Raw genomic sequence first — 72,089 nt, 5'->3', positions numbered from 1 at the left:
TGGTGGGTCCTGAACTGTGTGTTGGTGACTTGATGTGGTTGTACTCTAGGAACATTAAGTTGAAGGTTGCATCTTGGAAACTGGGTCCCAGGTTTATCGGTCCTTATAAGATCATAGCCATCATCAATTCCATAGCATTCCTCCTTGCTTTGCCATCTACCTTTAGGATCCATAATGAATTTCATCATTCTCTCCTCAAAAAAATACATTGCATCTTAGGTACAATCACTGTTACCATCATCTCCTGTCATTGTGGATGGAAACTTAGAATTTCAGATAGCAGAAATCATGGATTCTCATTTAGTTCGTCGGTCGCTTCAGTATCTGGTACATTGGAGAGGATACGGTCCTGAGGAGAGGATGTGGGTACCAGCATCTGACATCCATGAGGACAAACTTATCCGGTCTTTTCACACCCCGGTAAACCCGGTCTTGAGGTTCTGGAGGTCCCTCGTAGAAGAAGGGTTACCGTCACGGGTTTTACCGTGACACAGAAGAGCCAGAAGACCGCGGCGTCTGTTTGCTCCTGCACCGAAAAGAAGCACTTCTCCTTTTCAAACGATGTTAATATCTTTAAGTATTACAGGGGTCAATAGGCCATGTTGGGATCCCTGGGAGCTCTCAGCTGTGTCCGGTTAGCCACTCCTATCTCCTATATAATTTGGGTTCTGTCTAAAACACATCGTCAGAGCTGCATGGCTATGAGGATTGTTGTATGTTGGTTATATGAGAAGGAATTTAGTGGATTTATCTGTGACTGTTGCTTGGGTTTCAAAGTATGATAATTCCCTTTCCTCCTCTATCTTTGTTTTTCCCAATCCTCCACTCTCTGGTGCATTTCTCTGTTATAAGTGAGTGAATATTTGTATGCCTGGTAATTTCTTTTGCCCTTGTTCGTGTTGCCTTGTTTGCCTTGTTAGTGTACTGCGGTGCAAGGCAGCTCCCCTCTTCCCTTGGTGAAGGAAGGGAACAGATGGAGGGCAGATTCAGGAGATAAGGTGAGGTTGGTAGCCCCGTCATCTTCACCTTCTGAAGTATTGGAATAGGGTGAGTTATGACGCCTTCTAGAGTTAGGGACAGGGAAGGAGCCCCTGGTTCTGGGTCACCCGACAGCTGAGTCGTCATAGCCAGATTCCTAACTAGTTACCTTCAGGCCTGCACACTACACACACTTTTTATAAACATTGGTCTGTATAGAATTTTGTTGTATTATTAGTCAACTTTCAGGAGGTATAAATCCTTAGAGTAGGTCAGCAAGGTTGGCTCATTTTTTTACACATTTAGACTATCATTGAACTGCATTGATATCTTGAATTGTGTGAGGTTCCCAAGAGAGGACTTAGCAAAAATGAACTCATTAGGTGCTAAATACTTTAATTGGTAATATCTCCTTAATGGAGAGGTGAAATAGAAAAAAAATAAAAGTTTTATTACACTCTGCATTAAATTTTACATCTTGTGTCCAGCTCAACATGTAAAATTTGTGGAAACGTCCCTTTCATAATATGGTGATTGTAAGTGGTAGTGATTGTATGATCTGTTCTAAAGGCATATTTAATTTCAAAGTCTGAAATTTGCTAATTTTTCTACACTTTTGTCACATTTTTTACATTTTTACAAGTAAAGAAAAATAATATCGGCCGTAAGTTACCACTATCATAAAGTACGGCACAATGTATCGCAAAACACAAATCTCAGAATGACTAAGGTAGAAGCGTCCAGAGATATTACTGCATAAAGTGACACTGGTCAGAATTAAAACATTTGGCCTGATCAGGAAGGGGAGAATTGGCTTTTCTAGGAAGGGGTTAAATTATTCTTACATAATATATTACATGAATTGCTATGCATGTAAAAAAAGTGAGGTTCTTTGCACATATTTGATTAAATTATGTGAGCTCATTTTCCAACATCAAGGCCTCAGTTTGGATTGATTCCCTAATTTAAAGACCGCTCTCTGTGCCCAGGCCTACAAATGAAATAGGGTAGAATAGGATCCAACTATACTTTGCACTATTTAAAAACCGTTTTGAAAATATGGGTGCAAGATACAGTATGGTAAACGACTGTGGAGATGGTCACACAGCCCAATGCACACTGCACAAAATATACATAAAAATCAGCTAAAAAATTACCGGTAGCTAGCACTTCCTATAGTATTTTATGACTAAGGCCACATTCACACATTCAGTTTTAGGTCAGTGTTTTACATCAGTATTTGTAAGCTAAAACCAGGAGTGGGACAGCCAGAGGAAAAGTATAATAGAAGCACGTTACCACCTCTGTATCATCGCCCACTCCTGGTTTTGACTTACAAATACTGAGGTAAAATACTGACCAAATGCTGAACATATGAACGTGGCCTAAGAAAAAGTATTGCAATGCATTGTTTCTGCAAATCAGTAATTGCAAGCTCCCTTGGACTACCAATGATACAGCATTGCACAGACTGGTGTTGTTCATGCTGGTTTTGAGGAGGAGGTATGCTGGAGTGAAATGCTCCTGATTCACTAAGAAGTGCATGCCTCTTCATTAATTTGGAGCATCTGACTAGAGTCGTGCGTCTCTGTGCACCACACCATCTCCCAGGGCTGGAGTGAGATTTCTGTTGTAGGGGACGCCACAGCTTATTCTCATCATGAATTCGAAGAACTGTGTGTGTCACGTCCCGTCAAGCCCCTTTCCAGCCCCATTGTGACCTATTTTGGTGAAACTGGTGGGAAACTGGAGTGAAAATGCCAAATGTCGCAAAACACTTTGGACAACTCCAAATTGAACCTAAATTTTGCAACTTTCGAAACCTTTTATGCCACAATTCTGGAGTAAAAGCTGTGATTAATCTTTTCCCATTGAAATATGTCCTCATATGGCTTATCTATGACAGCCGAAATATAAAAAGTTATTACACTTTAAAGACGAGGATGGAAAAACATAAAGAAAAAAGAAAAAATTGACTGTGGTGGGAATGAGTTAACAGAAGTGAAATAATATATCATATGTTTATCATGCAGTATTATCATTACTCATCGTCTTGAGACACTGAACTGTACATTTTCCGTGGAAATAAAGGAAGAGAAAGAGCTGAACATTTCACTTTAATGTTTGGAGTTGGCTGTAATGAGCAATGATTCACATTTAGCACCAGGGTTTTAATTTTAATTTACTGCAGGATGCATTCCATTAGCTGTAATCACTGGCATTGTTAATGGCTCTACCTGTAATAAGACAAGTTCACGTTGTCATCCCTACAGGCAAAAGCGCAATAAAGTTAATGCACGGTTAATGTGTCTTCTACTTTGTCTTCCCTGTGAATGTTCTTATGGCTTATTCCATGAAGCAATACTTAATGAGGGTTCTTATAACCACCATAGCTAACTCATATCGTATGGGAAAAGCTAAACTGACGGGCTTTATTGCAACCAAGATTACATCTTTTTAACAAGTTTATTTTTATGCACCATGATAATTTATAGTAGAAGTTTAATTTGTTGAGCAAATCCTATTTTTTTAATATGCTGTTGCACAACACAGTGATTATATATACAAGTGCTTATCGCTAAATTAGAACATCATCAAAAAGTTAATTTATTTTAGTTCTTCAATGGAAAAAGTGAAACTCACATACCATATATACTTGAGTATAAGCCGAGATTTTCAGCAAATTTTTTTGTGCTGAAAACACTCCCCTTGGCTGCACTAGCAGGGAATATTCATTTCTCTTTAGCGCACACACTGTCAGCCGCAGCCGGGAGATCACGGGTGCACGCTACTTAAGAGTTGTGAATATTCACCTCTCTCCACTCCCATAGGCATGGAGGGAAGTGAGTATTCATTACCTTAATGAGTGGGGACACGTAATCACCCGGCAGCTGGAGATGCTGGCACCGGAACAAGATGCTGCAAAGGGCGCGGAGGGAAGGTAAGTAGGATGCTTTTTTATGCTTTTTTCATGGCGGCCATGCATACAATGATAGAGATAAGGAATCATGCATACAAGGTAGGGATGAGGAGCCGTGCAGACAAGGATGGGGATAAGGAGCCATGCAGACAAGAATGGGGATAAGGAGCCATGCAGACAAGGATGGGGATGAGGAACCATGAACACCAGGATAGGGATGAAGGGACAATGCATACCTGGCTCATACTCAAGTCAATAAATTTTTCATGGCAAAATTAGGAGCCTCGTTATGTACTTGGGACCGCTTATACACAAGTATATACGGTATTAAATAGAGTCATTACAAACAGAGTGATCTATTTTAAGCATTTATGTTAATGTTGATGATTGACTTACAGCCAATGAAAACCCAAAAGTCATTATTTCAGTAAATTAGAATCCTTATAACGCCCGCTTGAAAAATTATCTTAACCCCTTTCCAACATCGGGCGTAATAGTATGCCAATGTCGGACTCCCCCTCTGCTGGAGCCTGCACCTTTCTGTGAAAATGTCAACTGATATATACAGCTGACATTTGCCCTCTACAGCCACAGGTGGAATCGCGATCCACCTGTGGCTGTTAACTGGTTAAATACCGCTGTCTGACAGCGGCATTTCACTCACGTTTCCAGGAAGTGCGCCTGAAATCCCACCCATCGGTGATCGCGGGCCACCAATGGTCTGACATAACAACCAGAGGTCTCCGGCAGGCCTCTATGGTTGTTATAGCCAGATTGCTATGAGCACCGCCTGGTGGTTAGCACTCATAGCAAGTGAGCATTTCTGCTACATACAGGTGATCTTTCGCCCCATTCAAAATAAAACAATAAAAAAAATCAAATATACACATATTTGGTATTGCCTTGTTCAGAATCACCCTATCTATCAATATAAAAAAATGAAAACGATCGCTAAACGGCGTAGCGAGAAAAAAAGTCAAAACGCCAGTTTTTTGGTTGCCGTGACATTGAATTAAGATGCAATAACTGGCGAATAAAAGATCGTATCTGCACCATAATGGTATTATTAAAAATGCCAGCTCGGCGCACAAAAAATAAGCCCTCTCCCAACCCAAGGGTATCAGAAAATGGCACAATCTTTAAAAAAAAAATTCACCACTTAAATAAAAAAGAACAAATACATGTTTGGTGTCAATGAACTGGTAATGACCAGGAGAATCATAATATCAGATTAGTTTTAGCATTTTATGATCATGGTAAAAAAAAAAAAAACAACTGTGGGATTGCACTTTTTTTTTGCAATTTCACCGCACTTGGAATTTTTTCCCCATTTTCCAGTACACAATATTTAAAGCCAATGTTGTCGTTCAAAAGTACAACTCGTTCCGCAAAAAGCAAGCTCTCACATGGCCATTTTTACTACAAAATGAAAAATGTATGCCTCTGGGAAGAAGGGGAGCAGAAAACTAAAGTGCAAAAGCAAAACTACCTCTGTTCGTTAAGGGGTTAAAATCCTAAATGTTGGCCTACTGAAATGTATGTACTCAAAACTTTGTTGGGGCTCCTTTTGCATTAGTTACTGCATCAATGCGGCATGGCATGGAGGCGATGAGTCTGTGGCACTGCTGAGGTGTTATGGAAGCCCAAGTTGCTTTGATTGCAGTCTTCAGATAATCTGCATTGTTGGGTCTGGTGTCTCTCATCTTCCTCTTGACTATACCCCATAGATTATCTATGGGGTTAAGGTCAGGTGAGTTTGCTGGCCAATCAAGCACAGTGATACTGTTGTTTATAAATAAGGTTTTGGTACTTTAGGCAGTGTGGACAGGTGCCAAGTCCTGCTGAAGAATGCAACTTCCCTCTCCAAAAAGCTTGTCGGCAGAGGGAAGCATGAAGTGCTTTAAAATTTCCTGGTAGATGGCTGCGCTCTCTTTGGTCTTGATAAAACACAGTGGACCTACACCAGCAGATGACATGGCTTGCCAAACCATCACTGATTGTGGAAACTTCACACTAGACCTCAAGCAGCTTGGATTATGTACTTCTCCACTCTTCCACCAGACTCTGAGACCTTGATTTCCAAATTAAATGCAAAATTTACTTTCATCTGAAACACCTTGAACCACTGAGCAACAGTCCAGTTATTTTTCTCCTTGGACCAGGAATGCAACACTTATATCCCATGTTCTGGATATGTCTGTGTGTGGTGGCTCTTGAATCAATGACTACAGAGGCAGTCCATTCCTTGTTAATCCCCTCTGAATTTTTGAATGGCCTTTTCTTAACAATTCTTTCAAGGTTGCGGTTATCCCGGTTGCTTGTGCACCTTTTTCTACTACACTTTTTCCTTCCCCTCAACTTTCCATTAATATGCTTGGATACATGACTCTGTGAACAGCCAGCTTCTTTAGCAATGACCTTTTGTGCTTACCCTCCTTGTGGAGTGTGTTGATGACTGCCTTCTGGACATCTGTCAAGTCAGTAGTGTTCCCCATAATTGTGGAGCCTACTAAAACAGTAAAAGAGACCTTTTTAAATGCTTTGGAAGCCTTTGCATGTGTTTTTTTGTTAATTATTCTAATTTACTGAGATAATGACTTTTGGGTTTTCATTGGCTGTAATCCATAATCATCAACATTAACAGAAATAAACACTTGAAATAGATCACTCTGTTTGTAATGACTCTATATAATATGTGAGTTTCACTTTTTGTATTGAACAACTGAAGTAAATTTACTTTTTGATGATATTCTAATTTAGTGAAAAGCACTTGAATATGTCCCTTACCAGATATAGGGGGTGCATAGATAGCAATATCAACCCATTATGCTCAGGATTAGCTTCTGTTTGTCAGTTTTATAACTGCAATAAAGAATTAAGAAAAAAGCTTCTTAATTAAACTGTGTTTGCCCTACTTCACTCTTGCAAGAGCTCATGGTATCAGATGCCTTCATTATGAAAAATCTAACATAATAAAAATCCTTAAAAGTATATTTCATCTTAAAAAAAAATCTTAATTTATTCAAAATAACTTTGAAGTTGTTTCCAAAAATTTGGATTGAATATTTGGTAAATGTGCTACATCTTATGCTGCATTCACACATCAATGTGTCAGGGTCCAAGTGCATGGATGCTTGGAATATCCATGAGTCTCCTGACCAAAATTTGACAGCTTCATAAGCATCTATATAAGAGGCATCGTGATTACTTGCTAATCCCGCCCCCTGCACAGTAGCTCCGCCCCCACCACATCACCACACATAATCCCGCCCCCACCACATTACCACACATAATCCCACCCCCCACCACATCACCACACACAATTCCGCCCCCCACCACATCACCACACACAATTCCACCCCCCACCACATCACCACACATAATCCTGCCCCAACCACATTACCACACACAATCTCGCCCCCCCACCACATCACCACACATCATCCCACCCCCCACCACATCACCACACACAATACCGCCCACCCACCACATCACCACACATAATCCTGCCCCAACCACATTACCACACACAATCCCGCCCCCCCACCACATTACCACACAAAATCCCGCCCCCCAGCACATTACCACACACAATCCCGCTCCCCTACCACATCACCACACATAATCCCACCCCCCAGCACATCACCACACAAAATCCCACCCCTCACCACATTACCACAGATAATCCCGCCCCCCCACCACATTACCACACATAATCCCTCCAACCCACCACATTACCACACATAATCCCGCCCCCCACCCCATCACCACACATAATCCCACCCCCCAGCACATCACCACACAAAATCCCACCCCCCACATTACAACAGATAATCCCGCCTCCACCACATTACCACACATAATCCCGCCCCCCCACCACATCACCACACATAATCCTGCCCCCCACCCCATTACCACACACAATCCCACCCCTCCACCACATCACCACACATAATCCCGCCCCCATCACATTACCATACATAATCCCGCCCCCACCACATTACCACACATAATCCCGCCCCACCACATTACCACAACTAATCCCGCCTCCCAACACATCACCACACATAATCCCGCCCCCACCACATCACCACACATAATCACGGCCACATTACCACAGATAATCCTGATCCCCATCACATTATGACACACAATCCCGCCCACACATTACCACATGAGGCTCCGTCCTCACACATTACCACACAATGCTCCAGTTTGTTTTTTATTTTACACTGTGAATAAAATGTATTATTAGTATTATTCAGATTTTTAATGATTATTATTGTTATTAACTTAATTTTAAGTTAATTTACCACTGGGTAAGCGCTATTGAATGTTGTCTTTATTTACTTTAGTTTAATCACCAGCAGCGTTAATTAGATAGCAATGAGCGTGCCGAGCTTTAGCTGGCTGGAAACAGCTAGTATATATGTAATTTCAGATCAAGTAAACTTTTAGCTACTCCATGAATCACGATCTGAAAAATGGATGTTTGAATACGGTATTAGCAAGTTATCACTTATTAACAAATAAATGTTAAATTGCTGATTGCTAGGGATCGGGAGCTGAAACCCCCACTGATCTTAAGAAAGAGACTCTTAAATGTTTACACTACCCACAGGGAGAAGACTCTAAAGAACCTTGACTGAAAAATTAACTTCAAATATTTATTATTATTATTATTATTATTATTATTATTATTGTTGTTAATATTATAGAGAAAAATAAAAAATCAATAGGCTATCACCCTCACATCGAACAAATGGGATTAATTGTGGCTCAGTGAAAAATTATAGCTTGGGGAAAATAGAAAATTAATTATAACTGTCACGCTCACGCCCAGACTGGTTGGCGCGGGCGTCCGGGGGTATGGCGCCACTGTGCCACAGACCAGACTACCCTGGAAGGGGCATAACTAAGTAGCTTCCTTGGTATTCGCTGGAGCCTCTGATGGTATGGTCAGGCTTGTGCGGCAGGAATCTACCAGGTACCACTCCAGGGTGGTGTCTGGCTGTGGCTGCTGATCCCAACGGAGGAACGGAACATAGATAGGCAGGTGGGCACGGCTGGCATTCTGGCAGACAGGCGGGCATGGCTGGCACATGGGCAGGCAGAAGGGTGCAACAGAGACACTGGCAGGAACGGCTGGGACACTGGCAGGCAGGCGGACACAGCTGGTACTCTGGCAGGTGGGCACAGCTGACGCTCTGGCAGGACAGGCGGACAGGACAGGACTGGTACACTGGCAGGACCTGTAGGGACCGGTATATAGGCAGATATATGAAAACAGGTAGGAACCTGTTCAGACAGGAGAGTTTATGAGAACAGGTAGAGAAAGACCGCAAGGAGCGGAGCAAAGCAGAAGCACAGGAGGTGGAGCCAAGAGCAAGAGGCAGAGTCAAGTACAGAAAATCTGGAGGCAGAGATTTAAGAGCAGGAGGTGGAGCCAAGTAAAGAAATGCAGGAGGCGGAGCCAACAGCATGAGGTGGAGCCAAGTACAGAAACGCAGGAGGCGGAGCGAAGAGCAGGAGCCGGAGCCAAGTACAGACACACAGGAGGCTGTTATGACCCCAATGGCAGAGGGTCTCAGAAGTAATTACCAAGTCTGCAAACACAAAAAACCAGCTCATAGGACAGTGGTAACTGGGCTGACTGTATAACTAATCCTAGCACCACAAATAGCAGCAGCCGGGGAACGTGCCTACGTTGGTTCTAGACGTCTCGCGCCAGCCGGAGAACTAACTAACCCTAGAAGGGAAAAGATAGACCTTTCTTGCCTCCAGAGAAAAGACCCTAAAAGTTGGATACAAGCCCCCAACAAATAATAACGGTGAGGTAAGAAGAAAAGACAAACGTAAGAATGAACTAGATATTTAGCAAAGAGAGGCCCACTGACTAATAGCAGAATATAGTAAGATGACTTATACGGTCAGCAAAAACCCTATCAAAATTTCCATGCTGGATATACAAGAACCCCCGAACCATCTAACGGCCCGGGGGGAGGATACCAGCCCCCTAGAGCTTCCAGCAAAATCAGGAATCACATTTAGTACAAGCTGGACAAATAAATAAGTGAAATGCAAATATCCAAAAAACAAGGAAGCAGGACTTAGCTTAATTTTGCAAGAACCACGACCAGCAGACAGGAGCAAACAGAAAGGAACTGATTACAACGATGCCAGGCACCAGACTGAGAATTCAGGAAGTTTATATAGCAACACCCCTGGACTAATGACCCAGGTGGGTGCCAAACTAGGGAAAGACAATCCCAGAGTCATATCACTAGTGACCACAAGAGGGAGCCAAAAAAGTCTAATTCACAACAGGAGGCAGAGCCAAGAGCAGGAGGCAGAGCTAAGAGCAAAGACGCAGGAGGTGGAGCAGGAAAGAACTGCAAGGAGCGGAGCAAGGTAGAACCGCAATGAGCGGAGCTGCAGAGTGAGAGCTGAGCGGAGCTGCAGCGCAAAGCTACAGAGTGCAGAGCTGAGGCAGAGCAAAGTCAGAGTACAGAGCACAGCTACAGAGTGCAGAGCTGAGAGCAAAGCCACAGAGTGCAGAGCTGAGAGCAGAGCAAAGTCACAGTGCAGAGCAAAGCTACAGAGTGCAGAGCCGAGAGCAAAACGACAGAGTGCAGAGCAAGGTAACAGAATGAAGAGCAAGGAGCAAAACAAGGTCCCAGAGAGCAGAGCAAAGCAAGACACAGAGTACACACAGCAGAGAAAGCAAACCAAGAAAGGGATATAAACGAACACAGGAACAGGACTAGACTAAGACAGAGTCAGGAACGGGACAAGGCACAGAGAAATGACACAAGCCAGGGTACGATGCCCCACTGGGTGGCTACACAAAGACACAGGCCAGGGTACTATGCCCAACTGGGTGGCAAACACAGGACACAGACCAGGGTACAACTCCCCCCTGGGTGGCGGACACGAGAGTCACAGAGAAAGGGCCTGGCACTTCAGCAGTTAAGAACTGACTGAGGGAGTAAGCTGCACAGGCCCCCACCAATGGGTGGGGAAGTCTTAAATACAGGAAGCCTCATGGCTATTGGCCGGGGACACCTTAGTAAGGTGCACACAGTCTCAATAAGAAACAGGAGTTGCCGGCGCCGCCCCCCTATGCACACAGACAGTAGACATGCACAGAGCAAGCAGGAAACATGAGGCATACAGCATAGAGTCGGCAGCAGAGAGAAGTCACAATATGGCCCAGAGAAGTGAGTGAGTTTGTGTGTAAAGCAGGTGGGGGATGGGAGGCCATGCAGTGATGCCGGCAGGGTTGTTACAATAACTAGGATGTGAAAGAGAAAGAGAGAGAGTTGACATATCCATCTCCATTGAAGTAGGGGCCTCCTGCAGTGACCAGAGGTTACCAATAGTGTTGAGCATTCCGATACCGCAAGTATCGGGTATCGGCCGATACTTGCGGTATCGGAATTCCGATACCGAGTTCTGATACTTTTGTGGTATTGGATCCATATTAATGTGTAAAATAAAGAATTAAAATAAAAAATATTGATATACTCACCTCTCCGGAGGCCCCAGCACCTCACCGCTGTTAACCGGCAGCCTTCTTTGCTTAAAATGAGCGCGTTTAGGGCCTTCCATGACGTCACGGCTTCTGATTGGTCGCGTGCCGCTCATGTGACCGCCACGCGACCAATCACAAGCCGTGACGTCATTCTCAGGCCCTAAACTCCTCATTCTAGGAATTTAGGACCTGAGAATGACGTCGCGGCTTGTGATTGGTCGCGTGGCGGTCACATGAGCGGCACGCGACCAATCAGAAGCCATGACGTCACGGAAGGCCCTAAACACGCTCATTTTAAGCAAAGAAGGCTGCCGGTTAACAGCGGTGAGGTGCAGGGGCCTCCGGAGAGGTGAGTATATCAATATTTTTTATTTTAATTCTTTATTTTACACATTAATATGGATCCCAGGGCCTGAAGGAGAGTTTCCTCTCCTTCAGACCCTGGGAACCATCAGGATACCTTCCGATACTTGGTGTCCCATTGACTTGTATTGGTATCGGGTATCGGTATCGGCGATATCCGATACTTTTCGGGTATCAGCCGATACTATCCGATGCCGATACTTTCAAGTATCGGACGGTATCGCTCAACACTAGTTACCAATGACCACGTTATTCAGCAGTGAAATTTCCTGGTGAAAATACATCAACTTTGAGATTTGTTTATGTAGTGGTAGGAAAGTATTCTTCAAAACAGAAGAGCTTCCTCTGATCAAATCACTGATCAAAGAATCTTCTTAGACATCGTGGAGCCATTGGTCACTGATGAATATTGGGGTTTGCATTTATCCGATATTTAAAGGAGATATATTTTCAAGTCCAATGGATGGCTCTATCCAGGCCATGTTTATCTGTATAGATAAATAAAATCGAGACAAAAAACATGAAGACAATATCTATCGCCTGGGACCTCCATGGCAAAGATATCCTATAAGTTTTGGATCTCTTGAAATTCTGAAGGACCTAGCGCATTTCACAAACAGCCCACATGTGAGCTAAACCAGGGGGATATGTGGACATAGTTTTGAGCAAATAAAATAGAGAGTTTGCGTCTCTCTCTTTGCTCATTCAGAAAAACAAAGTTTGCTGTGAGAGTGCTCCATTTTCCTAATGTTAGTGCTCCCCTTCATAAAGGTAAGAGCCATTCCTGCAATGTCAGGTTTAGTAATTATCTTTCATTATTCCTTTTTATTGCATGTTATTGTATATACCGTATTGTTCCCATTTTGTATCATCTTTGTATAATTTTTAATAAACACTGCCTGCCTTTCTAGATTATATATATATAGACTTTAATAGCTCTTTTCCCTTTGCTCTGTAAACCGCACCCTTGAAGTCATATGCTACCTTTGAGGGATGTACAGTTGGCCTGTTAAAACAATAGGTGACGGCAGCTAGTAGTATTGCCTTTTTTGTTATTTTGGAGTTGGAAATGACCATAAAGAGGTATGTATATTCCATGCTTTGGAATTGGAGGTGTACTGTATACTGTATACCATACGCTCACTGTGAGTTCCCAAATAACTGGCACAGTAGTGGAAGCTAGGGTTGAGCGAAACGGATCGTTCATTTTCATAAGTCGCCGACTTTTGGCAAAGTCGGCGTCTCATGAAACCGAGCCGATCCCTGTGTGGGGTCTACCATGCGGTACGCGACTTTCGCGCCAAAGTCGCGTTTCAATGACACTAAAAGCGCCATTTCTCAGCCAATGAAGGTGGACGCAGAGTGTGGGCAGCGTGATGACATAGATCTCAGTCCCCACCATCTTAGAGAAGGGCATTGCAGTGATTGGCTTGCTTTCTGCGGCGTCACAGGGGCTATAAAGGGGCGTTCCCGCCGACCGCCATCTTACTGCTGCTGATCTGAGCGTAGGGAGAGGTTGCTGCAGCTTCTTCGGAAGCAGGGATAGTGATAGGCAGGGTACATAAAGCCACAAACCGCTTGTGCTGTAGCGATTTCCACTGTCCAATACCACCTTTTGTTTGCAGGACAGTGGAAGCTACATTTTTTTTTCCTCAGCGCTGTAGCTCATTGGGCTGCCCTAGAAGGCTCCCTGATAGCTGCGTTGCTTTGTGTGTACGCCGCTGTGTAAACCAACTGCTTTTTTCAAAGCACAAATCCTGTTTTTCCTTCCTTTCTGCACAGCTATCTTGTGTGTTTGTCCACACTTTTGTGTGCAGCAGTCCTTTTACAGCTGCCTGCCATACTTTTCTGAGATAACTGCAGGGAGATAAATATTGGCAAGTCTGCCTCCGTGCCATTGCTGTGTGTGGCATCTCTCTCATTGTGTGCCACTGAAAACACTGTGTAATACTTGTCCTTTTTTTTTTTTTTTCTTCTAAATTCTCCCTTTTCCAAAAAAAAAAATTAGTGGGAGATAAATATTGTCAAGTCTGACTCCGTGCCATTGCTGTGTGTGGCATCTCTCTCTCATTGTGTGCCACTGAAAACACTGTGTAATACTTGTCCTTTTTTTTTTTCTAAATTCTCCCTTTTCCCAAAAAAAAATTAGTGGGAGATAAATATTGTCAAGTCTGACTCCGTGCCATTGCTGTGTGTGGCATCTCTCTCTCATTGTGTGGCACTGAAAACACTGTGTAATACTTGTCCTTTTTTTTTTTCTAAATTCTCCCTTTTCCAAAAAAAAAATTAGTGGGAGATAAATATTGGCAAGTCTGCCTCCGTGCCATTGCTGTGTGTGGCATCTCTCTCTCATTGTGTGCCACTGAAAACACTGTGTAATATTGGCCATTTTTTTTGGGGGGGGGTACATTCTCCCTTTTCAAAAAAAAAAAAACTATTGGGAGATAAATATTGGCAAGTCTGCCTCCGTGCCATTGCTGTGTGTGGCATCTCTCTCTCATTGTGTGCCACTGAAAACACTGTGTAATAGTTGGCCATTTTTTTTTTTTTTCTAAATTCTCCCTTTTCCAAAAAAAAAATTAGTGGGAGATAAATATTGTCAAGTCTGACTCCGTGCCATTGCTGTGTGTGGCATCTCTCTCTCATTGTGTGGCACTGAAAACACTGTGTAATACTTGACCTTTTTTTTTTCTAAATTCTCCCTTTTCTGAAAAAAAAATTAGTGGGAGATAAATATTGTCAAGTCTGACTCTGTGCCATTGCTGTGTGTGGCATCTCTCTCTCATTGTGTGCCACTGAAAACACTGTGTAATACTGGGCCTTTTTTTTTTTTTTTTAGGGTAAATTCTCCCAGAAAAAAAAAAAATAGTGGGAGATTAAGATTGGCATTTCTGCTTGAGTCCTGGGCCTGTGTGTGCCATCTGTCTCAAATTATTGGGCCACAGAAAACCTAGTGTGTAACATTGGGCCTGATTTTCCTTTCAGTGTCAGGCACCTATAAAGGTGTATATAAATCCTACAGAAGTTAGAGTTCACCTTATAAGTTGTTTTACAGTAACAAATAGTGTTACTTTGGTTACGTTTTGCAAGCAATGAGGAAGTCTAGTGGAAGAGGTCGTGGCCGTGGGTGGTCATTGTCAGCTGGTAATGATGGTAGTGGTGGTGGAGCATCAGGTGGTCATGGTAAAAGCAGTACAGCACCTAAGTCTCAAGTTGTTGAGCCAGGTTCCTTGTCTGGCTACACAAGGCCTCGAACGCTCTCTTTTCTGGGAGTAGGAAAACCACTTTTGAAGCCGGAGCAGCAGGAACAAGTATTGGCTTTCATTGCTGACTCTGCCTCTAGCTCTTTCGCCTCCTCCTCGGAAAGTGCCAAATGTCAGAGCAGTGCATCGTCAGTGGATGCTCCCGGTCAGGGACAAGTCGCTTCCTTGTCTTCTTCACCCAGAACAAGAGAGAAGGATGCGTCAGGAGACACAACGGGTTACTCCATGGAGCTCTTTACACATACCGTTCCTGGGTTAGACAGTGAAACAGTTAACAGGCCATGTCCATTAGAAGTTGAATCAGACATGGAGTGAACAGATGCACAGCCACAGCCAGATTACTATGCTGTTCCTTTGACTCAGACCAGAACATTGCCCTCGCAGTGTACTGAGGCAGAATCAAACCCAGCGGAGACTATGGTGCCCCGTCACGGACGCTATACCACCGGCTTACACGGTGACACAGACGAAATCGCACACGACATAGAAGAGGAGGTCATAGATGACCCAGTTGTGGACCCCGATTGGCAGACATTGGGGGAACAGGGTGCAGGCGGCAGTAGTTCTGAAGCGGAGGAGGAGGAGCCGCAGCAGGCATCAACATCACAACAGGTTCCATCTACCGGGCCCGTATCTGGCCAAAAACGCGTGGCAAAACCAAAACCAGTTGGAGGACAGCGTGGCCATCTGGTTAAAGAAGCTCAGTCTGCAATGCCTGAAAAGGTATCCGATAGTAGAAAGAGTGCAGTCTGGCATGTTTTTAAACAACATCCAAATGATCAGCGCAAAGTCATCTGTCAAAAATGTTCAACAACCTTAAGCTGAGGTCAGAATCTTAAAAGTCTAAATACAAGTTGCATGCATAGACATTTATCCACCATGCATTTGCAAGCCTGGACTAACTACCAAACGTCCCTAAAGGTTGCAGCACCCTCGGCCAATGAAGCTAGTCAGCAACGCTACATCCCTTCCCTCCCTGTAAGCCGACCATTTCCCACACCACCTGCAGTATCTGTGCAGCTTTCGTCGCCAGGCCAAAGCAGTCAGGGAATCACCAGGTTAGTAGTAGGAAACACTGCATGTAGGGCACCGGCAAGAATACCATCTCCAACCCTCTCTCAGTCACCCATGTCCACCGGCACCACCGCTAGTTCCACGATCTCCAGCTCTCCAGTCCAGCTCACCCTACATGAGACTCTTGTTAGGAAAAGGAAGTACTCATCCTCGCATCCGCGTACACAGGGTTTGAACGCCCACATTGCTAGACTAATCTCATTAGAGATGATGCCCTACCGGTTAGTTGAAAGCGAAGCTTTCAAAGCGCTGATGGACTACGCTGTACCACGCTACGAGCTACCCAGTCGGCACTTCTTTTCTAGAAAAGCCATCCCAGCCCTCCAACAGCATGTTAAAGACCGCATCGTCCATGCACTCAGGCAGTCTGTGACTACAAAGGTGCACCTGACAACAGATGCATGGACCAGTAGGCATGGCCAGGGACGTTACGTGTCCATCATGGCACACTGGGTGAATGTGGTTTTTGCAGGGTCCACAGGGGACAGCAATATTGGGACAGTTTTGCCTAGTCCACGGTCAAGGAAAGAGTTGGCTGTAGGCATTCGCCCCCCTCCTCCTCTTCCTCCTCCTCATGCAGAAGCGAGAGCTCGTCCACACACCCCAGTCGCACATCCACTCCATCCGCAGCTGCCACTGTTGCACACCAGGTGTGCCATTATGGGACAGCTAGTGGCAAGCGTCAGCAGGCTGTATTGGCAATGAAGTGTTTGGGCGACAACAGACACACCGCGGAAGTTCTGTCCGAGTTCTTGCAGAATAAAACTCAGTCATGGCTGGGCACTGTACATCTTGAGGCAGGCAAGGTTGTGAGTGATAACAGAAGGAATTTCATGGCTGCCATAGCCCTTTCCCAACTGAAACACATTCCTTGCCTGGCTCACACCTTAAACCTGGTGGTGCAGTGCTTCCTGAAAAGTTATCCGGGGTTACCCGACCTGCTCCTCAAAGTGCGCAGACTTTGCTCGCATATCCGCCGTTCGCCCGTACACTCCAGCCGTATGCAGAACTATCAGCGGTCTTTGAACCTTCCCCAGCATCGCCTAATCATCAACATTTCAACAATGTGGAACTCCACACTGCACATGCTTCAGAGACTGTGCGAACAGAGGCGTGCTGTTATGTTTTTGTGGGAGGATACACATACACGGGCAGGCAGTTGGATGGCAGACATGGAGTTGTCAGGTGTGCAGTGGTCGAAGCTACAAGACCTGTGTCAAGTCCTTCAGTGTTTTGAGGAATGCACACGGCTGGTTAGTGCAGACAACGCCATAATAAGCATGAGCATCCCCCTAATGCGTCTGCTGATGCAAAGTTTGACGCACATAAAGGAGCAGGCGTCTGCAGCAAAGGAAGAGGAAAGCCTTGATGACAGTCAGCCATTGTCTGGTCAGGGCCGTGTAGAGGACGCGGTAGCGGGCGAAGAGGAGGAGGAGGACGAGGAGGATGATGGGGATGAGTACTTTTTTAATGAAGAAGCTTCTCCTGGGCCAACAGAAATTAGTGGCGTTGCAAGGCCGGGTTCTGTTTTTTTAAGGGAGACAAGTGACGTAGATTTGCCTGTAACTGCCCCTCAAACCAGCACAACCGCAGATTTGCCAACAGGAACTTTGGCCCACATGGCGGATTATGCCTTACATATCCTCAAAAAGGACCCACGCATTACTAAAATGATGAGCGATGACGATTACTGGTTGGCCTGCATCCTTGACCCTCACTATAAAGGCAAATTGCAAAATATTATGCCACATGAGAACCTCGAACAAATCTTAGCAACCACACAAGCTACTCTTGTAGACCGTTTGATTCAGGCATTCTCAGCACACAGCGCCGGTGATGGTTCTCACACAAGCTGCAGGGGGCTACATGGCAGAGGTGTTAGGGGTGCACAGATCAGAAGTGGCGTTGGACAGAGGGGTTTTCTGACCAGGTTGTGAAGTGATTTCGCAATGACCGCAGACAGGACAGGTACTGCAGCATCTATTCAAAGTGACAGGAGACAACATTTGTCCAGTATGGTTACTAACTATTTTTCTTCCCTTATCGATGTTCTCCCTCAACCGTCATTCCCATTTGATTACTGGGCATCAAAATTAGACACCTGGCCTGAATTGGCAGAATATGCGTTGCAGGAGCTTGCTTGCCCAGCAGCTAGTGTGCTATCAGAAAGAGTATTCAGTGCTGCTGGTTCAATATTAACCGAAAAAAGGACTCGTCTGGCTACCCAAAATGTGGATGATCTCACCTTCATTAAAATGAACCACTTCTGGATTTCAAATTATTTGGCCCCACCTTTCCCGGCTGACACCTAGCTTTCCTATAAAAAGGTCTTGCTTGTGGACTGGTCTTACTGAGTGTTCCAATCTGTTAATTTGCAGCAGCTGTTTGTCCAGCATACGACATGTTTACACCTCCCCCAATGGGAAAAATCCCCCCACGGGGCCGCTGTCTTGCCACTTGGCGCAAGCACCCGTTACAGTGCTGATTGTCTGAAGAGGCGGGTGTGCCCGCTTTTGGTCGACGGCATTGCCACTGGGTCCCTCATAGTACAATGTAGTGTCTCTGGCGGTGGTGGTGCGCACCCAACGTCAGACACGCCGTTGTAACATGAGGGGCCCTGGGGCGGTACCGCCGGCCACAATAGAGTTCCCCCCCCCCAGCTCAAACTGTGCTGTACCACGTGCAAAATTATCTCGCACAGCTCCACCAATGTTTAGTCTATGCACTGACATCATTCAATGCCTGGCACTGACAAACAATACCAATTTGTTTGCATCTATGATGCTAGTTAAAGTAGTCTGGGTCAGTGTCCTATATTGACACCAGTAAATACTAATTTACTGCCAAATTACTTTGTCATAAACTCTGCAGATGAGCCCACCCCTGTACCTAAGCATGCCACCCTTTTTTTACTTATAGTTGTTTTGCGAGACATTAACATCTATTTATTTTTTTGGAGTACTAACTGTGTCAGACACTCCTTGCAATACTCCTCCACTGACCACAATGCTGCCTGCCCGTGTATCCATGTAACCGATATAAAACTGCCATGAGCCTATTGTTTGTTATTTTAGGCCTTTGATAGCCTGTCTGCCGTCCCTACTTGCATTACTCCTCCACTGACCACAATGCTGCCTGCCTGTGTATCCATGTAACCGATATAAAACTGCCATGACTGCCTACTGTTTGTTATGTTAGGCCTTTGTGAGCCTGTCTGCGGCCCCTACTTGCAATACTCCTCCACTGACCACAATGCTGCCTGCCCGTGTATCCAAGTAACCGATATAAAACTGCCATGAGCCTATTGTTTGTTATTTTAGGCCTTTGATAGCCTGTCTGCGGCCCCTACTTGCAATACTCCTCCACTGACCACAATGCTGCCTGGAGTGCCTGCCTGTGTATCCATGTAACCGATGTAAAACTGCCATGACTGCCTACTGTTTGTTATGTTAGGCCTTTGTAAGCCTGTCTGCGGCCCCTACTTGCAATACTCCTCCACTGACCACAATGCTGCCTGCCTGTGTATCCATGTAACCGATTTCAAACTGCCATGACTGCCTACTGTTTGTTATTTTAGGCCTTTGTGAGTCTGTCTGCGGCCCCTACTTGCAATACTCCTCCACTGACCACAATGCTGCCTGGAGTGCCTGCCTGTGTATCCATGTAACCGATGTAAATCTGCCATGACTGCCTACTGTTTGTTATTTTAGGCCTTTGTGAGCCTGTCTGCGGCCCCTACTTGCAATACTCCTCCACTGACCACAATGCTGCCTGCCTGTGTATCCATGTAACCGATATAAAACTCCCATGAGCCTATTGTTTGTTATTTTAGGCCTTTGATAGCCTGTCTGCCGTCCCTACTTGCATTAATCCTCCACTGACCACAATGCTGCCTGCCTGTGTATCCATGTAACCGATATAAGACTGCCATGACTGCCTACTGTTTGTTATGTTAGGCCTTTGTGAGCCTGTCTGCGGCCCCTACTTGCAATACTCCTCCACTGACCACAATGCTGCCTGCCCGTGTATCCATGTAACCGATATAAAACTGCCATGAGCCTATTGTTTGTTATTTTAGGCCTTTGATAGCCTGTCTGCGGCCCCTACTTGCAATATTCCTCCACTGACCACAATGCTGCCTGGAGTGCCTGCCTGTGTATCCATGTAACCGATGTAAAACTGCCATGACTGCCTACTGTTTGTTATTTTAGGCCTTTGTGAGCCTGTCTGCGGCCCCTACTTGCAATACTCCTCCACTGACCACAATGCTGCCTGCCCGTGTATCCATGTAACCGATATAAAACTGCCATGAGCCTATTGTTTGTTATTTTAGGCCTTTGATAGCCTGTCTGCGGCCCCTACTTGCAATACTCCTCCACTGACCACAATGCTGCCTGGAGTGCCTGCCTGTGTATCCATGTAACCAATGTAAATCTGCCATGACTGCCTACTGTTTGTTATTTTAGGCCTTTGTGAGCCTGTCTGCGGCCCCTACTTGCAATACTCCTCCACTGACCACACCAATGCTGCCCGTGTACCCCTGGAACCTATTTAAAAGTTCATAGAGCCTAGTTATATATTTTATTTACTATTAATAAGGCCATGATGGACTACGCTGTACCACGCTACAAGCTAACCAGTCGACACTTCTTTTGCGAGAAAAGCCATCCACCAGCATGTAGAAGACCGCATTGTCCATGCACTCTGGCAATCTGTGAGTACAAAGGTGCACCTGACAACAGACGCATGGACCTGTAGGCATGGCCACGGAAGATTATGTGTCCATTACGGCGCAATGGGTTAATGTGTTGGATGCATGGTCCACAGGGGACAGCCTACTAAGTCTGTCTGCAGTCCCTAATTCAAATTGTCCTCCACTGTCTAAATCGAAGCTTCCACCTTCTGGCTTTCGGCCTATAGTATCAGAAATTAAACTGCATTTGGCCTTCAACTTTGGTTACGGCCTACTAACGGTGTCTGCCCCTGCCTGGTGTTTTTCCTCAACTGAATAAAGCTGAGCTTCAACCTTCTGGCTCTCATTAAGTGCTGTTATTTTAAAAATTGGTGGTTAGGGCCTACTAACGGTGTCTGCCCCTCCCTGGTGTTTGCCCTCAACTGAATAAAGCTGAGCTTCAACCTTCTGGCTCTCATTAAGTGCTGTGTTTTTAAAAATTGGTGGTTAGGGCCTACTAACGGTGTCTGCCCCTCCCTGGTGTTTTTCGTCAACTGAATAAAGCTGAGCTTCATCCTTCTGGCTCTCATTAAGTGCTGTGTTTTCAAAAATTGGTGGTTAGGGCCTACTAACGGTGTCTGCCCCTCCCTGGTGTTTTTCCTCAACTGAATAAAGCTGAGCTTCAACCTTCTGGCTCTCATTAAGTGCTGTGTTTTTAAAAATTGGTGGTTAGGGCCTACTAACGGTGTCTGCCCCTCCCTGGTGTTTTTCCTCAACTGAATAAAGCTGAGCTTCAACCTTCTGGCTTTGGGCCTATAGTATCAGATATTAAACTGCATTTGGCCTTCAACTTTGGTTACGGCCTACTAACAGTGTCTGCCCCTGCCTGGTGTTTGTCCTCAACTGAATAAAGCTGAGCTTCATCCTTCTGGCTCTCATTAAGTGCTGTGTTTTTAAAAATTGGTGGTTAGGGCCTACTAACGGTGTCTGCCCCTCCCTAGTGTTTTTCCTCAACTGAATAAAGCTGAGCTTCAACCTTCTGGCTCTCATTAAGTGCTGTGTTTTTAAAAATTGGTGGTTAGGGCCTACTAACGGTGTCTGCCCCTCCCTGGTGTTTGCCCTCAACTGAATAAAGCTGAGCTTCAACCTTCTGGCTTTGGGCCTATAGTATCAGATATTAAACTGCATTTGGCCTACTAGTGTGGTTGGGCCCTTAAAACAGTGTCTGCTGCTCCTGGGTTTGCTACTCCACTGAACAAAGCAATGCCGCCTGTTTAGTCCTGTCCTGTTACCAATTTTGAACTGCATTTAGCCTACTTTATTCTTTGGCCCTATATCTGTTTCCTCCTCATCCTGCCCATTGCCCAGCCACTGCTAGATGAGTCTGCTGGTACATTGACCTAGACCACTACATTCCCCTTGCACTCTACACAGCCAGAATCTGACCCTGCTGAAAGTAAGGTTCCCCTTCCCGCATGTTATACCACCTTACACAGGGACAAAGAGGAAGGTGCAGATGAAAGTGCAGGTTCCTTCATCAGGTGGGGGGGCATACTCGTTGGCGACGTCACTGGCACAGGGCCCCTCAGAGTACGCAAAAGTGTTGCTGCTGGTGGGAGGCGCCCCCGCTGTGCAAACACACCGCTGTACTTTGAGGGGCCCTGTGCCAGTGCCAATGCGAACAAGTGTGCCCCCCTGCTTGCTCAGGATCACAGCACTTGCAACGTTGAAATACTTTCCTCTCCCTGCTCCACCGCCGTGACGTAGTCCACGATTCCTGGGCCCACTAAAACCTTGAACCAGCCCTACCTTCCACAAATTTGCCAAATGACCCCCATGTTCCATTGCGCAACTATTATTATAAAGTTAATTAAGATTGACAAGCTTCAGAAACAAGAATGGATGTTTTTGGCATTAAAATGGGCACTGTAGGTGTTTTCCTGGCCTCCACTCACTGCCGACTATGCTTCCCCATTGACTTGCATTGGGTTTCGTGTTTCGGTCGATCCCCTACTTTTAGCGATAATCGGCCGACTGCACTCGACTCGACTCTGGACAAAGTCGGGTTTCACAAAACCCGACTCGATCTTAAAAAAATGAAAGTCGCTCAACCCTAGTGGAAGCATCACTTGTCATCCAATTGTGTAATTGTCCTGATCATTGGAGACAGCGGAGTTGTGTCCTTGACAACTGGTGGCAGCGGTGGGATCTGTTTGACCTCCCTAGCTGTTAGTCTTGACAATTCTTATAATTTTTCAGTAGCACTCTAAACAGTCTTAGTGTAGCCTTATCCAAATAAAATATGAATGGGTCTGATATGATTCAAGTTTGCCATAATTTACTGTGAAATTCAATTTGCAGGGAAGTTTACTCTCCACAAAACGAGTGATTCCTATTAGGCTCTGGGGTACATGTAACTTGTAAAATTCAAATAAAGTTAATATTCACCTCACCGCTCACCTGTCTTGGCACCCCAAGTGCCTCAAATGCCAGCTGTCTGCTATCTGGTCCTCGGGGCCTCTTCTTTCCGTAATCACACTGTGGGGCATTCTTACTAGAGTTGGGAAAATGTATTCAAGTTGAGTTGATTTCTACTAAAATATTACAAAAATCCATATTCTCCAGAAAACTCTAAAAAAAATATTACTCACCTTTTTGGTCCACATTAGCTAATCGCTCTCCAATGTACGTTCCTTAGTGTCATGATGTCACTGCAAGCATTATGACATGGCGTATACATGAACCTCTCCTTGGCCTCTTCAAAGTTGGAAGTCCCAGCTCAGGATGAGGGGCCCGGTGACCTGAAGATGCGGAAAGGACCAGATGGGTGAGGATAAGGAGTGCAGGGGAAAGGGACGTTAGCGGTAAGGAAAGTGTAAGGATTTTTTAAAAAATATCCCCATATTATGTTTACTATGCTCTAGAGTGTGGAGGTACAACAGAGATTAGTAAGGGGCATAAAATTTGTGGAGAACAGCTTCTCCACTAATCGAATTTCCCAGGAAAAATAATGCAAGGAGGTGAATTTAAATATGTGTGTTGTGATTGGCATACTGTATAGCATCTTGTCTATTAATCAGAAGAGCTGGGGAGGCCAACATTCAGAGGAGGTGCACAGGGCTCTTGTCCGGCAGCCATGACCTACTGATGCAACCACTGGCTCAGGGCCCAGTGAATATGTTTGTTCATCTCTAGTATCCATGATGTTGCATGATTTTAATTTTTTCATGTTCTGTTTTAGTCAAAAGATCATTTGTTCGGAAATTACTACTGTGATTGCTGCATTGATTTGAAATGTTGATTTGATCTTTTTCCTCTTGTTTGATTTTCATGTCTTTTTCCTCCCAGATGCATAAATACATTCTTGAGCATATCCTTGCATCCAAACTGACTTTCTCTGCATGCCTTTTTGCTTATAAAGTCAATTTAGAATTGCAAAGGATTGTGTATTATTAAAATATAAAGAGGAAATGCTTATTAATTTTTTAGACCTGAAAATATTTTTTTTTTAACGTGGAAAGTCATTTTACAACACAGCACTTTTCCAACGATGCATGCTGTTAAGTTATGCATGACTCTTATTTGTCAGTTCCGAGATTTGCCTGTCTCCACATCCTCACTGTCTGTATAATCTGACTTGACTCACTGTGGAGAAAAAAATCACCTTCCATTAAAGTGTTTTCTGTAGTAAGCGCTCTCTGGCAAGCAGTGTAGTGTAAACATGAGTGGCTGTGAACATTTATTAAATAGCAGTGATGAATATTTCAACACCCTTGGGAAAGCAATTCACAGCTCAATCATTCAGGCTGTTTTAAGTGCAGCGCAGGACAATTGCACTACATCTTCCATTAATATTTAATGAGCCATTCTATTCTGCTTACTTTTTCCATTAACATATAATTTAAAATGCTTTTGTCAAAAAAAGAAGAACGCAAAGAACAACATTAAAAATAATTTTAACACAACTATATTGTAAATTGCACCTTTATTTAGAATTCACTGCAGGGTAATTTAATAGCTGTAACATAGAACATCCTGTTCTGTAACTTCATCCGTAGAAATTTGACTAAAAAAAAAATAAACCCAAGTTTAGGCCAAAATTTGATCCATTCTTGAAAGGCACAACTTTTTATTTTTCGGCAATATAGCCAATTATTGCATTGCTTGTATAGCACTAATCAATTTCTCATTAATTTACAGACATTTTCATCACTGTCCCCATTGGGTCTCACAATCTAAATTCCCTAGCAGTATGTTTTTTAGCGTTTGAGAAGCTATAATACCCAGAGGAAACCCACTCAAACATGGGGAGAACATACAAACTTCTTCCAGATGTTGTCCTTGGTTGAACTTGAATCCAGTACCCCAAGTGATGCAAAGGATGGTTATCACTGATCCACCCTGTTATCCAGCCATAGCCTTGCTTATTTTTTGTGGGACAAATTGTATTTAATAATTTTTTGATAAATATAATGTATTTAACTTTATCACCCCACCTGCGTTCTTAACCTTAATTGCCAAAGAAAATGTAGCAATTTGCTACTGTTTTTTTATATTTGCTTGTTTTTTCTTCATAAGAAAGAGGATTTTTGGTGGAATATTTTCTAGGTATTCTTTTCTGTTTTTCTCTCCTGAAAAAAATATTATAGATTGCCAAGAAAAATTTGGAAATAAGAAAAATTTTATGTTCTGTTCCAAGAGTAATTTTTTAATATAAAAATAGTTTTTTCTTCTCTATGCCAATAGATTTATTTCGGAATTTGTTATGACTACATGGATTTCCAATATTCTGGTGTATGTACTTTCTTTTGGCACAACAATGTAGGAGAATAAACCTCTGTAAGGCCTCATTAAGATGAGTGTATTAAACATCTGTGGGCTGAACTAATGCAAAATGGGAAGCACACAAACAGTAAAAAAAAACAAATGAAGGTCAAAATGGTAGATCACATAAATGTTTTTTTACTCATAGAGCAATGGTCTGTATTAAAGACAAGCTGAACAAGCTAAATTCAAATCGTCTTATCTCTGTTGATTTTCCTGGAAAATTTAATTTGTAGGGAAGTTGTTCTCCTTGAATTGACTCTAGAGTCTCTCCAGACCACAAAATATATTAAAAGTAAGATGTATAAAGTAAATAAAACTTATACTCACCTTACCACTCACATCTCCTACTCCTCCGCTCCTCAACATCCCCCTTCCAGTCAATGGCACATCTTTTTACTACTGCCGATAAGCTGCTGAATCTGTGGACCTCTTCACACTGGGCAGTGAATTTTGGCTCTGATGAGACAATGGACGTCTCCATATAAGATCATGATGTCAGATTTCATGATGCACTGATACATCCCAAGTCTCCTCAGAGCCAAAAGTCCCAACCTGGTGTGAAGAGGCCCAGGTATTCACCACTTGGTGGTGGTGATAATATTCACCTGTGTGTGACAGTGGGTGGTAGAGGGGCCAGAGTGGTGAGAAGTAATTTTTCCCTATTAGCCCTTATAAAAATTCAAAAAATAGAGTTTAAAACAACATTTTAGCTCTAAAAATGTAATTATTATTTCTTCACTACCCAATGGTATAAAATTCATTGAGGAACATGTGGTGTCAACATGCTCACTGCACCCCAAGATGAATTAATTGAGAGGTATAGTTTGTAAAATGATGTCACTTATGTGGGGCTTCTCCTGTTCTTACACCTCAGGGGCTCTGCCAATGTGTCACAGCACCCTCAAACCATTTCTGCAAAATCTGAACTCCAATACGGGGCTTCTTTCCTTCTGAGTTTTGCACTGTGCCTCAAAAATAGTTTTCAACCATATATGGGGTATTGACGCACTCAGGAGAAATTGCACAAAAAATTGTATGGCTCATTTTCCCTTGTTATTTATGTGAAAATATAAAAATTGGGGCTAATTTAACATTTTAGTGGGGAAATTTTTATTTTTTTTATTCTCATGGCTCTATCTTATAAACTGTTGTGAACAACCTGGGAGTTCAAGCTGCTCACCACACATCTTGAGGGGTCTAGTTTCCAAAATGGGGTCACTTGTGGAGGGTTTCAGGGGCTCTCCAAATGTGACAGGGTGTCCATTCTTGATTCCAGCTATTTTTGAGAAAAAAAAAATTGAAATAGTGCTCCTTCCATTCCGAGCCCTGCTATATACCCAAGCAGTAGTTTTGCCCCACTTATGAAGTATCAGCATTAATGATGAGCGACTGTGCTCGTTACTCTAGTTTTCCGAGCATGCTCGGGTGTTCTCCGAGTATCTTGGGCGTGCTCACATATTATGTTTGAGTCCCTGCAGTTGCATGATTTGTGGCTGCTATACATCCTGAAAACATGTGAGGATTCCCTAACATACAAGCAATCCCTACATGTGTTCAGGTTGTCTAACAGCTGCAAATCATGCAGCTGTGGGGACACAAACATAATCTATGAGCACGCTCGGAAACCTCGAGTAATGAGCACACTCGCTCATCACTAATGATCACTAATGATAATCTCACGGCATTTTTAACATGACCCCCCCCCCCAGGTGTCCTTTTAAGGTCTAAAAACATCTGAAAATGATAGAAACACTGCTCAAATGACACAGGAACATCATGGGGATCTCCCCTGGAAGCATTTCTGACTCCTAGGTCACAGCTGTAATCAATGTTGTCAGAGTTCCACGACATTTTTACAGGTGCACCAAAAAACATACAAAAACGAAACCAAAATGGATTTTGCTGGGAAATATGTTAAGGTACATCCTTTCCAGGGTAATGACTTGTATATAAGGCAAAAAAAATATTTAACCCCAGACCAAAATGATCCTCCACGACTTTGGCTATGTTCACACGCAGCGTTTTTGATGCGTGTTTCAACTTTAACATTGCTTTCAACCAATACAAATGCATTCACTGGAAAATGTCATTGTAACATTTAGCAACCCTAGCTGGTCATGTGGTGTGTGACAGATAAGCAGATACATCTTGTTTCATTTATGAAGGAGGGACTCTTAAATTTACAAAGCCTATTTTAGAGGGGCATCAGGTGGCATTAATATTCTTAAAGGGCCATTATTAAACAGTGGGTCTCTTATGCTGTTATTGCCTATGCAGTGAGTGGCTTGGCTGCCAAGAATTACGACGCACCCCAATACCCATTTCACGAGAGTTACAGGAGGGCCTCCTGAAAAAATGTTGCATTGAATGCAATGCCTGTCCTGCTATCAAGTCATATGCACCCCAATAAGCCTTTGAACCCAGATACTGGATGGCCACAGGAAAACCCACTTCACAGTCTTCAGTTGGTCCTGCCATACAGTTTCCTTATGCATTGAATGCAAGGCCGCCTTGACCCAATTTTGCAAGCACCCCAATCCCCCCTTGGAAGAAACATGGAGGAGGGCCTCCTAAAAAAACTGTCCCATTACAAAGGAGTGGGTCTCATATACTCGTAATGTCCATACACAAAGTGTATGGGCTGACAAAAATTTCCCCATGGGGATACATTTTTAAGTGATTTTTTATGGGTATCATAGACACCCTTGCAATAAAATTGACTGGCTGTAGCAGCATGGAACATGTTAACCCTGGTGATCTAGTGGCAGTGGATGATAAGATGTGGAAGAAGGCTTCATTAAAAACTAGGCCCAATTTAAAGGAGTGGGTCTCCTAGACTTGAAATGACCATACACTAAGTGCATGGGCTGACAAACATTTCCCCATGGGGGTAAATTTAAAAAAAAAAAAAAATTCAGCCCAAAATAGTGTTTGCTGTTTAGAGCAAGGGTAACACACAGCAAAAAAAGATGAATGGAAGCCTGAAAAGCACACTTTGCAGACCAAAGATACCTGAGGTGTCTTACGTTGATGCCACACTGTAAAATATGTGGCCTGTGTTTTTATTTTGGCCCCAAAAATAGTGTATAGAAATCAGGTCAAAGACAGCAAATACAGTGGAATGTAGCACTGAAATACCACAATTTGTAGGCCATAGATATATCTGGCATTTGACTGAGATACCAGACTCTTCAATATATGGCCTTGTATATTTATTTTTTTACTGCTAAATGGTGTTTAGAGCTAGGGTAACACATAGCAAAAAAAGGAAAATGGAAGCCTCAAAAGCACACTTTGTAGCTCACAGATAGATGAGGCGTGTCATGGAACTACCTAACTGTAATATATGTTTGTTTGTTTTTTTACCAAGATAGTATATAGACCTAGGGTATTAGACTGACCAAAAATTGGAATGTATGCATGAAAAACAACTATTTTTAGACCACACATAGAACGGGTGTCGGACGGAGATAACAGATTGTTTCAATATGTGGCCTGTATTTTAAAAAAATGTTAAAACCACAAAATACTGTATACACCAAGGATATCTGACCAAAAACTGGAATGTATGGCTGAAAAGCCAAGATTTGAAGACCACAGATAGACCATACGTTTGACTGAAATAACAGACTGTTTCTATATGTGAGCTGTATTTTGTACAATTTAAAAAAAACACAAAATACTGTATGCACAAAGGGTAGAAGGCCACAAACTGGAATGTATGCCTGAAAAGCCAAGATTTGAAGACCACATGTGTGACTGAGATAACAGACTGTTAGGTGTCAAGTTCCCGCCTCTGCACAGGGGGATTCTCAAACCATCTCCACTGCGGTCTCCCATTCTTGTCCAGCCGCAGTGGAGCATGCTCAGCAGAGACGTCGGTCCCAGCGTCTGACTCTGGCTGATACTGGATGACTGGTTACTACTGTCTTTCCAGGCTCTGCTTTTGTAGCCAGCAATGATCAACAGCGAGCAGGTCCTGCTTTTCCCATAGTGAGCATGCCCACAAGATGACCTCCCATTGGAGGTCGGGGGTCACATGCTCAGGTCCTGTTGCAGCTCCTATTGGTTCATCTGGAAGGTCTTGTAGCACTGCTGCTATAAAAGGTTTGCATGGACGCTTCACCATGCGCTAGTGTACTCTTGAAATCATGTGTGTGTTGATGAGTGAAAGTCGTTGATTAAAGGGAACCTGTCACTTGAATTTGGCGGGACCAGTTTTGGGTCATATGGGCGGGGTTTTCTGGTGTTTGATTCACCCTTTCCTTACCCGCTGGCTGCATGCTGGCCGCAATATTGGATTGAAGTTCATTCTCTGTCCTCCGGAGTACACGCCTGCGCAAGGCAATATTGCTTGTACTCCAGAGGACAGAGAATGAACTTCAATCCAATATTGCGGCCAGCATGCAGCCACCCGAAAACCCCGCCCATATGACCCAAAACTGGTCCCGCCAAATTCAGGTGACAGGTTCCCTTTAATCATCCCCTCACTTGTGTATGACTGCTCGCGTAAGGTGGATGTCTGCTATCTAGCGCCCGACAGAGCTATCAGTACTTTACACACGATACAACGTCTAATTGCTGTGACCGCCAGTGCGGTGCCGTGCAGTATTAGAGGGCTTTCCTAACCCAAGTCTGGGTGGTTAATGGCATCCGCCAGAGCGGCACTGCACGCACTCTTGTGCATTTAAGTTAATTTTGCAGTTACTCTGACACTCCAGTTGCGGTGTCGAGTGCAAGAGGTCTAGACAAACTCTAATCCTGTGTCTTGGGATAGAGTTCTGAGACTCCTTGCTTGCGCTCTTGGTGCGTTACCACGGCACTGTGACGCAACAGGGTTCGCTTCCTTCACACAGGGTGAAGTTAACCTGTGTGCGTATCCACATTGTACAGCCATATAGTCCATCATTACTTAGCAGCAGGTTCCATCTCTGCACGGTGGACCCCGGGATGCGAACACACCTTATACCATCTCTCTAATTATTTGGTGCGTTCTGCTAGCCCTAACAGTATGTGGCCTGTCTTTTGAAAAAATTTTAAAACCACAAAATACTGTATACACCAAGGGTATCAGACCAAAAACTGGAATTTATGGCTGGAAAGCCAAGATTGGAAGACCACAGATAGACCAGACGTGTGACTGAGATAACAGACTGTTTCAATATGTGGCCTGTATTTTTATAAATTTTTAAAACAAAAAATTCTGTATACAGCAAGGGTAGCAGACCAAAGAATGCAATGTATGCCTGCAAAGCAAGGATTTGGACACCACAGATACACCGTGTGTCTGAGGTAGATAACAGACTGATAAAAATGTGGCCTTGATTTTTTGGGACCACCAAAATTGTGTCAATAAGTAGGCTATGACACTAAATTAAAACATTTGGAGTACTAAAATTGCACAATAATCAGCGCAATGATATGTAATGCGTGTGGCGTACAAATCAAAGTGCTAAATATAAGAACTGTAGCTAGAGTTTTTTTGGCCCACTAAAGATTTTTTTGGTCACCAAAATGTTGTCCAAAAATGTTGTAAGATGCTACAGAAAAAAATAGTACACAAAATAAAGGCCAGAATTTTATGCGCACTCACATCTGATGCCTGGGACAAAAACAACCATTTTAAATTGTTAGATTTTAATGCTCTTGTATTAAAATTACCTGACTGTATTCTGCCAAGCCAATAAATGTTGTAAAAAATAGGGTTCTGTATTGCTTTGTACTAAAATTTGAAGGTAAAAGGTGCCCCCACCAAAAAAATCGTAGCCACAGATACCTGCAGATAAGTATATATAAAATACGCAGCAGCAGACAGGAATGGAGCCTTTTGATGTATGCAGTGAGATCTATAGACTCTCATACAGTGCCTGCATGCATTGCAGTAATGTGGATATGTGCACATAGACTCCTCTACCTACCTAGCACAATTAAAAACTAGGCCAAATGTAAAGGAGCATGTCTCCTAGACTTTCAGTGCCCGTACACGAAGTGCATGGGATGACAAACATTTCCCCATGGGGGTACATTTTTTAAAAATATTTTATGTCCATCATAGACACCCTTGCCAAAAATTGGACTGGTTGTAGCAGCACAGAACACGTTAACCCTGGTGATCTGGTGGCGGAGAATGAGGAGACATAATAATGGTCAATCATACTGAAATCAAACAAATGAATAAAGGATGTGAATCCACCAATGAAAGAAAATAGCAAAAGGGAGGGGCAAACACAGGTTCATAGATATGAAGCCAGAATAAGTCCAACGAGATGTGCTGGTCCCTAGCAACAGCTCAGAGACAGGGATATAAATTAAAATATAATATAATAGTATTTCAATATTTTTTATATTGGAGGGATATACACTAGGTCATAGGAGTATTGTCCAGAGATAGGAAAAATGGAAAATATATGAATAAATGGGAAGAATATACGTATATCTCATTTTTATGACATTTTCCCCTTGGGGAGTAACATTTGTTTTGGTTTCAAATTAGTAACGGGCATCATAAAAACACCCTTGCACAAAAATTGAGCGACTTTTGCATCACGGAATATGTTCACCCTGGTGTTCTAGTGGCGAACAATGAGGAGACATGATGAAGGCCACATTAAAAAATTGGCCCAATGTAAAGTATCGGGACTCCTAGACTTGTAATGCACATGCACTAAGTGCATGGACTGACAAACATTTCCCCATGGAGGGTACAATTTAAAAAAATATTTTATGGTCATCATAGACACCCTTGCCAAAAATTGGACTGGAAGCACAGAACACGTTAACCCTGGTGATCTGGTGGCGGAGAATGAGGAGACATAATAATGATCAATCATACTGAAATCAAACAAATGAATAAAGGATGTGAATCCACCAATGAAAGAAAATAATAAAAGGGAGGGGCGAACACAGGTTTATAGATATGAAGCCAGAATGTGTCCAATGAGATATGATGGTCCCTAGCAACAACTAAAATACAGGGATATAAATTAAAATATAATATAATAGTATTTCAATATTTATATATTGGAGGTCATAAGAAGATGGTCCAGAGATAGGAAAAATGGAAAACATAAGAATAAATGGGAAGAATATACGTACATGTCATTTTTATGACATTTCCCCCTGGGGGAGTAACATTTGTTTTGGTTTCAAATTAGTAACGGGTATCATAAAGACACCCTTGCACAAATATTGAGTGACTTTTGCATCACGGAATATGGTCACCCTGGTGTTCTCGTGGTTGTGGATGATGAGGATGAGGATAAGGAGGAGGATAGCACCAAACAGACCAAATCAGGAAGCGTATACCCATGTCGTTTTGAAGAGGTGCATGAGAAAACGCCTCCACACAAAAGACAATGTATTTGAGGTTATGTTTTGCTGTTTTCATTCGGTGGTGTACAGAAGTCTTGCCCAATCCAGCCCTTGTTCATTTTTATAAGTGTCAGCTTGTCAGCATTTTCAGTTGACAGGCGGATGTGCTTATCTGTTATAATTCCACCAGCGGCACTAAAAACCTTCTCTAACTGAACGCTAGCAGCAGGGCAGGCCAGGACTTCCAAGGCGTAGAGAGCCAGTTCATGCTACATGTCCAGCTTGGATACCCAATAATTAAAAGGCACATAGGACGTTTGTATGATATGCAATGTACTCCCTCAGCATCTTCCCAAACATTACACTTCTTGTGACAGTACCCCTTGCCTCCGTGTCAGCACGATGGGAATTTGCTTGTATGCAAAACAGTGGAAGAAGCAGTGGTGTCACCTGCAGACAGTGTTTCTGGAGCCTGGGTTCGGCCCACAAAGTCAGGTGCTTTGCTGCCATGTGCCTAATCATGCTGCTGTTGGTCAGGCTGTTAGTTTTGCTACCCCTGCTGATGCTGGCATGGCAGGTGCTGCAAATGGTCTGTTTGGGGTTATCAGCAGAGTCTTTAAAAAATAACCAGACTCGGGATGATCTAACAGTTTGAATGGCAACTTCCCTCATGTTGGTGTTACGGGGAACGGATGCACGCCTTCTGTCTGTGGCCACCACACTGCTTCTCCTGCCTGTTGGGGTGATATGCCTCCTTCCCCATGTCTGCTACTGTCCTCGTTCTGCATGTCCTCCTGCCAGGTTGGGTCAGTCACTATGTCATCCACCATCTTGTCTTCCACATCCGCACCCTGCTCCTCCTCCTGACTTTCTGGCAATTGTGTCTCATCATCGTCCACCTCTTGTGACACTTTCCCACCATCGCCTTCATGTGACTGTGGCTGTTCAAATCTTTGGGCATCGCTACATGTGATCTCATCTGGCCTCACTTCAAGTTGACTGGCTGAGAGTCTGGAATCTTTAAAGGGAAAACTGAACAGCTCTTCAGAGTGTTCAAGTGTGGGATCAGTTGTCTCAGGGCACTCGGCATGGTGGGAGGAAGGAGGATCAGTGTGAGTAATATCTGATCCACACTCAGACTTGACCGTGTGGAAGACAAGGTGGTGGTGGTGGTGTCTAAGTGACTGGAAGCATTATCCGCTATCCAACCAACAACCGTTTCACACTGCTCTGGCTTCAATAGTGGTGTGCTGTTGTCCCCTAGAAACTGGGACAGGAAGGTTGAGCGTGAAGATGTGGGTCTTTGCTGTGGACCACTTTCAGCTTGTGTACGGCCTCGTCCTTTGCATGCACCATCAGAATCATGTCCACTTCCCCATCCCTTGCCCCTTGCCTTGCCCATTTTAAGTGGACTACTGAAATATTTGAAAAGCTCAATAGAAATGGATTTATTTGGAGAAAAATTATATGTGATCAGTATGCCTGAAAAGTAAGTACTTGGAGACCACAGATACACCAAGCGTCTGACGGAGATAATAGTTTAAATATGTTTGTTTTGTTTTTTTAAATATTTTTTAAGCAAAAAATAATGAGTAGACCAAGTCTAGCAGACAATAAGATACAACGTATGCCTGCGAAGCAAAGATTTTTACACCACAGATACACCAGGCGTCTGATGGAGATAACAGACTGTATACATTTTTTTCAATTTTTTTTGTAATTTTTGAAAACACTAAATACTGAGTAGACCAAGGCTAGCAGACAGAACAATGCAACGTATGCCTGCAAAGCAAGGATTTTGACACCACAGATACGCCAGGCGTCAGCCAGAGACAAAAGACTGATCAAAATGTGGCCTTGATTTTTTTGGGTGCACCAACATTGTGTCAATAAGTTGGCTATGACACTAAAAAAAATATTGGAGCACTAAAATTGTAAGATATTTTGCGCAATGATATGCGATGCATGTGGTGTACAACTAACAGTGATAAGAACTGTGGCTAAATATTTTTGGGCCAGCTACAGATTTTTGGGGCATCAAAATGGTGTCCAAAAATGTTGTAAGACACTACAAAATATTAGATAATACCAAAAAAAGAGGACAGATTTTTTTGGCGCACTCACATCTGATGCCTGGGACAATTTTTTTTTTTTAATTCTTACATTTGCACTATCTTGTATTGCAATGACCTGGCTGTAGTCTGCAGCATGACCAAGCAAATAAATGTAGAAAAAAGGGGGCTATGGATTGCTGTATAATAAAATAAGCAGGTATAAGCTGCAAAAAAAAGAAAAAAAAATGCCACGGATAACTGCAGCTAGGTATACATTATACATAAAATAAGCAGCAAAACGTTTTATTTTTTTTTCCTCTTATGGTGTTTTTTGTTTAGATTAGGACCGGCAAGATACAAGGACCCTTGACGTGGGTTGCCGGCTTAAGTATTGTGGCCATAATATAAATCAATACCTTGCATACATTATTATGTTTTTATGCACCTTACATCTTTCGGGGTGCAGTTGGACCCTTGTTGGCTCTGTATACTGTGGCCGCTGTTCACACAGGATACATTAGTCAGCAGTGATTAAGCCCGCCATATGGTGTCACTAATAGGCTTTGAGTCAGATGCTCTGCAATAGTGTGTGAATATGCCACATACAGTTTATTTGTCTGCACTGGTGTGCCAAGCGGCCAATCCCTGATTGCAGGCTGGCTGCCTCATCGGTATTATTGCACCTTTGGAGGCCGCGAAAGGTAAGCACCTTTACCTGTGTACTGTTTTTTTTTTCTAGAAGTTAGTGGAGGTTTTTTCCTCTTATGGTGTTTTTTGTTTAGAGTAGGACCGGCAAGATACAAGGACCCTTGACGCGGGTTGCCGGCTTAAGTATTATGGCCATAATATAAACCAATACCTTGCATATAAAATAAGCAGCAGCAGACAGTAATGGAGTTTTTTTTAGGTATGCAGTGAGATCTATGTACTCACATACAGTGCCTGCAGGCCTTGCACTGATGTGGATATGTGCACTCCCCTGCCTACCTAGCACTGCAATCTATGTACCGCCGAATTAGCCCTAAAAAGGACTGTTGCATTATCAGGATTTGTGGACTGAACATTAGCGGACCCAAACTAACAATAGAATGATTCTGACCCTATCTCAGCAGCAGCTCTCCCTACACTAGCTGACTCTGGAGCAGAATGCGGTGAGCAGGGCGGCGCCAGGTCTCTTATAGACCTGATGACGCTCTGCGGCCAGCCAATCACTGTAATACCACAACAAAGATGGCTGCGGCATTACAGTGCATGACAGACAATCCCTGCATGGTCATTGGGGCTCTAAGCAGCGCTAAAATTGCAGGGCAGAGACCAAAGCTCCCGCTGAATAATCCTGGAAATACTCGGTGCTCGCCGAGTACACCGAGCATAGTTATACTCGGGCGAGTATCGAGTAGTGGCGAGCACGTTCGATCATCATCACTAATCAGAATACACAGAGAAATTGCTCAACAAAGTTTGGGGTTCATTTTCTCCTGTTACCCTTGTGAAAATAAAATAATTATGGCTAAATGAACATTTTTGTGGGAAAGTTGTGATTTTTTAAAATTTTTACAGCTCAATGTTATAAACGTCTGTGAAACACCTGGGTCTTCAAGGTGCTCACCACACCTCTAGATACATTCCTTGAGGGGTATAGTTTCCATAATGTTTTGGGGGTTTCCACTGTTCAGGCACATCAGGGACTCTGAAAATGTGACATGGCGTCCGCTCTCGATTCTAGCCATTGTTGCATTCAAAAAGTCAAATGATGCTCCTTCCCTTCCGAGACCTGCCGTGCATCTAAACAGTAGTTTTCCCTCCCAAATGGAGCATCAGTGTACTCAGGAGAAATTGCAGAACAAAATTTTAAGTTAATTTTGACCTGTTACTATTGTGAAAATAAAATACATTTCGGCTAAATTAAAATTTTTGTGAAAAAAAGTAAAATGTTTATTTTTCCTTCCACATTGCATTAATTCCTGTGACTCACCTGAAGGGTTAATAAACTTCTTGGATGTGTTTTGAGAACTTTGAGGGGTGCAGTTTTTAGAATTGTGCCACTTTTGGTTATTTTCTGTCACATAAGCCCCTCAAAGTCACTTCAAATGTTATGTGGTTCCTAAAAAAATGGCTTTGTAAATTTTGTTGGAAAAATGAGAAATCGCTGATCAATTTTTAACCCTTCTAACTTCCTAACAAAAAAATTATGTTAAAAAATTTCACTAATGTAAAGTAGACATATGGGAAATGTTATTTATGAACTATTTTGTGTGACATAACTCTCTAGTTTAAGGGTGTAAGAATTAAAAGTTTGAAAATTGTGAAATTTTCTAAATTTTCCCCAGATTGTAAATTGTTTTACAAATAAATGCACATATAAAGTTTCACATGTAAAGTTGTATCGAGCAAATTTTACCACTATCATGAAGTACTATGTGTCACAAAAAAAATCTGTGAACTGTTAAAGCGTTCCAGAGTTATTATCTCATAAAGTGACAAGGGTCAGATCTAGCGCCAGGTCCACACTACTACTACTTGGATCGTTGTGTTTTGCATGCAGTGCTGACAACATGTCGACAGCTGGCATCACTAATTACCAATGTAGCATGATCAATAGTGTTGAGCATTCCGATACCGCAAGTATTGGGTATCGGCCGATACTTGCGGGTATCGGAATTCCGATACCGAGATCCGATACTTTTGTGGTATCGGGTATCGGTATCGAAACAACATTAATGTGTAAAATTAAGAATTAAAATAAAAAATATTGCTATACTCACCTCTCCGACGCAGCCTGGACCTCACCGAGGGAACCGGCAGCGTTCTTTGCTTAAAATGCGCGCTTTTACTTCCTTCCGTGACGTCACGGCTTGTGATTGGTCGCGTGCCGCCCATGTGGCCGCGACGCGACCAATCACAGCAAGCCGTGACGTAATTTTCAGGTCCTCAATGCCTAATTCTAGGCATTCAGGAATTTAAAATTACGTTCCGGCTTGTGATTGGTCGCGTCGCGGTCACATGGGCGACGCGACCAATCACAAGCCGTGACATCACGGGAGGCAGGAGACGCGCACATTTTTAAAATTACATCACGGCTTGTGATTGGTTGCGTGCCGCCCATGTGACCGCAACGCGACCAATCACAGCAAGCCGTGACGTAATTTCAGGTCCTCAATGCAGAAATAGGCATCAGGACCTGAAATTACGTCACGGCTTGCTGTGATTGGTCGCGTCGCGGTCACATGGGCGGCACGCAACCAATCACAAGCCGTGACGTAATTTTAAAAATGCGCGCGTCTCCTGCCTCCCGTGACGTCACGGCTTGTGATTGGTCGCGCCGCCCATGTGACCGCGACGCGACCAATCACAAGCCGGAACGTAATTTTAAATTCCTGAATGCCTAGAATTAGGCATTGAGGACCTGAAAATTACATCACGGCTTGCTGTGATTGGTCGCGTCGCGGCCACATGGGCGGCACGCGACCAATCACAAGCCGTGACGTCACGGAAGGAAGTAAAAGCGCGCATTTTAAGCAAAGAACGCTGCCGGTTCCCTCGGTGAGGTCCAGGCTGCGTCGGAGAGGTGAGTATAGCAATATTTTTTATTTTAATTCTTTATTTTACACATTAATATGGATCCCAGGGCCTGAAGGAGAGTTTCCTCTCCTTCAGACCCTGGGAACCATCAGGGATACCGTCCAATACTTGAGTCCCATTGACTTGTATTGGTATCGGGTATCGGTATCGGATTAGATCCGATACTTTGCCGGTATCGGCCGATACTTTCCGATACCAATACTTTCAAGTATCGGACGGTATCGCTCAACACTAATGATCAATATGGATGACTCTGTTTCCAGAACTGCTTTTAAACTACCATTTTAATTTGCTTAAGCCTTTTGGTGCTGGTTCATAAAAGTATCTCAAAAATAACTGTCTAGACAAGTATATGCCTTATAAAAGTATTCTATTTCTGTTGTGCAAACTTTATGCTGCATTATAAAAGAAAAGTATAGAAAGTTATTATATAATTTTAAATAATAGAAAAACTAGCACACATTGCCTCACTCAAACTAATATAGGTAATTATTCCTACACACTTATTGGTGGGAATAGTAAACAATTTGTTTTCCACACATAGCTAAGCAGAAAATGGAAAATATAAAATAGGTAAAAAATACTTTAAAAATATAAAAATAAATTCATATCAAGAAAACATCAAGTAATAAATATTTTCTTCATACAAAATCCAATTCAGGGAGTTAGAGATTGTATGAATTTTTTTTATTTGATTTTATTCTTATATTTTGAATGGTTTTTTTTCTCCCTCTGTCTTCTCTTTTCCTTTTCTTCCTAGATATCGGTTAATCACCTGTCCTGGTTTCAGCACTTGGCTTTGCTTCATTGTTAGTCTACCTTCTGCTATCTTTCATGCCAGGTTACAATGGTAGCCTGGGATGAACCTCTGATAATCTCTTCTAAGGACTTTTAAGGCCAGCTTAAGTGGCTGCATGCTGCCTGAGTATTCAGGTAGTAGTGCACATTGCTAGCACATGCTTTTCAAGAGTCTAGCCAAACTTTCCACTTGGCTCTGCTTCAGCCATATGTTCAATTATCTTTGCAGCTGCTCCTGTCTTTAATCCAGCAACCAGCTTCTACTAGAAAGCTTAGTCCAGATATCCTGGTGCTGTATGCACCTGCAACTGTGCTAAACCACCTGGTACCAGCTCTTCTCAACTATCCTGGTGCTATCTGTACCTTCAACTCTGCTGTGCTAAGATACCTGTTACCAGCTTGTTTCAACCATGCACAGTCACAATGTCTGCTTTAAAAAAATTGTAGCATGCCGTTTCTTTCATATTTCATATTAGATTTGCTAATTCAAGTCTTTTTAAGTAAAAAAAATCCATAGTGATCATTCGTATTGTATATGATTTTTACAGATACATTGCAGTTATTAACAAAGGAAACTGTATTCGGTCTTGTGAATATTTTTTAACTATTCATGTTTAAAAACAAATAGTATATAGATATCATATAGATGAAAAGAACATGACAGATAGGTGACAATAAAGATGACAGTTGTCCATTTTTTCTGGATGAAAATCAGACAATTTTATCATTCACTTGTCTTAACCCGGCCTTAGAGTTGCATTTTTTTTCTTCTGGATGGGGAAAAAAAACCTTGTTTGTAGACATTGATTCTTGTTAACTAACAGTTGTAGTAGTTAATATATCAATAATTCATGCATTTGCATTTTCTATTTTATTACATGAATAGTGGAAAGATAAATAGGAAGAGCCGAACAGCTGTTAGAGCTAATACTATAGATGATCAAAACTTTTGAAATTCACATTCGCCAGCTTTGAAGAATTTTCAACAAAAAATCAATTTACATTAAATTTATTTGTATATTTATTTGTGGCAAATCACAATACTACAAAGCCTTTAACTGTTTTGTAAAGACAGGTGTAACACTCTGAAATCTCTCAGGTCTGCATAAAAACCATTTCAAGTTCTTTAACACAAATGCAGCCTTACTAACATTAAAATGACCTCATCATAAAAATGGATGGTATCCAGGTTGTAACCAACTTCCCGTTTAATAATGCTGTGCTCTGTCGGACTTTTCATGTTTTTTGAATATGGTTTTCTGCAGAACACTGAATAAAACTGACAGTGTCACTTTGAGAGGTAATATTATCCTGCTGTGACTGAGATGAGTGATGTGCCATGTGTTCCATAATGCCCCACACTTTGTCCCCAATATTCCACTTGCTGAGTGTTTCAAAGTCGTACTGCCCCTCCAGCTGGTTGTCACTCAGGTACGCCTTCTCACATGCCTTCTCATATGCCCTACTAGGTGCATTCACCACTCTATCCCAATGTAAAACCATGTTTCTGTGCTGCCTTGTGCTCACTTCCACTTTTGCTCCTAGAGAATCTCCTCCTGGCTATAGGGAGAAGTGGCCACATCCTAGAGGACTTTAAACCTACCGTGTACTGTGGGGTTTGCCTTCCCGAGCTTATCCCTAGGCAGCAGCGGGTTTATTAGGTAGCTCCTTCCACTACTCATTGCCTAATCATTGGTTCTCAGTTGCTTGTCTCTAGATCCTATGTGTGCATGTTTGTTCTGTTTCTCCTTCTACTGACCCGGCTCGTTTACTGTTTATCCTGAACTCTCCGCTCCTGACCACGGCTACATATATTAAACCTGTGCTGCCTGCCCTCACCTCAAATTGTCTGACCACACCTTTTTCTCTGTCCTCCTGTACCTTGAACATATGTCTCTGACCCTCAAATCAGTTGTTTCAGTCCCAGACACTGCCCTAGAGTGGTACCTGGTGTCTACCGGCAGCCCAGCCTATTCTCACCATCAGGGAGTCTAGTGAAGACTTGATAGACAATTATTCACACCCCCTCAGGATAAGTCCAGAACATGGCACACTGGGTCTACATCCATCTGCGTTACGTTGGTGCTAGTGGTAGTGCTGGTGCTTCTGCTCATGTTGTACACATTCATAATCAAGGTAATTGGCTTTTTTTTATTGTTCATCCCTTCCATTGCTATTACCACTTTTTTTACTATACATTTTGTTCTAACACTATAATTAACTTTTGGTAATCTTTTTTAACCAGAGTTATTCAACATTTGACAAACATTACCTAAGCTGACTTACTAGCTAGGTGGGTACAAGTACAGAAAAAAAAATGTGGCCACAAGCCACATGTACAGTTGTCAAATTGGACCAGTAAAACAGGTGTTCAAAAATAGACATGCACAGTTATATATCTATATTTACTTTTTAAGAAAATTCAATTGCCTTCCCAGAAATGATGTAAAAGAAATGCTTGCTGTGACGCTAGACACTTTTCACAGCCAAGCCATGAGTCAGAGTGGTGAAGGAGTCCAAGGTCAGAAGCCAGGAGGGTACATCATAAACAGAGGGAAGAGACAAAAGTCAGGTAATGTTCCGAGGTCAGAGTACCGGGAGGATAATGGATCAGAGCTGAAAAGGTTAAACAGGTGGATGGTCAGAATGAAGTCCAAGGTCAGGCAACAGATCAAGCATACAAAACTCAAGGCACAGGGAAGCACAAACCTCACAAGCTGAATGTGATAGGTGGAAGCGTGACACTTGCTATGTAGAGGATAACAAATAGCTAGCAACAGGACCTTGTGTTGTTGAGGCATTTATGAATGTTACATTTAATTGGAAAAACAGGTGTGCAAAAACATTGTTTACAACATGCACATTTTGTAAGATTGACAGTTGCACTTAAATGTCTAGATTTGGGAGTAATTTTCATTTGTGTTGTTAGAAAAACAATAATTTCCCTATTCACTAAAAGGATTGTACAAGAAAAGGAAAGACTCAGTACAGTTGCTTTGGACAAGTAAGCACATCCTCACTGATGGACCCTGATTTCATATTTTTTTCTGTAAAAAATATTTTACTACATTGCTGCAGCTTTCTAGTGCACTAAGAATTGAGGTTCAATGTAAAATTGTAATTCAAAAGCAGCAGGAGAGATGACAGCTCCACCATGTCATTAATCACACTGGTCCTGGCACAGATCTTGGCATCTCTCATATTTTTATCTCACCCAATCAATTGAATCTCTGTATCATTCACAGATTCCTAACATGACCTTATTCAATGTTGCAGTTGTACATCACATTACATTCTGTTGCACTTGTATAAACTTTAAGTCTTTCTTTTCTGATGTCTGTTTCTGAACTGTGAGCACTGATAACTTCTCACCAGCCTATATTACCCTAAAATTGCTGCTGCATTCCCTGCATCAACTTTTACACCAGCTATGATAGTCCATGTTGATTGGCTTCACTATGCTATGTGATGTGACAGTTGCAAGGCATTAAGGGAAATTCTTGATGGGCGCACCTATTGTCTTTTGAGCCTTCTGTGGCTGATAAAATCTTCTACAATATGTAGAACGAAAGAAGGCATTGTTATGACACTTTGTGTCAGGAAATAACAAAAATAATTGTAGAACATAATATGCTAATTGGGAAGATGACAGTTTATTTATTAAATAAAACACAGTATTTTAAATAGTACACAAAAAACACAAAACACATACATGGACATAAAGTCTTACTAACAAGAAAAAATGAATGGCACCAAGGTAATGCAGTTATGTAGCCTGTTGTGGTGGATAACCGGGACTTTAAGAACAACGATAAAAGAGCTCCGGGTATAGGTGCACAGCATGAAGGGAGAGATTCCATAAAAATATAACAAAGCAGAAAAAGATGCAGCACTCACCCATGAGCTGTGTGAGCGAAGTCCTTTATTTAACCATTATCGGTCTGTGGACAAAGTTATTGGGACAAGCAGGTGCAGGAGGAATGCGGGGGAGGACGACGGCCGTTTCGTGTGAAAGATGCTTCTACGGGTCCATGTGAGTAAACAAGTGATGTCATTTCCTATATAGGGGCTTGATGTCTACACATGGTTAAGCTATTTCATTTAAAGAGCAAGATTAAACAAAGTGCATGATAAAAACGCAAAAATGCAAATAGACAATATGTCTTGGTTACTCTTATTTACCGAAAGCAAATCTGAAGATCAGGAGTGCAATACTAGAATAATATTCAAACCTTAGGGTACTGTCACACTCTGCAACTTTCCAACAATCACGACCAGCGATACGACCTGGCCGTCATCGTTGGAAAGTCATTGTGTGGTCGCTGGAGAGCTGTCACACAGACCGCTCTCCAGCGACCAACGATGCCGAAGGCCTGGGGTAACCAGGGTAAACATCGGGTTACTAAGCGCAGGGCCGCGCTTAGTAACCCGATGTTTACCCTGGTTACCATCATAAAAGTAAAAAAAAAAAAAAACGTACATACTCACATTCCGGTGTCCGTCAGGCCCCTTGCAGTCTGCTTCCCGCTCTGACTGAGTGCCGCCGTAAAGTGAAAGCAGATCACAGCGGTGACGTCACCGCTGTGCTCTGCTCTTACTTTCCGGCTGGCAGTCAGTCAGAGCGGGAAGCAGACTGCAAGGGACCTGACGGACACCGGAATGTGAGTATGTACGTTTTTTTTTTTTTTACTTTTACGATGGTAACCAGTATAAGCATTGGGTTACTAAGCGCGGCCCTGCGCTTAGTAACCCGATGTTTACCCTGGTTACAAGCGAACGCATCGTTGGATCGGTGTCACACACACCGATCCAACGATGACAGCGGGAGATCCAGCGACGAAAGAAAGTTCCAAACGATCCGCTACGACGTACGATTCTCAGCAGGGTCCCTGATCACTGCTGCGTGTCAGACACAGCGATATCGTATGGATATCGCTGGAACATCACGGATCGTACCGTCGTAGCGACCAAAGTGCCACTGTGTGACAGTACCCTTAGTAGAAAGCAGGAAACTATTTACTGTTCACTAGTGTTGAGCGATATCGTCCGATACTTGAAAGTATCGGTATCGGAAAGTATCGGCCGATACCGGCAAAGTATCGGATCTAATCTGATACCGATACCAGATACCAATACAAGTCAATGGGACTCAAGTATCGGACGGTATTCCTGATGGTTCCCAGGGTCTGAAGGAGAGGAAACTCTCCTTCAGGCCCTGGGAACCATATTAATGTGTAAAATAAAGAATTAAAATAAAAAATATTGCTATACTCACCTCACCGAGGGAACCGGCAGCGTTGTTTGCTTAAAATGCGCGCTTTTCCTTCCTTCCGTGACGTCACGGCTTCTGATTGGTCGCGTGCCGCCCATGTGGCCGCGACGTGACCAATCACAGCAAGCCGTGACGTAATTTTCAGGTCCTTCTAGGCATTCAGTATTTTAAAATTACGTTCCGGCTTTGTGATTGGTCGCGTCGCGGTCACATGGGCGACGCGACCAATCACAAGCCGTGACGTCACGGGAGGCAGGAGACGCGCGCATTTTAAAATGCGCGCGTGTCCAGCCTCCCGTGACGTCACGGCTTGTGATTGGTCGCGTCGCCCATGTGACCGCGACGCGACCAATCACAAGCCAGAACGTAATTTTAAAATCCTGAAGGACCTGAAATTACGTCACGGCTTGCTGTGATTGGTTGCGTCGCGGCCACATGGGCGACGCGACCAATCACAAGCCGTGACGTCACGGGAGGCTGGACACGCGCGCATTTTAAAATGCGCGCGTCTCCTGCCTCCCGTGACGTCACGGCTTGTGATTGGTCGCGTCGCCCATGTGACCGCGACGCGACCAATCACAAAGCTGGAACGTAATTTTAAAATACTGAATGCCTAGAAGGACCTGAAAATTACGTCACGGCTTGCTGTGATTGGTCGCGTCGCGGCCACATGGGCGGCACGCGACCAATCAGAAGCCGTGACGTCACGGAAGGAAGGAAAAGCGCGCATTTTAAGCAAACAACGCTGCCGGTTCCCTCGGTGAGGTCCAGGCTGCGTCGGAGAGGTGAGTATAGCAATATTTTTTATTTTAATTCTTTCTTTTACACATTAATGTTGTTTCGATACCGATACCCGATACCACAAAAGTATCGGATCTCGGTATCGGAATTCCGATACAGCAAATATCGGCCGATACCCGATACTTGCGGTATCGGAATGCTCAACACTACTGTTCACCCTTATCACAACCCCACAGGATTTATTACCATCCTGGCATGTTATCTTAAGTGATAAGTTTACACACATTACAGGAAAAAAGAAAGATCCAACCTATCATTTAACCCTATAGGTCCTTGCACATTAGATTTAATTATCCATTTTGCTTCTTTCCTTAATAAAATTTTGTTATGGTTACCACCCTGTGGTGGAAATTTAACCAGTCCTAGACCTGCAAACCTCAAAAGCTCAGGATTAGAATCATGTTTTGTTTGCATATGATGAATTAATTTTAATGATCCTATTCCTGTGTTGATAGAATGACAATGCTCCCGAATTCTGCCAAATAGAGGTCTGATCGTTTTCCATATGTAAAAATATAAACAAAATATAAACCACATACTTGCTTCTGCAAGAAATAAAATCATGAACATAGTGATTAATTGGACCTACTTTCAAAGGATCACTCGTTATATGTAAGTGGCAGAAGTTGCAATTTCCGCATTTATGGTTACCCTCAGGAAGATTTTTATTTAACCAATTGTTAGCAGGGGGAAGCATACAGTTGTGTACCAGCAGATCAGCAGCTTACACTTAACAGGTAAGTGAGAGTAGACACTACTGATTCTAAGAGCTTTTTTTCTATAGGAGAGAGAATAAGAGAGTGTCACGACTCTGTTGTCGGGTGTCCCACGACCAGGGGCTCCTTCCCTCTCCCTATTGCTAGGAGAGCCCTAGCTCTCCCTGTTCCCCGGAATACTTCTGATGGTGAAGATGCCAGGGCCATGTACCTTGCCTTAGCTCCTGAATCCGCCCTCAGTCTGTACCCTTCCCCCACCCAGGGAAAAGGGGGGCAATAATGTACTGTAATATACCAACCCCAACCAGACTAACAAGGTAATACAAACAGGGGTAACTAAAATTACCAAACATACAAATATACTCACACATACAACAGAGGAATGCATCAGGGAGTAGAGGATGTGGTTAAACCAAAGTAGATGAAGAAAGGGAATTATAACACACTCAAAACCTAGCAACATTCATAGATAAATCCACCAAACACCTACTCCTGTAATAACCATTAGCAACCTACAGCCATGTAGCAAAAGCTATCTCTGATAATGACTGTTATTCAGGGCCAAGATTATATAGGAAAAGGGAGTGGCTAACAGTGCACAGCTGAGCCTTAAGAAGGAAAGCTTCCAGGAGCTCTCAACTCAGTATTAATCCTTGCACTGATAAAAAATAAAAGAAACTTGCACCGTTTAATATAAAGGTGAAGTGCTTCTAAACTGTGTAGTAGTAGAAATCAGATGCTGTGCTGGCTCCACTTTTTTGAGGTAAACCCATGACAGTACCCTCCTTGTATGAGGGACCTCTGGAACCTCAGAATCGGCTTTATCAGGGTGTGTCACGTGAAAAGGGATCAGCCTGGCCACATGGATGTGAGATTCTGGTACCCACATCCTCTCTTCAGGACAGTATCCCTTCCAGTATACAAGAGACTGAAGCGACTGATGAACTAAGAATCCACGATCTTAGCTATTTAAAATTCCAAATTTCCATCCACAATGATTGGAGATGGCGGTAGCAGTAATGTTACAGAGGACGCCACGTATTTCTTCGGCAGAGATCGATGAAACACATTATGGATCCTAAAAGTGGGTGGCAAAGCAAGGCGGAATGCTACGGTATTGGTGACGACCATAATCTTATAAGGACCAATGAACCTGGGACTCAGTTTCCACAAGGGAACCTTCAACTTAATGTTCCTTGGGGACAACCACATCAGTCACCAACACACAGATCTGGACCCACCAAACATCTCCGATTAGCCACACTCTTATTTTTGTACCCCATCTTCCTCAAATTATCGAGAACCCCTTGCTACACAGAATTAATTGATGATGAAAACTATTCCTCTTCAGGTATTCCAGAAGAGAAATTCCTATTTAATGAGCTACATTGAGGATGAAACTCATTGGACCCAATGCAAAATCTTTAACAAGGTCTTCCATCTCTGTGCTATTCATAATGCTTCTACCTCATTATGCCTCAGTGGCATCTTTGGGCCCAATCAGATACTAGGAAATACCACAACTTCTCCCTCTATAGCTACATCCGTGTGCATTAAGCAATAGTTTTAATACATTTCACACCAAAAACCAACTCTGCAATTAATGATTTCTAAAATTTCTTACATGAGTCACCTTTTTTACAATTAGTGTATTCAGACTAAGCTGATTGACAGCATCATTAGAATGTACGCAAGAAAGTAACAGACATCCAGTTCCTTACTTAATCTGATCCTGTCTTGCAGTCAATCATTGAAATTTCACTTCACTGCTTGCAGGTGACTTAACCTAAAGAGATGCATTGCTATTCACATCTCTATATCATGCTTTCAACATAATATCGTTGATTTATAGATGTGTCCTTTAAATATTGGACTTTATCCCAATCTTTTATTGAAGATATATGTTACACTTCCTATCATTCAATATTTATGCAGTAAACCACTGTATACTGGTTTGAACTTTGCGTTATTAATGATAATGGATGAATTACAGTATAGGGCAACTATGTTAACTCCTGACTTTCTGAGTACAATAGTAGCAGTCAGATCTATGGCCTCATTCAGACATTAGTGATTTCTCTGATATGTAAAAATCAGTCTGATTTTCATCAGTGTCTTCGATCAGATTTTCATCAATGTTTCAGTTTTTACCATAAGTATTTTATGAGTCATTTTCTTGTATAATAATTAAACATAAATTGCAATGCTTCTCATACTCCTTACAGTTGTAAAAATGGACATAGACGTCACATTGTTCACAATGTGCACTGTTTGTTAGTGATCTTTCATAGGTAATTTTGATCTGTGACAGGGATCATGTCTAGTGATGAGCGAATTTGTTTGGAAAACGATCAAGACAAATATGGCATATTCGGATTCATGATCGGAAATACGAGCAAAATTTTATGAAATCGGGAAAAATCGGAAATATTCTGTAAAATATGCTGGAATATTTTTCCTAACTATATGTGTGCACACTACGGCTAGCAAATCAGGGCACAGGAAATATCCACAATGTCCTGACATAACGGCTTGTGTCATTGACTGCTGAAATCATATGTCTCTCTCCATATAAAGAGTGGACATTTTGTTTCAGTGCCATTTTGACACTGTAATAGAGACAAAAAGCCTGACGGCACTACCAATGATTAATATATGGGATCAGCAACCACACGCTAAAAAAGATATGTGTGACCAAGAGAAAGTAGCGTGTAAAGGTAAGGATCACCACAAACAATATAACAAATAACAATATTAATTTTATTAAGACAATCAAAGTTAGACAAGCCACAAACAAGTTAAAAACTATTAAAAACCACAAGGTTAACAAGTGAACAACAGTGTGGAGGGCCTTGTAAGTGCCCCCCATGCACAAAGAGACCTTCCTCCACTATGTGCACCGGGAGTGTGTCATGATAAAACACACTAGGCTTTGATTCTAGCAGTGTTAGCAGCTAGATTTTAGGTAGTTAGCTAGGTGATTGTTTCTTACTCAGATAATTTAGCTAGGTAGCATCATGTTTGACTATTTTTGCCATTACTGAGGTCCACAAAGACAGCAGTGCAATATCATACAAGTGTGTTGTGCATTGCTTCTATTATGCTCCATGCGTGAGTATAGCATTCTAAATCTTATTTTTTCACTAGCTAAATTTGAAACAGCATGCCATATCCCACATTGTCATTTAGGGGCGTACTGGCATTGTTCTGTGATTTGAGCTGTTGTGCATGAAGAAATGTTTTTTTGTGTTGATGATAGCATGATTCACCATGCCATATCTCACCTTGCTATTTAGTGGCGGTGAAACTTAACAGTGTGCATAGCTCGTGCACATTAAAAAAATATATATTTTTTTTTAAATGTGATACAGCCCGCGGTAATCCACGTTGTCATTTTGTGGCGGTGATATGAAGCTTTCTGCAGACCTCATGTACATTAAAATATATATATTTTTTCTGTTGGTAAACGTGTTACAGCCCGCTATATGTAACCTTGTCATTTAGTGGCATTAAAATTGTTCTGTGTGCAGTACTGTGCATATTATTATTTTTTTTTTACAAACGTGATACAGCAGCCGAGATCTGAGTTTGAAATTGTTTTGAGCATATCGTCTAGATTATGTGCATCTTTGGCATCCAATTTATCATGGGCATCTTTTATGCCTAGCTGGAGACACGCATCTGTTACACCTATCTTCTGATGAGCATCAAACGCTCTCTGGTAATTGGTGTTGGGTAAACAACTAATCATTATAGGCTGGATCCTGGATCTCATACCTTCCATAGCCACCCTGTTATTGATCCTGTTGTATGTTCCCATTCCTGCCCTCGTCATGCCTCTTCCTGATCTGTTCATTTAATGACACACTGGCCATATTTCTCTGGCAAATCTGCACCTTACCAGCAGCAACTGTAGGAAGAGGGCTGTCAGTATCAGTGTTTTCCAAGTCACCTTGTAAATGATCTTGCCCTTTGTTAAGATGGAGTTTGCTGTTTTTGTCTGCCCTATTTCCTGTTCGTTTGTTTAAAACCCAGCTCAGGTGTCAGCTTCCTTGCTAGAGTATTCTGCTTCCGTTCCCCTTCAGCTCAGCTGCTTGTTCTACTGTGCTTCTACCTGTGACTCTGGACATTCTCTGCTTATGTAAGCTACACTCTCTAAGTTATCTTTAGTCTGTTGACTTTGGAACTTAACCCTTGGTTCACTCCTCCTGGTAAGAACTCTGTTTCTGAACTGTGTTTTTGAACTATGTTGCTGGACTGTATTTTGCTGCTTAATCCTTCATTTACTCCCGCCAGTGGGAGCTGTTGGAAACAACACCAGTATAATACTTTATTGTGAACTTGTTTCTGGACTTACCTGTGTTCATGCCACACCTGGGATTAACCCGTGGACTTGTTCTGGACTTCCCTGTGTTTATGACATACCTGGATTTGACTCTTTCTGCACCGACAGTGTTTTGGATCTGCACCACATCACCTGTCACACTCACCTTTTTATCACCTTGCCGAGGATTCTGCCTTAAGAACTCTGCCGTTTGCTGTATAGGTTTCAAGGACTTGTTTCATTGCAGGTCGGGTTATCAGTATATTGTTTTGGGTGTTGTTGCTGTTGTATACATACACTATTTGCACTAAAGAAACCGTCTCTGTCTGTTCATTGCCCCACGCTACCAGAATCCTCGAGTTCCTACAATAGTATTACAGGATACTCCAGCCAACAGAGGATTCTGCTGGGGCAATGACTGAGACATGGGTAGACAAACTGTTTGCTATGATTAACTCCTTGCAGCAGGAGGTTGAGGCTGTACAAATTAAGATTAGAGAAATGGACTCCTGGGCGGACCTCACCTGCTCGGCATACACCACCCACCAGTATGCCTAAATTGCCTCCATTCCGGTTTAATGGTGACCGAAGTCAATTCCGCAGGTTTGTTAATCATTGAGGAGTTTAGGGCCTGCGATGACGTCACGGCCTGGGATTGGTCGAGTGAGCGGTCACATGAGCGGCACGCGACCGATCACAAGCCATCATCGAAGGTCCTAAACTCCTCATTCTTAGGAACGGAGGCTGCCGGTTACAATCGGTAAGGTCCAGAAGCCACCGGACGGGTGAGTATATCCATATTTTTTATTTTAATTCTTTATTTTTTACATGAATATGGATCCCAGGGCCTGAAGGAGAGTTTCCTCTCCTTCAGACCCTGGGAACCATGCAGGATACCTTCCGATACTTGAGTCCCATTGACTTGTATTGGTATCGGGTATTGGTATCGGCGATATCCGATATTTTTCGGGTATCGGCCGATACTATCCGATACCAATACTTTCAAGTATCGGAAGGTATCGCTCAACACTAGTTAATATCTTCTCCTCATTTTCCTGTAATTTTTGGAATTCCCTGGTTACGGTCACAAAATCCAAACATCAATTGGGAAACCAAGGAGATATCCTTCCTACCGAAGTGTAGTCCTACCATCAGTCCAACAATAACGGCTCCAGTTACCCAGAATTTGGAGGAAACAATACAGGTATCTACTCTCCCTCTGGTTTACCAGGAATTCTCAGACGTTTCTGACAAGAGAAAGGCAGACCAACTCCCTCCACATAGACCATATAGCTGCCCCATAGAACTGCTTCCTGGGGCAGCGATTCCTGTCACACTCACCTTTTTATCACCTTGCCGAGGACTCTGCCTTAAGAACTCTGCCGTTTGCTGTATATGTTTAAAGAACTTGTTTCATTGCAGGTCACTGCGGGTTATTAGTATATTGTTTGGGGTGTTGTTGCTGTTGTACAAATACACTATTTGCACTAAAGAAACCCGTCTCTGTCTGTCCATTGCCCCACGCTACCAGAATCCTCGAGTTCCTACAGTAGTATTACAATAGCTTTCCAATGCCACAGACAATCTTCTAGTTTATACAAGCCTCATCCACACTAAAAATATTTTTTTATGTTACTAACATGATTCAGAAGGGGAGATCTCACTTTTAAATTGTTTGGAGCATGTACTCAATATTATACAGGCCTCATTGACAGCCCCCCCCCCCCCCCCCAAATTCTTCTGTTACTAATGTAATACAGTAGGGAACATCTAATTAGAAAATTGTTGGAGCATATCTTCTTTGCCATCCAGCCCTCATCCAGACTTAAACAATTCTTTCTTCTGTTACTAACGTAATAAAGTAGGCAACATCTCACTTACAAAATGTTTGTAGCATCTAGTCGATGTTATACAGGCCTCATTAACAGGCCAAAAAAATTCTTCTGTTAATAATGTCATACATTATGGGACATCTCACTTTGAAATTGTTTGGAGCATGTAGTCAATGTTATACAGCCCTCATTAACAGGCCCCCCCAAAATGATTCTATTATTAATGTAATACAGTAGGGGACATGTTGTGAAATTGGATTCTGGGCTCCCCCGGTGGCCACTTGTGGAATTTAACTTGTGTGCATCATCCCCTCTGTTCACCTGCTCCTATCAGGATGTGGGAGTCGCTATATAACCTTGCTCCTCTGTCAGTTTCATGCCGGTCAACAATGTAATCAGTAGCCTTTCTGTGCATGTTCCTGCTACTAGACAACTCCCAGCTAAGTTGGACTTTTGTCCTTGTGTGTTTTTGCATTTTGTTCCTGTTCACAGCTGCTGTTTCGTTACTGTGTCTGGAAAGCTCTTGTGAGCGGAAATTGCCACTCTGGTGTTATGAGTTAATGCTAGAGTCTTAAAGTAATTTCTGGATGGTGTTTTGATAGGGTTTTCTGCTGACCATGAAAGTGCCTTTTCTGTCTTCATGCTATCTAGTAAGCGGACCTCGATTTTGCTAAACCTATTTTCATACTACGTTTGTCATTTCATCTTAAATCACCGCCAATATATGTGGGGGCCTCTGTCTGCCTTTTGGGAAAATTTCTCTAGAGGTGAGCCAGGACTGTCTTTTCCTCTGCTAGGATTAGGTAGTTCTCCGGCTGGCGCTGGGCATCTAGGGATAAAAAAACGTAGGCATGCTACCCGGCCACTTCTAGTTGTGCGGCAGGTTTAGTTCATGGTCAGTATAGTTTCCATCTTCCAAGAGCTAGTTCTCATATATGCTGGGCTATGTTCTCTCGCCATTGAGAATCATGACAGTTTGACCGGCCCAAAAAAGGGTTAAATTACTGGCTGAGAAAGGAGAGAAAAAAGAAGTCTGCTACAATTTTTTTTTTTTTTTTTTTTTTCCCTCTAGTTCTGAGTGTGCTCTTAATTGAATCACTTGCTAGTCTGCCTATACTGCAGCCTTCCTCTCTTCCTCTCCTTCTAATCCTTGAATGGCTCTGTGTTCACCTGTTTCAAATGGATCTTCAGAGTGTAGCTACAGGTTTGAATAATCTCGCCACAAAGGTACAAAATTTGCAAGATTTTGTTGTTCATGCACCTATGTCTGAGCCTAGAATTCCTTTGCCTGAATTCTTCTCGGGGAATAGATCTCACTTTCAAAATTTTAAAAATAGTTGCAAGTTGTTTTTGTCCCTGAAGTCTCGCTCTGCCGGAGACCCTGCACAGCAGGTCAGGATTGTAATTTCCTTGCTCCGGGGCGACCCTCAAGACTGGGCTTTTGCATTGGCACCAGGGGATCCTGCGTTGCTCAATGTGGATGCGTTTTTTCTGGCCTTGGGGTTGCTTTATGAGGAACCTCATTTAGAGCTTCAGGCGGAAAAGGCCTTGATGTCCTTGTCTCAGGGGCAAGATGAAGCTGAAATATACTGCCAAAAATTCCGCAAATGGTCTGTGCTTACTCAGTGGAATGAGTGCGCCCTGGCGGCGATTTTCAGAGAAGGTCTCTCTGATGCCATTAAGGATGTTATGGTGTGGTTCCCTGTGCCTGCGAGTCTGAATGAGTCCATGACGATGGCTATTCAGATCGATAGGCGTCTGCGGGAGCGCAAACCTGTGCACCATTTGGCGGTGTCTACTGAGAAAACGCCAGAAAATATGCAATGTGATAGAATTCTGTCCAGAAGCGAGCGGCAGAATTTTAGACGAAAAAATGGGTTGTGCTTCTATTGTGGTGATTCAACTCATGTTATATCAGCATGCTTTAAGCGTACTAAGAAGCCTGACAAGTCTGTTTCAATTAGCACTTTACAGTCTAAGTTTATTCTATCTGTGACCCTGATTTGTTCTTTGTCATCTATTACCGCGGACGCCTATGTCGACTCTGGCGCTGCTTTGAGTCTTATGGATTGGTCCTTGGCCAAACGCTGTGGGTATGATTTGGAGCCATTGGAGGCTCCGATACCTCTGAAAGGGATTGACTCCACCCCATTGGCTAGTAATAAACCACAATACTGGACACAAGTGACTATGCGTGTTAATCCGGATCACCAGGAGGTTATTCGCTTTCTGGTGCTGTATAATCTACATGATGTTTTGGTGCTGGGATTGCCATGGCTGCAATCTCATAACCCAGTCCTCGACTGGAGAGCTATGTCTGTGTTAAGCTGGGGATGTAAAGGAACTCATGGGGACGTACCTTTGGTTTCCATTTCATCATCTATTCCCTCTGAGATTCCTGAATTCTTGTCTGACTTTCGTGACGTTTTTGAAGAACCCAAGGTTGGTTCACTACCTCCGCACCGGGAGTGCGATTGTGCCATAGACTTGATCCCGGGTAGTAAATACCCTAAGGGTCGTTTATTTAATCTGTCTGTGCCTGAACACGCTGCTATGCGAGAATATATAAAGGAGTCCTTGGAAAAGGGACATATTCGTCCTTCGTCATCTCCCTTAGGAGCCGGTTTTTTCTTTGTGTCTAAGAAAGACGGCTCTTTGAGGCCGTGTATTGATTATCGACTTTTGAATAAAATCACGGTTAAATATCAATATCCGTTACCACTGCTTACTGATTTGTTTGCTCGTATAAAGGGGGCCAAGTGGTTCTCTAAGATTGATCTCCGTGGGGCGTATAATTTGGTGCGAATCAAGCAGGGGGATGAGTGGAAAACCGCATTTAATACGCCCGAGGGCCATTTTGAGTATTTGGTGATGCCTTTTGGTCTTTCAAATGCCCCTTCAGTCTTCCAGTCCTTTATGCATGACATTTTCCGCGATTATTTGGATAAATTTATGATTGTGTATCTGGATGATATTCTGATTTTTTCGGATGACTGGGACTCTCATGTCCAGCAGGTCAGGAGGGTTTTTCAGGTTTTGCGGTCTAATTCCTTGTGTGTGAAGGGTTCTAAGTGTGTTTTTGGGGTTCAGAAGATTTCCTTCTTGGGATACATTTTTTCCCCCTCTTCCATCGAGATGGATCCTGTCAAGGTTCAGGCTATTGGTGATTGGACGCAACCCTCTTCTCTTAAGAGTCTTCAGAAATTTTTGGGCTTTGCTAACTTTTATCGTCGATTTATTGCTGGTTTTTCTGATGTTGTAAAACCATTGACTGATTTGACTAAGAAGGGTGCTGATGTTGCTGATTGGTCCCCTGATGCTGTGGAGGCCTTTCGGGAGCTCAAGCGCCGCTTTTCTTCCGCCCCAGTGTTGCGTCAGCCTGATGTTGCTCTTCCTTTTCAGGTTGAGGTCGACGCTTCTGAAATCGGAGCTGGGGCGGTGTTGTCGCAGAGAAGTTCCGACTGCTCCGTGATGAGACCTTGTGCTTTTTTTTCCCATAAATTTTCGCCCGCCGAGCGGAATTATGATATTGGGAATCGGGAGCTTTTGGCCATGAAGTGGGCTTTTGAGGAGTGGCATCACTGGCTTGAGGGGGCCAGACATCAGGTGGTGGTATTGACTGACCACAAAAATTTAATTTACCTTGAGTCTGCCAGGCGCCTGAATCCTAGACAAGCGCGCTGGTCGTTGTTTTTCTCTCGGTTTAATTTTGTGGTGTCTTACCTACCGGGTTCTAAGAATGTTAAGGCGGATGCCCTTTCTAGGAGTTTTGAGCCTGACTCCCCTGGTAATTCTGAGCCCACAGGTATCCTTAAAGATGGAGTGATATTGTCTGCCGTTTCTCCAGACCTGCGGCGGGCCTTGCAGGAGTTTCAGGCGGATAGACCTGATCGTTGCCCACCTGGTAGACTGTTTGTTCCTGATGATTGGACCAGTAGAGTCATCTCTGAGGTTCATTCTTCTGCATTGGCAGGTCATCCTGGAATCTTTGGTACCAGGGATTTGGTGGCAAGGTCCTTCTGGTGGCCTTCCCTGTCACGAGATGTGCGAGGCTTTGTGCAGTCTTGTGACGTTTGTGCTCGGGCCAAGCCTTGTTGTTCTCGGGCTAGTGGATTGTTGTTACCCTTGCCTATCCCGAAGAGGCCTTGGACGCACATCTCGATGGATTTTATTTCGGATCTGCCTGTTTCTCAGAAGATGTCTGTCATCTGGGTGGTGTGTGACCGTTTCTCTAAGATGGTCCATCTGGTTCCCTTGCCTAAGTTGCCTTCTTCTTCCGAGTTGGTTCCTCTGTTTTTTCAAAATGTTGTTCGTTTGCATGGTATTCCGGAGAATATCGTTTCTGACAGAGGGACCCAATTCGTGTCTAGATTTTGGCGGGCATTCTGTGCTAGGATGGGCATAGATTTGTCTTTTTCGTCTGCTTTCCATCCTCAGACTAATGGCCAGACCGAGCGGACTAATCAGACCTTGGAGACATATTTGAGGTGTTTTGTGTCTGCGGATCGGGATGATTGGGTTGCTTTTTTGCCTTTGGCGGAGTTCGCCCTCAATAATCGGGCCAGCTCTGCCACCTTGGTGTCCCCGTTTTTCTGTAATTCGGGGTTTCATCCTCGATTTTCCTCCGGTCAAGTGGAATCTTCGGATTGTCCTGGAGTGGATGCTGTGGTGGAGAGGTTGCATCAGATTTGGGGGCAGGTGGTGGACAATTTGAAGTTGTCCCAGGAGAAGACTCAGCTTTTTGCCAACCGCCGTCGTCGTGTTGGTCCTCGGCTTTGTGTTGGGGACTTGGTGTGGTTGTCTTCTCGTTTTGTCCCTATGAGGGTTTCTTCTCCTAAGTTTAAGCCTCGGTTCATCGGCCCGTACAAGATATTGGAGATTCTTAACCCTGTGTCCTTCCGTTTGGACCTCCCTGCATCCTTTTCGATTCATAATGTTTTTCATCGGTCATTGTTGCGCAGGTATGAGGTACCAGCTGTGCCTTCCGTTGAGCCTCCTGCTCCGGTGTTGGTTGAGGGTGAGTTGGAGTACGTTGTGGAAAAGATCTTGGACTCTCGTGTTTCCAGACGGAAACTCCAGTATCTGGTCAAATGGAAGGGATACGGTCAGGAGGATAATTCTTGGGTCACTGCCTCTGATGTTCATGCCTCCGATCTTGTCCGGCCTTTCATAGGGCTCGTCCTGATCGCCCTGGTGGTTCTGGTGAGGGTTCGGTGCCCCCTCCTTGAGGGGGGGGTACTGTTGTGAAATTGGATTCTGGGCTCCCCCGGTGGCCACTTCTGGAATTTAACTTGTGTGCATCATCCCCTCTGTTCACCTGCTCCTATCAGGATGTGGGAGTCGCTATATAACCTTGCTCCTCTGTCAGTTTCATGCCGGTCAACAATGTAATCAGTAGCCTTTCTGTGCATGTTCCTGCTACTAGACAACTCCCAGCTAAGTTGGACTTTTGTCCTTGTGTGTTTTTGCATTTTGTTCCTGTTCACAGCTGCTGTTTCGTTACTGTGTCTGGAAAGCTCTTGTGAGCGGAAATTGCCACTCTGGTGTTATGAGTTAATGCTAGAGTCTTAAAGTAATTTCTGGATGGTGTTTTGATAGGGTTTTCTGCTGACCATGAAAGTGCCTTTTCTGTCTTCATGCTATCTAGTAAGCGGACCTCGATTTTGCTAAACCTATTTTCATACTATGTTTGTCATTTCATCTTAAATCACCGCCAATATATGTGGGGGCCTCTGTCTGCCTTTTGGGAAAATTTCTCTAGAGGTGAGCCAGGACTGTCTTTTCCTCTGCTAGGATTAGGTAGTTCTCCGGCTGGCGCTGGGCATCTAGGGATAAAAAAACGTAGGCATGCTACCCGGCCACTTCTAGTTGTGCGGCAGGTTTAGTTCATGGTCAGTATAGTTTCCATCTTCCAAGAGCTAGTTCTCATATATGCTGGGCTATGTTCTCTCGCCATTGAGAATCATGACAGGGACATCTAATTAAAAAATTGTTTGGAAAATATCTTCTTTGTCATTCAGTCCTCATCCACACTTAAACAATTCTTTATTCTGTTACTAACATAATACAGTAATACATACTGATAGGGAATTTAGATTGTGAGCCCCATCGGGGACAGTAATGATGATGTGTGCAAACTGTAAAGTGCTGCGGAATATGTTAGCGAGATATAAAAATAAAGATTTTTATTATTATTATGGGACATCTCACTTAGAAATTGTTTGTAGCATCTAGTCAATGTTATACAGGACTCATCGACAGGCTAAAAAATGTCTTCTGTTACCAATGTCATAAAGTAGGGGACATCTCACTTAGAAATAGTTTGTAGCATATAGTCAATGTTATACAGGCCTCATCCGCAGCCCCCCAAATGCTTTTGGTTACTAACATCATACAGTAGGGAACATCTATTTAAAAAATGTTTGGAGCATATCTTCTTGGTCATCCAGCCCTCATCCACACTGAAACAATTCTTTCTTCTGTTACTAACATATTAAAGTAGGCTACATCTCACTTGGAAATTGTTTGTATCATCTAGTCAATGTTATACAGGCCTCATCAACAGCCAAAAAAATTTCTTCTGTTAATAATGTCATACATTAGGATATGTCTCACTTTGAAATTGTTTGGAGAATGTAGTCAATGTTATACAGCCCTCATCAACAGCCCCCCCCCAAAAAAAAGCTTCTGCTATTAATGTAATACAGTAGGAGACATCTAGTTAAAACATTGTTAGGAGCATATTCTCTTTGTCATTCAGTCCCCATCCACACTTACACAATTCTTTCTTCTGTTGCTAACGTAATACAGTAAGAGACATCTCTCTTAGAAATTGTTTGCTGCACCTAGTCAATGTTATACAGGCCTCATCAACAGGCCAAAAAAAGTTCTTCTGTTATTAACATCATAAAGTAGGAGACATCTCACTTAGAAATTGTTTGCAGCATATAGTCTTTGCTATGCAGGCCTCATCCACAGGCTCCCCCAAAATTTGTTGGTTACTAACATCACACAGTAGGGAACATCTATTTAAAAAAATGTTTGGAGCATATCTTCTTGGTCATCCAGCCCTCATCCACACTGAAACAATTCTTTCTTCTGTGAGCAATGTGATTCGTCACGCCATATTTCGCTTCATTATGTGCCACTGAAATTCAGCTGTGTGCAGAGGTTGTGCAGAGTGAAAAATCTAATTTTTAGTTGGTAATAGTGTGCACACTATCTGAGCAACATGACTGAGAAAAAGCAAGGTCCGAGGTGTATGTGGAGTAGGTGTTAATTATTCTGAAAGCACTATTGAACCAACAATGTGACATGCTATCCAAACACAACTGACATCTTCTGTTACTGTATGTTATAATTTTTAGTGTGCTGCATTGTTCTCGTGTAATTGCAGTCTCTGATATCTTTAGTGGGGCTTCTGTGCTTGCTGTTGCTGCTGCAGCAGATTTCACCTAATTTGTGGAAAAGTGAACAGTCTTGCTTGGGTGTCCATCTGCTGGGTTGGGTGCATTCGAAGACCTGTCGTTCCCTATTATAGTATTTCTAGTGTGGTAAAGTTGATGCTACTTTGTTAGTGCTTGCTACTAGACATGAGTAAATATAGTCAGAATCCTCTTGATTCTGCTCACTAATAAAGCTTACTGAATAGCTGCAGAGGAAACCCAGATATCTGGAGCGCCCCCGATAATCAGGTGTCCAGTGCCGCAACTGCATGTGTCACGGCTGTGTTACAGTAACAACACATGCATGGAGAGCCTGCTGTTATGACCCCAATGGCGAGGGTCTCAGAGGAACGTGGAAGTCTGCAGAATACAAAAATCCAGCTCATAGGGCAGTGATAACTGGGTTGACCATATATCTACTCCTAACGCCAACACTAGAAGTAGCCGGGGATCATTCCTACGTTGGTTCTAGATGACACGCGCCAGCCGGAGAATCTAGCTACCCCTAGTAGAGGAAAACAAAGACCTTTCTTGCCTCCAGAGAAGGGGACCCCAAAGCTGGATAGAAGCCCCCCACAAATAATGACGGTGAGGTAAGAGGAAATGACAAACACAGAAATGAACCAGGTTTAGCACAGAGAGGCCCGCTTACTGATAGCAGAATAAAGAAAGGTAACTTATATGGTCAACAAAAACCCTATCAAAATCCACACTGGAAATTCAAGAACCCCCGAACCGTCTAACGGTCCGGGGGGAGAACACCAGCCCCCTAGAGCTTCCAGCGAAGGTCAGGATATAGATTTGGAACAAGCTGGACAAAAATACAAAACCAAAACAAATAGCAAAAAGCAAAAGGCAGACTTAGCTGATATAACTGGAACCAGGATCAGTAGACAAGAGCACAGCAGACTAGCTCTGATAACTACGTTGCCAGGCATTGAACTGAAGGTCCAGGGAGCTTATATAGCAACACCCCTAACTAACGACCCAGGTGCGGATAAAAGGAATGACAGAAAAACCAGAGTCAAAAAACTAGTAACCACTAGAGGGAGCAAAAAGCAAATTCACAACAGTACCCCCCCCTTAGTGAGGGGTCACCGAACCCTCACCACGACCACCAGGGCGATCAGGATGAGCGGCATGAAAGGCACGAACTAAATCGGCCGCATGAACATCAGAGGCGACCACCCAGGAATTATCCTCCTGACCATAGCCCTTCCACTTGACCAGGTACTGAAGCCTCCGCCTGGAGAGGCGAGAATCCAAGATCTTCTCCACCACGTACTCCAACTCGCCCTCAACCAACACAGGAGCAGGAGGCTCAGCAGAAGGAACTACAGGCACAATGTACCGCCGCAACAAGGACCTATGAAATACATTGTGAATAGCAAACGACACAGGAAGATCCAGACGAAAAGATACAGGATTAAGGATTTCCAATATCTTGTAAGGCCCAATAAAACGAGGTTTAAATTTGGGAGAGGAGACCTTCATAGGAACAAAGCGGGAAGAAAGCCATACCAAATCCCCAACGCGTAGTCGGGGACCCACACCGCGGCGGCGGTTGGCAAAGCGCTGAGCCTTCTCCTGTGACAACTTCAAGTTGTCCACCACATGATTCCAGATCTGCTGCAACCTATCCACCACAGAATCCACCCCAGGACAGTCAGAAGGCTCCACATGACCCGAAGAAAAGCGAGGATGGAAACCAGAGTTGCAGAAAAAAGGCGAAACCAAGGTGGCGGAACTAGCCCGATTATTAAGGGCAAACTCAGCCAACGGCAAGAATGTCACCCAATCGTCCTGATCAGCAGAGACAAAACACCTCAAATAAGCCTCCAAAGTCTGATTGGTTCGCTCCGTCTGTCCATTAGTCTGAGGATGGAAAGCAGACGAAAACGACAAATCAATGCCCATCCTACTACAAAAGGATCGCCAGAACCTGGAAACGAACTGGGATCCTCTGTCTGACACAATATTCTCAGGGATGCCGTGCAAACGAACCACGTTCTGGAAAAACACAGGAACCAGATCGGAAGAGGAAGGCAGCTTAGGCAAAGGAACCAAATGGATCATCTTGGAGAAGCGATCACATATCACCCAGATAACGGACATGCCCTGAGATAGCGGAAGATCAGAAATGAAATCCATGGAGATATGTGTCCAAGGTCTCTTCGGGACAGGCAAGGGCAAGAGCAAACCGCTGGCACGAGAACAGCAAGGCTTAGCTCGAGCACAAGTCCCACAGGACTGCACAAATGACCGCACATCCCTTGACAAGGAAGGCCACCAAAAGGACCTGGCCACCAGATCTCTGGTGCCAAAAATTCCCGGGTGACCTGCCAACACCGAGGAATGAACCTCGGAAATGACTCTGCTGGTCCACTTATCCGGGACAAACAGTCTGTCAGGTGGACAAGACTCAGGCCTATCAGCCTGAAATCTCTGCAACACACGTCGCAGATCCGGAGAAATAGCTGACAAGATAACTCCATCTTTAAGAATACCAACAGGATCAGCGACTCCAGGAGCATCAGGCACAAAGCTCCTAGAAAGAGCATCGGCCTTCACATTCTTTGAACCTGGTAAATACGAGACAACAAAATCAAAGCGGGAGAAAAACAATGACCAGCGGGCCTGTCTCGGATTAAGGCGTTTAGCAGACTCGAGATACATCAGATTTTTGTGATCAGTCAAGACCACCACACGATGCTTAGCACCCTCGAGCCAATGACGCCACTCCTCAAATGCCCATTTCATGGCCAACAACTCCCGATTGCCCACATCATAATTTCGCTCGGCAGGCGAAAACTTCCTAGAGAAAAAGGCACAAGGTTTCATAACAGAGCAACCAGGGCCTCTCTGCGACAAAACGGCCCCTGCCCCAATCTCCGAAGCATCCACCTCAACCTGAAAGGGAAGTGAGACGTCAGGCTGGCACAAAACAGGCGCCGAAGTAAACCGGCGTTTCAACTCCTGGAAAGCCTCCACGGCAGCAGGAGCCCAGTTAGCTACATTGGAGCCCTTCTTGGTCATATCCGTCAAAGGTTTCACAATGCTAGAAAAATTAGCGATAAAACGACGGTAGAAGTTAGCGAAGCCCAAGAACTTCTGAAGACTCTTAACTGACGAGGGCTGAGTCCAATCAAGAATAGCTCGGACCTTGACTGGGTCCATCTCCACAGCAGAAGGGGAAAAAATGAACCCCAAAAAGGGAACCTTCTGTACACCAAAGAGACACTTTGAGCCCTTGACAAACAAAGAATTTTCACGCAAAATTTTAAAGACCAACCTGACCTGCTCCACATGCGAATCCCAATCATCAGAAAAAACCAAAATATCATCCAGATAAACAATCAAAAATTTATCCAGATACTTCCGGAAAATGTCATGCATAAAGGACTGAAAAACTGAAGGCGCATTGGAGAGCCCAAAAGGCATCACCAAGTACTCAAAATGACCTTCGGGCGTATTGAATGCGGTTTTCCATTCATCACCTTGCTTAATGCGCACAAGGTTGTACGCACCACGAAGGTCTATCTTGGTGAACCACTTGGCACCCTTAATCCGGGCAAACAAGTCAGACAACAGCGGTAGAGGATACTGAAATTTGACAGTGATCTTATTTAAAAGCCGATAATCAATACAAGGTCTCAAAGATCCGTCCTTTTTAGCCACAAAAAAGAATCCCGCACCAAGAGGGGAAGAAGACGGACGAATATGTCCTTTCTCCAGAGACTCCTTGATATATGAACGCATAGCGGTATGTTCAGGTACCGACAGATTAAACAGTCTTCCCTTAGGAAATTTACTGCCTGGGATCAAATCTATAGCACAGTCACAGTCCCTATGAGGAGGCAGTGCACTGGACTCAGACTCACTGAAGACATCCTGATAATCAGACAAATACTCCGGAACTTCCGAAGGCGTAGAAGAAGCAATAGACACAGGCAGGGAATCCCCATGAATACCACGACAGCCCCAACTTGAGACTGACATAGCCTTCCAGTCCAGGACTGGATTATGGGTCTGTAACCATGGCAGCCCTAAAACAACCAAATCATGCATTTTATGTAAAACCAGGAAACGTATCACCTCGCGGTGTTCAGGAGTCATGCACATGGTAACCTGTGTCCAATACTGCGGTTTATTTGCTGCCAATGGTGTAGCATCAATACCCCTAAGAGGAATAGGATTTTCTAATGGTTCAAGAGTAAAACCACAGCGCTTAGCAAATGAGAGATCCATGAGACTCAGGGCAGCACCTGAATCTACAAACGCCATGACAGGATAAGATGACAGTGAGCAAATCAAGGTTACAGACAGAATAAATTTAGGTTGCAAATTACCAACGGTGACAGGACTAACAACCTTAGCTATACGTTTAGAGCATGCTGAGATAACATGTGTAGAATCACCACAGTAGTAGCACAAGCCATTCCGGCGTCTATGAATTTTCCGCTCATTTCTAGTCAGGATTCCATCACATTGCATTAAATCAGGTGTCTGTTCAGACAACACCATGAGGGAATTTGCGGTTTTGCGCTCCCGCAACCGCCGGTCAATTTGAATAGCCAGTGCCATAGTGTCATTCAGACCTGTGGGAATGGGAAAACCCACCATAACATTCTTAATGGCTTCAGAAAGGCCATTTCTAAAATTAGCGGCCAGTGCACACTCGTTCCAATGTGTCAGCACGGACCATTTCCGAAATTTTTGGCAATACACTTCAGCCTCGTCCTGCCCCTGAGACATAGCCAGCAAGGCCTTTTCTGCCTGAATCTCAAGATTGGGTTCCTCATAAAGTAAACCGAGCGCCAGAAAAAACGCATCAAGATCAGCCAATGCCGGATCTCCTGGCGCCAGCGAAAAAGCCCAATCCTGAGGGTCGCCCCGTAAGAACGAAATCACAATTTTTACTTGCTGAGCAGAATCTCCAGATGAACAGGGTCTCAGGGACAAAAACAATTTACAATTATTCACGAAATTCCTAAACTTAAACCTGTCTCCGGAAAACAGTTCAGGAATCGGTATTTTAGGTTCTGACCTAGGATTTCTGATAACATAGTCTTGTATGCCCTGCACACGAGTAGCCAGCTGGTCCACACTTGTAATCAAGGTCTGGACATTCATGTCTGCAGCAAGCATAGCCACTCTGAGGTAAAGGGGAAGAAGAAAAAAAAAAAAAAAAAAACTCAGAATCTTCTTTCTTATAATTCCTCTTCTGCAATGCATTAAACATTTAATACTGGCCTGGCAAACTGTTATGACCCCAATGGCGAGGGTCTCAGAGGAACGTGGAAGTCTGCAGAATACAAAAATCCAGCTCATAGGGCAGTGATAACTGGGTTGACCATATATCTACTCCTAACGCCAACACTAGAAGTAGCCGGGGATCATTCCTACGTTGGTTCTAGATGACACGCGCCAGCCGGAGAATCTAGCTACCCCTAGTAGAGGAAAACAAAGACCTTTCTTGCCTCCAGAGAAGGGGACCCCAAAGCTGGATAGAAGCCCCCCACAAATAATGACGGTGAGGTAAGAGGAAATGACAAACACAGAAATGAACCAGGTTTAGCACAGAGAGGCCCGCTTACTGATAGCAGAATAAAGAAAGGTAACTTATATGGTCAACAAAAACCCTATCAAAATCCACACTGGAAATTCAAGAACCCCCGAACCGTCTAACGGTCCGGGGGGAGAACACCAGCCCCCTAGAGCTTCCAGCGAAGGTCAGGATATAGATTTGGAACAAGCTGGACAAAAATACAAAACCAAAACAAATAGCAAAAAGCAAAAGGCAGACTTAGCTGATATAACTGGAACCAGGATCAGTAGACAAGAGCACAGCAGACTAGCTCTGATAACTACGTTGCCAGGCATTGAACTGAAGGTCCAGGGAGCTTATATAGCAACACCCCTAACTAACGACCCAGGTGCGGATAAAAGGAATGACAGAAAAACCAGAGTCAAAAAACTAGTAACCACTAGAGGGAGCAAAAAGCAAATTCACAACAGCCTGCGTGTTCTGACTGTCACACAGCAATGACACATGCAGATTCTACGCTGGACACCTGATTATCGGGAGCACTCCAGGTATCCGGGTTCCTGCTGCAGCTATTCGGTAAGCTCTATTAGTGAGCCGAATAAGAAGGGATCCAACGATATTCGCTTATGTCTATCTGCCACTAATTTTTGGAAATGTGAAAACTCCTGGTTAGGTGTCCATCTGTTGGGTGTGGTGGAAGACCTGTCGGTCCCTATTATAATATTTCTACTTTGGGAAAAATGGATGCGACTTTGTTGGTGTCTGCCACTAATTTGGTTTAGTTGGCGCACAGGACTCCAGTGCTGCAAGGCTGCTAATGTTTTTGCATTGACAATTGAACGTTCCTGTAGTTAGAAGGCTATCACTGTGATGCAAACTGAGTGCCTCACTGCTGTCTTGGGGAAAACCACTGTCAAGATTGTCTTCCAGCAATGTTTGATACTGCAGCCTGGGTGCATCCCTTTAAAGGGGGAAGCAACTATCAAAATGTACTTTTGTATTCTGGATAGAGCACACTGCTAACCCAGTAGTAAGCAATATTTTGAGTCATAACTATACGGGTAACAATCATGTTGCAGATAGTGTTGCAAGAATGCGCTCATGGGTCGGTCTCTTTCTTAAGGTCCAACTCCACAGTGTGTTGGTGGTTGGATAACATTCAAGCTTTCTTCCTCCATCCCTTCCTGACCAACACGAACAACATAGAGGCAGTCATTATCGTTTACATCTCCTAAATGTTGGGCGTCCATCACCTTTTCCTTCTCATCCTTTTCATGGTCCTTCTCCATTTGTTCCTCCCATGGCAACTGCCTGTGAGATGATAGACCTGAACTTATAGATATTGTTAACCATAAAAGAATCCTCCTCCTGCTTCCTCCTATTCCCCCGGGGCCACCACCACCTCCTTACCCAGACTATTTAAAGTGTGCTCCAGCATGTAGATCACAGTATTAGTGATGCTGATGATGGCATCATCACCGCTGACCATCGTAGTAGCCATTAAGAAAATGTGCAGAAGGGTGCAGAGATCCTTCATCTGTGTCCACTATGCAAGTGTGAATTGCACCACGTCCGTATTGCGTTGTGCCAGGCTATGAAAAATGTCATACTGCAGAAGGTCTTGATGCTGCTGCCAGAGTCACTGCAACATGTGCAGAGTTTAATTCCATGGCGTGCTCCTGTTTCAAATCAACCGGTTAACAAGTAGTCCGAAAGATCTCTATACAAAATGACGTGGAATGGTGGAAGTGAGCACACAACGACTGTGGTTTCTGCAGCAGTGCATCCAAGCTGGGGAAGTGGAGGAGGAATTGCTCTACCATTAGGTTGAGGTTGTGAGCTATGCAAGGCATGTAAGTAAGGTTGGCCTGGCATAGGGCCACCACCAGGTTTGCACCGTTATCACACAAGGCCTTCTCTGGCTCTAGGTTGAGTGTAAACAGCCATTGCTCAAACTCGGCATGGATAGCTGCAATCTCCAAGGAAAATTAATATAAACACTGCCTGATTGCGGTGAGCCCTGGCTGCGCAGTTGAGAGGTAGGGGGGATTCTCTCTGCAGTGTTGGAATGTGTGTTTCATTAAGGCAGAGGTTAAGGATACAGGTAGAGGCCCTAGAGGAGGTGGAGGAGGCAGAAGCACAGGAGGAACTGTTACATACAGAGGTTTGTTTTGCAAGCCCTGGGGATTTCAAGACTTGGTGTCTAGTGACACCTTGGTCATGATAATGTGTACAAACTGTAAAGTGCTGAGGAATATGTTAGCGCTATATAAAAATAAAGATTATTATTATTACTGCTTTAGTTCTCCATCCCCTGGTGTGTTCTTATGGTGTGCAGTGGTTTAGCTCTACAACCCTAGCTTTTTAGTAGTTTAGTTCTCCAACCCGTGTTGTCTAGTAGTTTAGTTATCCATCTTATGGTCTGTAGTGGTTTATTTTTCCATCCCCAAGCACCCTGCAAGCCTTGGGGATTGCAAGACTTGTGGAACAGCCCTTCCCCTGACTGCCTCCACAGCCACCAGAGTCAGCCAGTAGCCAGTCATCGAGATATAACTCCCCTGTCCATGCTTGCTTATCCAGGTGTCAGTGTTGAAATGCACCCTGGCAGACATAGAATTTTTCAGGGAACGGGTGATGTTGTCTGTGACTTGTTGCTATAGTACAGGCACATCTTGCTTTGGGAAGTAATGGTGACTGGGCAACTGCTGCTGGGGAACTGTGACGGTCATCAGCTTTCCAAAATCATCGGTATCCACAAGGCTAAAAGGCTGCATTTCCGTGGCCAACAGATTGGAGTGGCAATGCAATAATCCCAGAGAAAAAACACAAAAGTTGAGCTTAGTTTAAGTTGGTATACATGCAGCACATAAACGCATGTTCACTTTGGCCATAAAGCATACAAAACCATGCTGTAATTAAATAAGCAAAAAGTAAGAGTGCATTTAAATAACTCAGGGTTCTTAATAATACTGTTTCTGATCAAAAATAGCGTAAAAGCCATCCCACTGTCGACAAAGTGACCCTGATCAGAACGGTCCTACGCTGTCTAATATTAAAAACCTTACCATGTGTCAAAGTTGACTTCAGTGTGTGAATAAGGTCAGACAAAAGGACCGGGTCCTGACCTGTAGGCATCAGCCTGGAGAAGCTTTTAAATGTAATTTCCAGTTCAAGGTAGGGAGGCCACACCCCAGCTTGCACAGAATGTAATTTTTATAAATGTGTAGACTCCTGGTTGGGTTTCCTTCATGTGTGTTGCCTGTAGTAGTAGGCTTCTGAGACTGTCAGGCCTCCACTTCCTTACCATCAACTACCCGTACTACTATCTTAATATTTTTCTGATAATAGTAGTCTACAAACAGATATTTGTGCCACCTGAGCTGTTGCATGAGGTATCAGGGCTCCCAGCACAGCAGGCCTACACCAATTCCTCACCCACCTAGTCATAATTTGTCATTCAATTGAAAGCTGTAAATGCTGGCCCAGACCCCGATACCTCATGCATGGCTCATTGCTGCAGTGCCATGCTACAATTTGTACTGTGGGTGAATTGAGGCCACTTCCCTGGTGTCTTTCCCTCATTTGATGTGTTTTGGCAGCATTTGGGGTCATTATAAGATGTTGTGCATGCGTTTGTTTTTGCCTCCCATTGTCTTGAATGGCGTTCGGTTATATTCTGCGAATATTCAGCGAATAAATCAGCGAATATTGTAAACGCATCTATCATAATCCGAACCGAACATTGAAATATTTGCTCATCTCTAATCATAACCGAACACGTCTCCATAATTTTTGGCAGACTGCTCGGTTTGCAAAATAAAGTTGGATAAGGCCACGTTCACACATTCAGTATTTGGTCAGTATTTTACCTCATTATTTGTTAGCCAACATCAGGAGTGGAACAATCAGAGTAAAAGTATAATAGAAACATATGCATCACTTCTGTGTTTATCACCCACTCCTGATTTTAGCTTACAAATACTGATGTAAAATACTGACCAATTACTGAGTGTGTGACCATGACCTATGGAGTTGAGTTACAATCAGAGCCAAAACATGTGGACAGGTCAGATTATGATTTTGTATAAAAGCAGCAATGTTTTTCCAATCCTGAACACCCTCTAGCATGCAGTTATTTGCACAAAGACGTACCGTCAATACCACAAATATCATGTGAGTCAAGTCTCCACGTCAGCTTCTATGAAGTTCAAATCATATCTTGTTTGTCTTCCTTTAGTAGTCAGTGGAAAAGCCTGATGAAGGCTGAATGACAGCAGCAATTTTTGTTTGTTTCGTTACTTTTTTTGCAGATGTGTTATGCTCCAATGGAAGCAGCTATTCCTACCCATATAATGGTGATCCTCAACTTGTGGTTCTCAAGCAACAGAAATAAAATACAAGTTCCAACTTGCCATAAGAGCAGCAGATTTCCAGCAGATGGCATTAACTAGCAAAACAATCTCTTAGTACTTAAAAGGAATCTGTCACCCAGATTCTGTCCTCCAATTGTGAGAGCAGCATGAGGAAGAGGCAATGAAACTGATTCGAGCGATGTGTCACTCTGGGCAGCTTGCTGTAGTTTAAATAAAATCACAGTTTTATCAGCAACAAATTATAATTAGAGGAATAGTTAACCTACTGCTAAGTAGTTCTTTATACTTCTAAGGTCTGTATTACCCCACCTTCTCATTATGCACAGTGTACACAGGAACCTGCCAATTAGTGGTGTAGATGTGAGTTACACAGTGCTCAGCATTAGAGAACTGCTAGTTCTGCAGCCTAAAACAGTGATTATGTCAAAATGACCTCATGCAGCAGAGTAAGTGATAAATCACTAGAATCAGGGTTTCTATCCCACATCATGTTGCTCTCAGATTGGATTACAGATTCCATTTAGGGCCACAATACATATTAAATAGGTGTCTCGCTTGACTGTTCCATACTGAAAAATGCTTAGCTTGGCCTTAAGTTCCTATGTTCTTTATTATTATTATTTATTTATATAGCACCATTAATTCCATGGTGCTGTACATGAGAAGGGATTACATCAAAATACAAATATCACTTACAGTAGACAAACTAACAATGACAGACTGACACCGAGGGAAGAGAACCCTGCCCTTGCGGACTTACATTCTACAGGATGGTGGGGAAGGAGACAGTAGGTCAGGGGTTGCAGTAGCTCCGATGGTGTTGAGGTGGCCGTGTGGTCATTACAGGTTGTAAGCTTTCTTGAAGAGGTGGGTTTTCAGGTTTCTTTTGAAGGATCCAAATGTGGTGGATAACCGGACGTGTTGGGGCACAGAATTTCAGAGGATGGGGGATGTTCGGGAGAAGTTTTGGAGGCAAATGAGTGAGGAGTGAATAAGCATGGAGGAGAGGAGGTGGTCTTGGGAGGACCGGAGATTACGTGAGGGAAGATATTGAGGGATTAGTTTGGAAATATACAGAGGAGAAAGGTTATGTATAGCTTTGTAGGTCAGTGTTAGTAGTTTAAACTGGATACACTGGGAAATTGGGAGCCAGTGAAGGGATTTGCAAAGGGGGGGGAAGCAGGAGTGTAGTGAGGAGAGAGATTAATTAGTCAGGCAGCAGAGTTAAGGACGGACTGGAGGGGTGCGGGAGTGTTAGAAGGTAGGCCACAGAGGAGGATGTTGCAGTAGTCGAGGCAGGAGATGATTAGGGCATGCACAAGCATTTTGGTAGAGTGAGGCCATGTGCACACGTTCAGTATTTTTCGCGTTTTTTTTGCGTTATTTCGCTATAAAAACGTGATAAAAACGCGAAAAAAACGCTTACATATGCCTCCCATTATTTTCAGTGTATTCCGCATTTTTTGTGCAAATGTAGCCTTTTTTTCCGCGAAAAAATCGCATCGCGGAAAAAAAAGCAACATGTTCATTAAAATGCGGAATTGCAGGGGATTCCGCACACCTAGGGGTCCATTGATCTGCTTACTTCCCGCACGGGGCTGTGCCCACGATGCGGGAAGTAAGCAGATTATGTGCGGTTGGTACCCAGGGTGGAGGAGAGGAGACTCTCCTCCACGCACTGGGCACCATATAATTGGTAAAAAAATAAGAATTAAAATAAAAAATAGTCCTATACTCACCCTCTGATGGCCCCCGAAGTGTTCCCGCCTCTGTGCTGCACGCTGTCTTCGGTTCCTGTAGCAGCAGCTGGTGTGCGGTGAAGGACCTTGCCGAATGACGTCACTGTCCTGTGATTGGTCGAGACCGCTCACGTGACCGTGACGTCATGGAAGGCCCTGCGCGCACACATCAGCTATAGGAATGGACGCCGGTGAGGAGATCTGCTGTCTGCGGGTGAGTATAAGCATTTTTTTTATTTTTTTTATTATTTTTAAACGTTCTATCTTTTACTATAGATGCTGCAAAAGCAGCATCTATAGTAACAAGTTGGTCACACTTGTCAAACGCTATGTTTGACAAGTGTGACCAACTTGTCAGTCAGTTTTCCAAGCGATGCTACAGATCGCTTGGAAAACTTTAGCATTCTGCAAGCTAATTACGCTTGCAGAATGCTAAAAAAACGCAAAAAAAACGGGAAAAAAACGCAAAAAAAAAAATGCGGATTTCTTGCAGAAAATTTCCAGTTTTCTTCAGGAAATTTCTGCAAGAAATCCGCAACGTGTGCACATACCCTGAGGGTTGAGGAAAGGACAGATTCTGGAAATTGTTTTTGAGCTGGAGGCGACAGGAGGTGGCGAGAGCTTAGTGTGGTTTGAAGGACAGGGCAGAGTCAAGGGTTACTC

The sequence above is a fragment of the Ranitomeya variabilis genome, chromosome 1, assembly GCF_051348905.1.
Source record: "Ranitomeya variabilis isolate aRanVar5 chromosome 1, aRanVar5.hap1, whole genome shotgun sequence".
Lineage (NCBI taxonomy): Eukaryota > Metazoa > Chordata > Amphibia > Anura > Dendrobatidae > Ranitomeya > Ranitomeya variabilis.
Note: the sequence above shows the minus strand (reverse complement) of the source record.